General features: G+C 40.8%; 6 protein-coding genes across 10 annotated transcripts; 2 read left to right on the top strand and 4 right to left on the bottom strand.

The window, feature by feature from the left end:
* Nucleotides 1–1,134: 1,134 nt before the first annotated feature.
* Nucleotides 1,135–1,644, bottom strand: LOC697700 (keratin-associated protein 9-2-like). The gene has a single exon (XM_028836474.2). It carries the CDS (start codon nucleotides 1,642–1,644, stop codon nucleotides 1,135–1,137), a length of 510 nt encoding a protein of 169 aa, XP_028692307.2.
* A 4,955-nt stretch (nucleotides 1,645–6,599) lies between these two features.
* Nucleotides 6,600–7,109, bottom strand: LOC114673152 (keratin-associated protein 9-2-like). Its single transcript, XM_028836476.2, has one exon. It carries the CDS (start codon nucleotides 7,107–7,109, stop codon nucleotides 6,600–6,602), a length of 510 nt encoding a protein of 169 aa, XP_028692309.2.
* A 5,504-nt stretch (nucleotides 7,110–12,613) lies between these two features.
* Nucleotides 12,614–13,363, bottom strand: LOC702672 (keratin-associated protein 9-2). 3 transcript variants are annotated; one of them, XM_077973530.1, is made up of 2 exons: nucleotides 13,188–13,363; nucleotides 12,614–12,947 (listed from the first exon to the last, which is right to left on the bottom strand). In XM_077973530.1, exons 1-2 carry the CDS (start codon nucleotides 13,361–13,363, stop codon nucleotides 12,614–12,616), a joined length of 510 nt encoding a protein of 169 aa, XP_077829656.1. The 3 variants fall into 3 exon arrangements, with proteins under 3 accessions (XP_077829656.1, XP_077829655.1, XP_014975118.3); XM_077973529.1 differs by having other exon boundaries at nucleotides 12,614–13,021; nucleotides 13,235–13,363; XM_015119632.3 differs by having other exon boundaries at nucleotides 12,614–13,363.
* A 28,847-nt stretch (nucleotides 13,364–42,210) lies between these two features.
* Nucleotides 42,211–46,775, bottom strand: KRTAP9-1 (keratin associated protein 9-1). Its single transcript, XM_028836464.2, has one exon. The coding sequence runs from the start codon at nucleotides 43,536–43,538 to the stop codon at nucleotides 42,651–42,653; it is 888 nt and encodes a 295-aa protein (XP_028692297.2). The 5' UTR covers nucleotides 43,539–46,775; the 3' UTR covers nucleotides 42,211–42,650.
* Nucleotides 46,776–49,296: 2,521 nt separating this feature from the next.
* KRTAP4-1 (keratin associated protein 4-1) lies at nucleotides 49,297–49,778 on the top strand. The gene is given in 1 exon segment (NM_001193889.1): nucleotides 49,297–49,778. A coding segment is annotated over 1 exon segment (327 nt). The 5' UTR covers nucleotides 49,297–49,311; the 3' UTR covers nucleotides 49,639–49,778.
* Nucleotides 49,779–69,363: 19,585 nt separating this feature from the next.
* On the top strand, nucleotides 69,364–69,954 carry LOC106992334 (uncharacterized). Of its 3 annotated transcripts, XM_077969686.1 has the most exons (3): nucleotides 69,364–69,614; nucleotides 69,660–69,786; nucleotides 69,865–69,954. In XM_077969686.1, exons 1-3 carry the CDS (start codon nucleotides 69,364–69,366, stop codon nucleotides 69,952–69,954), a joined length of 468 nt encoding a protein of 155 aa, XP_077825812.1. The 3 variants fall into 3 exon arrangements, with proteins under 3 accessions (XP_077825812.1, XP_014984581.1, XP_028692304.2); XM_015129095.1 differs by having other exon boundaries at nucleotides 69,364–69,522; nucleotides 69,700–69,954; XM_028836471.2 differs by having other exon boundaries at nucleotides 69,364–69,954.
* The last annotated feature ends 1,445 nt before the right edge of the window (nucleotides 69,955–71,399 follow it).

Raw genomic sequence — 71,399 nt, 5'->3', positions numbered from 1 at the left:
TGTGGCATAATGTTAAGGTCTGTATTTTACAAGGAATAGCTTAGTTTCATTTAATTTGTCAATAGGTATCCAGGACAGGGGGCCGTATAAATATTTTATTTATATGATACCAAGAATACGTTTCTTCAGATGAGACTCCCTCTCATGAGTCCACAATGAATTCTCAAGCAGTTTTTGATGCAGGTGAATGGAATCAATGGCTGATCAGAGGCTGAGATGAAAAGATCTCTGCATTCAGGGCAGCCATTAAATGCAGTCCCTGCTGCCATATCATGCAACTCTTGCTCACTGAGGTGCAGGAAACTAAGTTGGAAATTAAGTTTATGTGAACAAAAATGTTATCTGCAAATATAAGTGATTAATCCTCTCGTTGTTAAAGAAACTCAAGTGCATGTCTTGCTAGTGCTGACTTCCAATGTCATTTCTACTATATTGAGAGTTAAATGTAAGTGTCCTTGGATAGAAAGAGAGGACCTCAGCTTGGATCAGAATCTGTCCTTATTAGCTACATATCATCACACATTAAATTGTTCTCAGCCAAAAAAATGAAGGTAACAATACATGACCATCTGTTTTGGGAATCAAGCTGGATAATACCTATGGTATATGATAAGTGTGTAAATCCCATATCAGAAATGCTTTCAAATAAAACAAAACACCTTATGAGATGAGGATAGTTCAGAGTTTATTCAAAATCATATAGCTAAGAACTTCTGCTACCAGGGACATAACCCAAAGTTATCATGAACACAAGAAAGAAAGATACAAGAAACATAAGGAGGATATTGAAAACAAAAATACGATTGCAAAGATTATTGATCAATTGCAGAAACCTAAATTGCTTAGAAGCAGAGAAGGAAGCACTTGAATATCGAGTCAAGCTGGGACAATGACTCCAAATTGAGAACACATGAAGTTGGCACATGATCCACAAGGTGGAAGGAAAAGGAGAATCAGGATGAAGTATTTTGCCATCCGTGAAACAGATTCCCAAGACTCATACACGCATAGAATTCATAAAAATTTGGGTGAGAGCATGGTGGCTGTCAGCAGCAAAGTAAATTAGTCCCCCAAAAGATAAGTCAGTCGAGCAGAAAGTTCTTGTGTGAGGACGGTGGTTCTCTTGGGACTTGATCAGCAGCAAGAAGGCTGGCAGCAGTTGGTCACACAGGTGGGCTGGAAGCAAGTGGTCCTGCAGCAGGTGGTCTCACAGCAGGCTGGGCGGCAGCAGGGCTGGCAGCAGCTGGATCCATAGCTCTGGTTTAGGCAACCAGGCAGGCAGACACATGTGGGATGATAGCAGGTCCTTCTGCAGTAGACAGGGGCACAGGAGCTGGTCTGGCCACAGCTGGACCCACAGCTGGTTTGGCCACAGCAGCTTGACCCACAGCAGGTGGGCTGGCAGCAGGGTGTGCTGCAGCAGGAAGGCTGGCAGCAGCTGGTCACACAGGTGGGCTGGCAGCAAGTGTTTTGACAGCAAGTTGGGCGGCAGCAAGGCTGGCAGCAGCTGGACACACAGCAGGAGGGCTGGCAGCAGGGTGTGCTGCTGCAGGTGGTCACACAGGTGGGCTTCCAGCAGGTGGTCCTGCAGCAGGTGGTCCTGCAGCACGTAGGCTGGCAGCAAGGGGAGCAACAGTTGGTCATGGTGTCAAGGGTGGAGGGTGGGCTTCTGTTCAGAGGTGAATTTCCCAGAATGTGATGACCCCTTGCAATCTGGACCTTTTATACACCTGGCCTCCAAAGTTTCCACCAATCAGCAGGACTTTTCCTTGTTGCTATTTACATTGTTTTCCACAATCCTTTTGGGATTGTCAAAGGGGAAGTTCTTTCTTAAAAGTTATGAATCTGTTGAAAGTAAGGGTTTAATCTGTTTCTTAATTGTGAATTACTCATAGAAACTTCGTTTTAGATGAAAGGAAGCCCATCTCATCATCAGCATCTTTCCTGCTCTGACCATCATCTGGTCATATGATAGTTCCTGGTGATCTGGGAGGCTCGGGAAGTTCTCTCTGCCCAGCCTCATGGTTGGCTGTATGTGGCATGGGAAGCGTCTGTGGGGAGAAGCATGATGCTGATCTACTTACCGTGACAAAAGGAATCCATGCCTGGTGCCAAGACTACTCACCCACCAAATTCTAGCTCAAGACTAACAGGCATCTCCCTGTGTGCCCCTCACCACCTGTGTCTTTCAGTTCTTTGAACATCACTTGGGAAGAGGGTGTCTGGCAGAGTGTGTTCATGTGGCAGAGCAGATCAAGAGCAGGTCGATGCAGGGAAATCCACTGGGATTTTGACAGTTTCGAACAATCTAAGCCCGGGCGTGACTATTCATTCTGACTTGTCTGTGAGTGTGGCGATTACCGGGATGATAATGGAGGACTTACTATCACATAACTGCTTGAGATTCAGGCCAACGAGTATGAGCTGTGCTTCTAGCCTTAAAACTAGTGACTAGCAAAGTAAGCATCATTTCTTCTCTCTACATATTTCTTTTCAATGAAGGAATTAGATGAGCTGAGATGATACCTGATTCATTGGGGAGTTCTAACATGTTTAAAACATTTTCTAGGTATACCATTCATTTGAGAAGAATGCAAAGTATTAATTTCCAACTTGATATAGTATTATATTGTAAATATATTTATGGCCCCATTACCAGGTTAGGAAATAGAAATTAATCTCATTCTCTCCTAATTATATCCTCTTACTCATTCCCAAAGACAGCTAATCTCTCTATCAAGTTGTAATCCAGTAGGTAACTTTTGGCTTTTAAAAGTCTTCATGTGAGTAAAAAGTGTAGTATTTACTTCTCTATTTCTTTGTCATAAACAAAAGTAATCCTTATCACCTAGTAATTTTGGCCTCTTCCTGTCAGCAGAGCAGCAAAGAGAAAGGAGTTACTATTTGATGATGGGTAGTTATCCTCAAGCCATACAGTGTAGGAGAATATATCTATTCAGATATATCTACCTCAGAAGATTTACTTAGTATATTGATTTACTAGCACTGCTATGATGAATTACTGCAAACCAAATGGCTTAAATTTATTTTTTTAACAGTCCCAAAGACTATTAGTCTGAAATTAAGGTGTTGGCAATGTTGTTTTCGTCTGAAGGCTGCGAGGGAAGGATCTGTTTCCGGTCTTTCTCCTTAACTTGCAGATGCCTATCATTCCCATGTGTGTTTCATATAATTTTTCTACTATATCATACTGTCTGAATTTCCCCCATGTATAGATATCAGTGATATTTAATCAGAGACCTAAGTGTTTCCCATATGAACTTGTCTTGTCACATAACATTTTAAATGATTCTATTTGTGTATGAATTTTGCTGGACATGAATTAACTCATAACACTGCAGAATCTCATAGTGTGTCCATGCCCAGTGATAACCACAGATGAGTAAGAACAGCAATCACAGTGGACAGTGGTATAGTAACGAGAGGCTCAGACCCTTCAGGAAGGAAGTTCTGAGCTACTCTATCAGCAATTAATTAGACCAAGAAGAATGCTGTCCAGGGGTGAAGGGAGAATAGAACTGGTGATAATTAATGGAGATTGTGAATCTTTGGTGCACTGTATTACAGCAGCAGTAGGTGTAGCTTATGTCATTGGCCTTCATTTTACATCTCACTTCCTCCTTTTTCTTTTTCTTTCTTTTTCTCTTTCTTTCTTCCTTCTTTCTTTTCTTTTCTTGTCTTTCCTTTCTTTCTTTCTGTCTTTCTTTCCTTCTTTCTTTCTTGTTTCTTTCTTTCTTTTTTTTTCTTTCTTTTTTCTTTTTCTTTCTTCCTTTCTTTTCCTTCCTTCCCTCTGTTGTTCTGTTTTTCTTTCTTTCGTCTTTCCTCCTCTTCTCATCTTCTGCCCCTTCCCTTCCTCCTCTTCCTCTCTTCCTCTTCTTCCTTCTCCTAAAGCTTGTGGCTGTCCATCATATTTAAGTAGCAATATTTGACTTGAGTGGAGCTAATTGTAGGTCATAGACAAGTTTTCATGACTGCACCCATATATCTTGGATATTAATGTGCTTGGATTAATTTCCATCTGTCAAAATCTGCATCTCTTTGCCTAAGGGCTCTTGTATTGCAGCTGTAGAAAGTCATGCCACCTGTGAATGCAACACAGAGAAAAACACTCAACCAGTGATTCTGGAGAGCTGATTTATAAAGACTCTAGCTTCCTCATTCCTAAAGTAGGATAATTCTAGCTGTGTGTTTTTCATCATTTCTGATAATTTTCCCTTTAACGTAAGCTTTAGTTGGTGACTGTGATACTGACTTAATAGTGAACCCTTTTCTGTATCACTTCCCCAATCCCTACCAGTGTGATCTGCACTTCCCAGTAAACTACTTTCACTGGAATCTTTTTTTCAGAGTCTCCTCTTTGAGAAACTAATCTATGACAATACGTTCACTCTCTCAGCCTCAAATTTCTCATCTCTACAAAGGGAACATTAATACCTATTTTGAAAGTTTGTTAAAGAGTTAATAATAAGGTACACAAAGCACTTAGCCAATACCCATCAGTAGCAGGCATCCCAGAATTAGTGTTTTTTTGTTTAGAAAATTCCTAATTTTCATGTTGAAGATAAGAATATTTTTGTAATAATTAACTAGATCAACTGAATACATTTTTTTCTAGCTGTACTGAGGTATAATTGACAAATGAAAATTGTGTATATTTCAGGTATACAAGGTGATGCTCTGATATATATATTCACTGTGAATAGCATATTTATTAGGTCACGTAGTTACCATTTCCTTTTTATTTTTGTGGTGTGAACATTTAAGATCTACCTTCTCAGTTAATTTCAGATATATGATAAAGTGTTTTTCGCTATAGTCACATTACTGTACATTAGAAATGCTGAACTTATTCATGTTTCATAACTGATGCTAGTCAAGAGAATGTCCTAGTTTTCATCTCCTTTACTTCATCCCTGAACGATGATCACAGTAAGTGGCCGTTATCTCTTAGCCAAGTCTTCAGAGCATCTACATTCACAGTCTCAAAAGTTGGCATCTGTCATGAAAATCCACATTGTTAGCTCATCAGAGGTATTTCCACCACTCCCATGCTGGTAGGAGATCCCAAGAAGGTGATCCAGGTCCCCGACTTTTCAATTTCTCTCAGAGCCAGTAGCAATCAATCCTTACATGAGTGAATGCTTATCTTACATCAGTTCAGGACCCGAAGCACCAACCTCTGTCTATCATGACTTCTATGAAGGCACAAGTTCTACTTTGCTCCTTTCTTACCTTCTTCTGATTTCCCTGGAAACAAAAGTTTTTTGTTTCTTTAGATGCTTCATATTGGCCTCACAAAATGTGAAGGTTGTTTTATTCCCTCCTCGGCTCAGAGATTACGGATTGTGCCAAGTCGTACACGCCCAGTGTGCAGTTTCTCAGTTCTCAGCTTTGTTCTTAGTTAATTTTCCTCATAAGATTTCAAGTAATGGAAAAATTGTCTTAATGTGGCATAATGTATGGTCTGTATTTTACAAGGAATAACTTAGTTTCATTTACTTCATCAATAGGTATTCAGAAGACAGAGGCTGCATAAACATTTTATTTACATGATACTGAGTAAAAGTTTCTTCAGATAGACTCCCTGTCATGAGTCCACAATACATTCTCAAGCATTTTTTGTTGCAGTAAAAGTGAATGAATGGCTGGTTGGAGACTGAGAAAACACAGTCCCTGCACTCAGGGCAGCCATTAAATGCAGTTCCTGCTGCCATATCATGCACCTGTTCCTCATTCAGGTGTGGGAAATTATGCTGGTAATTTTTTGTGTGTGTTAACAAAAACGTTATCTGCAAATATGAGAGATTATTTCTCTCACTGTTACATAAACTCAAGTGCAAGTCTTGCTAATGCTGACTTCCAATGTCATTTCACTATATTGAGAGTTAAATGTAAGTGCTCTCGGCCAGAAAGAGGGGACTTCACCTTGGACCAGAATCTGCCCTTTAGTAGTTACATAACATCACACATTAAATTGTTCTCAACTCAAAAAAAAGGTAATAACAGATGATTGTCTGTTTTGAGAATCAAATTGGATAATACCTATCGTATGTGATATATGTGTAAATCCCATATCAGAAATATTTTTAAATAAAACAAAACAGCATATGAGATGAGGATGGTTCAGACTTTATTCAGAAACATAGCAAAGAATTTCTGCTACCAGGGACATAACTCAAAGTTATCATGAAAAAAGAAAAAAGGATACAAGAACCATGAGGACGATATTGAAAACAAAAATATAATTGCAAAGTTTATCGATCAGTTGCAGAAACCTAAATTCCTTAGAAGCAGAGAATGAAACTCTTGACTTTCAAGTGAAAGCTGAGACCATGACTCCAAATTGAGAACACACGAAGCTGGCACATGATCCACAAGGTGGAAGGTAAAAGAGAATCAGGATGAAGTATTCTGCCCTCCCTCAAACAGATTCCCAAGATTTTAAACATGCAGATAATTCATAAAAATTTGGGTGAGAGCACAGTGGCTGTCAGCAGCAAAGTAAATTAGTCCCCCAAAAGATCAGTCAATTGAGCAGAAGGTTCTTGTGTGAGGACGGTGGTTCTCTTGGGAGTTGATCAACAGCAAGAAGGCTGGCAGCAGTTGGTCACACAGGTGGGCTGGAAGCAAGTGGTCCTGCAGCAGGTGGTCTCACAGCAGGCTGGGCGGCAGCAGGGCTGGCAGCAGCTGGATCCATAGCTCTGGTTTAGGCAACCAGGCAGGCAGACACATGTGGGGTGGTAGCAGGTTCTTCTGCAGTAGACAGGTGCACAGGAGCTGGTCTGGCCACAGCTGGACCCACAGCTGGTTTGGCCACAGCAGCTTGACCCACAGCAGGTGGGCTGGCAGCAGGGTGTGCTGCAGCAGGAAGGCTGGCAGCAGCTGGTCACACAGGTGGGCTGGCAGCAAGTGTTTTGACAGCAAGTTGGGCGGCAGCAAGGCTGGCAGCAGCTGGACACACAGCAGGTGGGCTGGCAGCAGGGTGTGCTGCTGCAGGTGGTCACACAGGTGGGCTTCCAGCAGGTGGTCCTGCAGCAGGTGGTCCTGCAGCACGTAGGCTGACAGCAAGGGGAGCAACAGTTGGTCATGGTGTCAGGGGTGGAAGGTGGGCTTCTGTTCAGAGGTGAATTTCCCAGAATCTGATGACCCCTTGCAATCGGGACCTTTTATACACCTGGCCTCCAAAGTTTCCACCAATCAGCAGGACTTTTCCTTGTTGCTATTTACATTGTTTTCCACAATCCTTTTGGGATTGTCAAAGGGGAAGTTCTTTCTTAAAAGTTATGAATCTGTTGAAAGTAAGGGTTTAATCTGTTTCTTAATTGTGAATTACTCATAGAAACTTCGTTTCAGATAGAAGGAAGCTCCTCTCATCATCAGCATCATTCCTGCTCTGACCATCATCTGGTCATGTGATAGGTCCTGGTGATATGGGAGACTCACGTACTTCTCTCTGCCCAGCCTCACGTTTGGCTGAATGTGGTCTGAGAAGTGCCTGTGGGGAGAAGTATGATGTTGATAAATTTATGGTGACAAAATGAATCCATTCCTGGGCCCAAGACTATTCACCCACCAAATTCTGATTGAAGACTAATAGGTATCTCTCTGTGCAACCCTGACCACCTGTGTCTTTCAGTTCTTTGAATGTCACTTGGGAAGAGAGTATCTGGCAGAGTGTGTTCCATGTGGCAGAGCAGATTGAGAGCAAGTGGATGCAGAGAATTCCACTGGGATTTAGAGAGCATAAAGCAATGTATGCCCTGGGGCGACCAGTCATTCTGACTTACCTGTGAGTGTGGTGATTACCAGGATGAGAATGTAGGACTTTCTATCACATAACTGGTTGAGATTCAGACCAACCAGCATGTGCTGTGGCTCTAGCCTTAAACCTAGTTACTAGCACAGTAAGCGTCATTTCTTCTCTCCATTTTTTAAAATGAAGAATTAGATGAGTTGAGATGATACCTGATTCATCATGGAGTTCTAATATGTTTAAACGATTTTCTAGGTATACCATTCATTTGAGAAAAATGCAAATTATTAATTTCCAACTTGATATAATATTATATTGTAAATACATCTATGTCCCCATTACCAGGTTAGGAAGTAGAAATTAATCCCATTCTCTCCCAATTATATCCTCTTACTCTTTCTCAAGGACAACTAATCACTCTATCAAGTTGTAATCCAGTAGGTAACTTTTGGCTTTTTAAAGTTTTCATGTGAATAAAAAGTATAGTATTTGCTTCTCTATTTGTTTGTCATAATCAAAAGGAATCAGTATCACCTAGTCATTTTGGACTCTTCCTGTCAGCAGAGCAGCAGACAGAGAAAGGAGTTACTATTTGGTGAGGGGTAATTATCCTTAAGCCATATAGTATAGCAGAATGTATTTATAGCTCAGGATACTTAGTAAGTATATTAACTTACTAGCACTGCCATGATAAATTACTGTAAACCAAGTGGCTTAAATTTATTTTTTCACAGTTCCAAAATTAAGGTGTTTGCAATGTTTTCATCTAAAGGCTGTGAGGGAAGTGTCTGTTCCACGTTTCTCTCCTTGACTTGTTGATGTCTATCATTTCCATGTGTGTTTGACATAATTTTTCTACTATATGCATACTGTCTCTGAATTTCCCCTTTCTATGCAGACATCAGTCATATTTAATCAGAGGACCAATTGTTTCCAATATGACTTTGTCTTAACATGTAACATTTCAAATGCTTTTACTTGTGTATGAATTTTGGTGGACACAAATTAACCCATAACACTGGCGAATCTCATAGTGTCCATGCCCAATGATAACCACAAATGAGCAATCCCAGCGGACAATGGTATAGTAACTAGAGGCTCAGACCCTTCAGGAAGGAAGTTCTGAGCTACTTCTTCATGTGGTTACCTAGACCAAGAAGTGCTGGCCAGGGATGAAAGGAGAATAGAACTGGTGGTAATTAATGGAGATTGTGAATCTCAGGTGCACTGTATTACAGCAGCAGTAAGTGTTGCTATTTCACTGGTATTCATTTTACATCTTACTTCCTCTCCTTTCTTTTCCTTTACTTCTTCTCTCTCCTTCCTTTCTCTCTCCCTCCCTCCCTTTTCTTTCTTTCTTTCTTTCTCTCTCTCCCTTCCTTCCTTCCTTCCTTCCTTCCTTTCTTTCTTTCTTTCTTTCTTTCTTTCTTTCTTTCTTTCTTTCTTTCTTTCTTTCTTTCTTTCTTTCTTTCTTTCTTTCTTTCTTCTCCTCCACTCATCTTCTGTCCCTTCTCTTACTCCTCTTTCTCACCTCCTCTTCTTCCTTCTTCTAGAGCTTGTGGCTGTCCATCACATTTAAGTAGCAAAGATTTGACTTGAGTGGAGCTAATTGTGGATCGTAGACAAGTTTTCATGACTGCATCCATATATATTAGATCGTAGTGTGCTTGGACTAATTTCCATCTGTTAGACTCTGCATCACTGTGCCTAAGGGCTCTTGCATTGCTGCTGTAAGAAGTCATGTCACCTGGGAAGGCAACACAGAGAAAAACACTCAACCAATGATTCTGGAGAGCTGATGTATAAAGACTAGCTTCCTCATTCCTGAAGTAGGATAATTCTAGCTGTGTGTTTTTCATCATTTCTGATAATTTTCCCTTTAGTTTAAGCTTTAGTTGGTGACTGTGATACTGACTTAATAGTGAACCCCTTTCTGTATCACTTCCCCAATCCCTACCAATGTGATCTGCACTTCCCAGTAAACTACTTTCACTGGAATCTTTTTTTCAGAGTCTCTTCTGGGAGAAACTAATCTATGACAATACACTAACTCTCTCAGCCTCGATTTTCTCATCTCTACAAAGGGAACGTTAATACCTATTTTGAAAGTTTGTTAAAGAATTAGTAATAGCCGGGTGCGGTGGCTCACGCCTGTAATCCAAGCACTTTGGGAGGCCTAGGTGGGCAGATCACAAGGTCAGGAGATCGAGATCATCCTGGCTAACATGGTGAAACCCCGTCTCTACTAAAAATACATAAAATTAGCTGGGCGTGGTGGCAGGTGCCTGTAGTCCCAGATCCTCAGGAGGCTGAGGCAGGAGAATGGCGTGAACCCTGGAGGCAGAGCTTGCAGTGAGCCGAGATCACACCACTGCACTCCAGCCTGGGCAACAGAGCAAGACTACATCCCGTTCCCCCCTCCAAAAAAAAAGAATTAATAATAATGTACACAAAGCCTTTAGCCAATACCCATCCTATGGTAGGCAGCCCAGAATTAGTGTTTTTGTTCAGAAAATTTCTAATTTTCATGTTGAAGAATATTTTTGTAATAATTAACTAAATCAACTAAATACTTTTTCTAGCTGTATTGAGGTATAATTAACAAATAAAAATTGTGTCTATTTCAGGTATGAAAGGTGAAGCTCTAATATATATATTCATTGGGAATAACATATGTATTAGCCCATGTAGTTACCATTTCCTTTTTATTTTTGTGGTGTGAACATTCAAGATCTAACTTCTTGGCAAATTTCAGGTATGTGATAAAGTGTTTATAACTATAGTGACATTACTGTACAGTAGACATGCTGAACTGATTCATCATTCATAACTGATGCTGGTCAAAGAGAATGTCCTAGTTTTCATCTCCTTTACTTCATCCCTGAACAATGATCACAGTAAGCGGCCGTTGTCTCTTAGCCAAGTCTTCAGAGCATCTAGATTCACAGTCTCAGAAGTTGGCATCTATCATGGAAATCTACTCTGTTAGCTCATTAGAGGTATTTCCACCACTCCCATGCTGGTAGGAGGTCCCAAGAAGGTGACCCAGGTCCCTAAACTTTTTATTTCTCTTAGAGCCAGTATCAATCAATCCTTCCATGAGTGAATGCTTAACTTGCATCAGTTCAGGACCAAAAGCACCAACCTCTGTCTATCATGACTTCTATGAATGCACAAGTTCTACTTTGCATTCTTACATTCTTCTGATTGCCCTGGAAACACAGTTTGTAGTTTCTTGTTTTTTTCTTTTCTTTTTTTCTTTTGAGACAGAATCTCGCTCTGTCAACCAGGCTGGAGTACAGTGGCACCATCTCGGCTCACTGCAAGCTCCGCCTCCCAGGTTCACACCATTCTCCTGCCTCAGCCTGCTGAGTAGTTGGGACTACAGGCTCCCACCACCACATCCCACTAATTTTTTGTTTTTTTAGTACAGACGGGGTTTCACCATGTTAGCCAGGATGATCTCGATCTCCTGACCTTGTGATCTGCCTGCCTTGGCCTCCCAAAGTGCTGGGAGTTTTCAGTTTCTTTAGATGCCTCATATTGGTCTTACAAAATGCAGAAGGTTATTTCATTCCCTTCCTTGGTTCAGAGATTATGGATTGTGTCAAGTCTTACATACCCATTGCATACTTTCTCAATTCCCAGCTTAATTCCTTACTTAATTTTCCTCATAACATTTCGATTAGGGGACAAATTGTTTTAATGTGGCATAAGGTATGGTCTGTATTTTACAAGGAATAACTTAGTTTCATTTACTTTGTCATTAGGTATTCAGGAGATGGAGGCCATATAAGAATTTTATTTACATGATACTGAGAATGAGTCATTTCAGACGAGACTCTCTCTCATGATGATATAATGAATTCTCAAGCATCTTTCCAATGCAGATGAATTGAATGATTGGCTAGTCAGAGGCTGAGATAAAAAGATCCCTGCATTCAAGGCAGCCATTAAATGCAGTCCCTGCTGCCATATTATGCAGCTGTTGCTCACTGAGGTGTGGGAAATTAATTTGGGAATTCTTTTGTGAACAAGAATATTATCTGCAAATATGAGAGATTATTCCTCTCACTGTTAAATAAACTCAAGTGCATGTCTTGCTATTGCTGACTTCCAATGTCATTCCACTATATTGAGAATTAAATGTAAGTGTCCTTGGCCAGAAAGAGAGGACCTCAGCTTGGATCAGAATCTGTCCCTTATTAGCTACATAACATCGCATATTAAATTTTTTTCAGGTGAAAAATGAAGGCAATAATAGATGACCATCTGTTTTGAGAATCAAATTGGATAATACCTGTGGTATGTGATACGTATGTAAATCCCATATCAGGAATGCTTTCAAATAAAACAAAACACCATATGAGATGAAGATGGTTCAGAGTTTATTCAGAAACATAGAGTTAAGAATCTCTGCTACCAGGAACACAACCCAAAGTTATCATGAAAAGAAGAAAGAAGGATAGAAGAACCATGAAGAGGATATTGAAAACAAATATATGATTGCAAAGATTATTGCTCAGTTGCAGAAGCCTAAATTCCTTAGAAGCAGAGAATGAAGCTCATGACTTTAGAGTCACAGCTGAGACCATGACTCCAAATTGAGAGCACACGAAGCTGGCACATGATCCACAAGGGGTAAGAAAAAAGAGAAACAGGATGAAGTATTCTGACATCCGTCTAGCAGATTCCCAAGATTTTAAACATACAGAGAATTCATAAAAATTTGGGTGAGAGCACGGTGGCTGTCAGCAGCAAAGTAAATTAGTCCCCCAAAAGATCAGTCAGTGGAGCAGAAAGTTGTTGTGTGAGGACGGTGGTTGTCTTGGGACTTGATCAGCAGCAAGAAGGCTGGCAGCAGCTGGACACACAGGTGGGCTGGAAGCAAGTGGTCCTGCAGCAGGTGGTCTCACAGCAGGCTGGGCGGCAGCAGGGCTGGCAGCAGCTGGATCCACAGCTCTGGTTTAGGCAACCAGGCAGGCAGACACTTGTGGGGTGGTAGCAGGTTCTTCTGCAGTAGACAGGTGCACAGGAGCTGGTCTGGCCACAGCTGGACCCACAGCTGGTTTGGCCACAGCAGCTGGACCCACAGCAGGTGGGCTGGCAGCAGGGTGTGCTGCAGCAGGAAGGCTGGCAGCAGCTGGTCACACAGGTGGGCTGGCAGCAGGTGGTTCTACAGCAGGTGTTTTGACAGCAAGTTGGGCGGCAGCAAGGCTGGCAACAGCTGGACACACAGCAGGAGGGCTGGCAGCAGCTGGTCACACAGGTGGGCTGGCAGCAGCTGGTCACACAGGTGGGCTGGCAGCAGGTGGTTCTACAGCAGGTGTTTTGACAGCAAGTTGGGCGGCAGCAAGGCTGGCAGCAGCTGGTCACACAGGTGGGCTGGCAGCAGGTGGTTCTACAGCAGGTGTTTTGACAGCAAGTTGGGCGGCAGCAAGGCTGGCAGCAGCTGGACACACAGCAGGTGGGCTGGCAGCAGGGTGTGCTGCTGCAGGTGGTCACACAGGTGGGCTTCCAGCAGGTGGTCCTGCAGCAGGTGGTCCTGCAGCACGTAGGCTGACAGCAAGGGGAGCAACAGTGGGTCATGGTGTCAGGGGTGGAAGGTGGGCTTCTATTCAGAGGTGAGTTTCCCAGAATGTGATGACCCCTTGCAATCTGGACCTTTTATACACCTGGCCTCCAAAGTTTCCACCAATCAGCAGGACTTTTCCTTGTTGCTGTTTACATTGTTTTTCATACTCCCTTTGCGATCGTCAAAGGGGAAGTTGTTTCTGAAATCTTATGAATCTGTTGAAAGTAAGTGTTTAATCTGTTTGTTAATTGAGAATTACTCATAAAAACTTCGTTTCAGATAAAAGGAAGTCAGTCTCATTATCAGCATCATTCCTGCTCTGACCATCATCCGGTCATGTGATAGTTCCTGGTGATGTGGGAGGCAGATAGTTCTCTCTGCCCCGCCTCATGGTTGGCTGTATGTAGACTGGGAAATGTCTGTGGGCAGTCGCGTGATGCTGATATATTCACAGTGATGCATTGAATCCATGCCCGGCCCCAACCCTGTTCACCCACAAAAGTCTAATTCAAGAGTAACAAGCATCTTTCTCGCTACAACCTACTCCCTCTGTGTCTTCCAGTTCTCTTAAACTCACTAGGGAAAGGGTGTTTGGCACAATGTGTTGCAAAATGCAGAGCTACACCAAAGCAGGTGGGTAGAAAAAAGAGTCCACTGGGATTCAGAAAGCACCAAATGGTTTCCGTGATGGTGTGGCCATTTATCCCGATTTGCCTGTGACTGAGAGGTTTACCAGCATGAGAATGTGGGACTCTGTGCGACATAAGTGCTCTAGATTCGGGCAAATCAAGCTGAGTTCTGGTCCTAGCTTTTTGATTCTAATACTTTTTGTATTTTGTGTTTTTTTTTTTTTTTTTTTTTTTGGTGTGACAGAAAATTGTACATGTGCAGTCATGACTCATAAAAAATAGTAATAGTTTTCTCCACTTTATAAGAGTATTTTCAACCTTGCTTTCTTTTTTTTTTTTTTGCCCTTGTCCAGGCATAGACCCTCCAGGACAATGTCTAATAGAATGTTGTAGTGTGTGTCTTTTTATATTCTTCGGATAGAAAGGAGAACTCTCAGCATTTCACAATTAATTACGATGCTTTCTGTCTTTTTTGTAGATTCATTTCATCATAGCAACAGGGCTTGTTCTAGTCCTTATTTTCTGAGAGATAGAAAACTGAAAATGTATTGAAATTTACAAAATCCTTTTTCTTTATAAGCTGAAATAATGTAATGATTATTCTACCTTTTCCAGTAAATGTTATTTTATTTTATGTTTTTTGAGACAGAGTCTTGTTTTGTCACCCAGGCTGGAGTGCAGTGGTGCAATCTCTGCTCACTGCAATCTCCACCTGCTGGGTTCAAGAGATTCTCTTGCCTCAGCCTCCCAAGTAGCTGAGACTATGAGTGCACACCACCATGCCTGGTTAATTTTTGTATTTTTAATAGAGACAGGATTTCACCACGTTGGCCAGCTGATTGCCAACTCCTGATCTCAAGTGATCCACCTGCCTCGGCCTCCCAAAGTGTGTTATTTAAAAAGTTGATTAATGTCTAAATGTTAGCCCAGTCTTGTATTTTTTAAAACAATTCATGTGGTTATGATCATATGCATATGCTACTGGATTTTGCTTATTTATATTTTGTTTGGGATACTTACGATCATTGCATTCCAAAAATATATTCTCCCATTCTTACTCTATTTCCTCTACCTTCTCTAAAGAAATTCTGAATACAACAAAATTCCTACCCTTCTGTGCCAAATTTGACCTTGATGTGACCCCCTGTATTGGTTTTTCTGAAGGCAATTTCATGTCCCATGAGATACTCTAGCAGTTCTGTTGCAGAGTGTGGGCTGGGGGTCAACAGTTCTCTTCAGCAGGAGGACTAGACTATCCCATGGGTCCCTTTCTGACACACACATCCCATGGGGGGAACTCCCAGGAGATACTTGTAGCCCAATTGTTGTCTTTCTTATCTTCTTTGACAGAAACAATGAAGTCTAGCCCAATTATCTGAAATCTATGCTTAGTCATTTCTGCAACAATACTGTATTAATCTAGAGAACGTGAGTAAGGAGTTGTCTTTAATCTGCAACTCAAATTATAGGAGGAGGAAATTACATCAGGATATGTAGGTATCAGTTAAATTCATTGAGGAGAACCTGGGGGAAAATGTGATTGGTGGATCTATCTATCTATCTCTACACTAGTCAGAACATATTTCCAAAATCTATAAAACACTATATAACACTGTGAACATATATCCAAAATCTATAAAACACTATGTAACACTGTGAACATATATTCAAAATCTATAAACATACAAAACATGAGAGCCCATGCAGCTCTCTAACAACAGGGCTATTGCACTGAGTTTTACATGTAGAGTTTTGAAGATAGTGGAAAGGAAACACTGAGTTTCCTGAGAATATAAGGAGATGTGTGTGATAGAATATCATAATCGGTTCTTAAATATTATGGCAGAAATGAATGAAGTGAAAGTTTACATTAACATGTAAGAAGTATCACTATTTAGGCCCTACAGAGAGATGGCTTTGGACAGAAAAATAAGAGAAATTAGATTGCCCTTGGAACTTCAAAGTTACACAAAAAGAAAAAGAGCAAAGTTATGCAAAGCCATCTTAAAAAGAATGAATGGCTTTGAGGCTAGCCAAATTTATACTAGTCTGATAAGGATTTGAAAAATGAATATTTCTTAAATGGGAATGGGGTATTCAAATTCTTCTCTCTGGGTATATATGTGGGAGTGAAATTGCCATGTCATAGGAAACACGTATAATCAGCATTAGTAGAAAGAAAAAAGCAGTGTTTCAACATTTTACAACTGGTAGTGACTCCTGCTTGACCCTAATATTGTGAACCTTCTGAATTGTACTGGTATGTATTTGTGTTTTAGATTTGCATTTATTTGATGACTAATGTCTATTAGGCATTGGTTGTTGCTCTTTCTTTTTTCATAAGATGCCTGTTCAAGTCTTCTACCCATACTTCTTCATGGTTGTCAGTTTCTTAGTGTTTTGTAGATTTTGGATATATGTCCTGACTAGTGGATAGATAGATAGATAGATAGATAGATAGATAGATAAAATGGAGATCATTGTCTATAAACTTATATATATATAAACATATATATGTATCAGGAGTTTATCATTTATTGAATGGATATGTTATAAATTTTTATCACATGCTGTGTTGTATCTTTCCTTTTTGCTCTCTTTTTTTGGTTAAATTTTGTTTTTAATTTTTACCAAAACGTGAATCTTGTTATGTGTCATTTAACAATGGGGATATGTTCTGAGAAATGAACCATTAGGTAATTTTGTCATTGTGCAAACATTGTAGCATGTACTTAAACCTAGATCATATAGCTTACTACACATCTAGGCTATTTGATATGGCCTATTGTTTAAAAATTATACTTTAAGTTCTGGGGTACATGCGCAGAACGTGCAAATTTGTTACATAGGTATACATGTGCCATGGTGGTTTGCTGCACCCATCAACCTGTCATCTACATTAGGTATTTCTCCTAATACTATCCCTCCCCTAGCCCCTCACCCTCTCACAGGCCCCGGTGTGTGATGTTCCCCTCCCGGTGTCCATGTGTGCTCATTGTTTAACTCCCTCTTACGAGTGAGAATATGTGGTGTTTGGTTTTCTGTTCCTGTGTGAGTTTGCTGAGAATGATGATTTCCAGCGTCATCCATGTCCCCGCAAAGGACATGAACTCATCCTTTTTATGGCTATGTAGTATTCCATGGTGTGTATGTGTCACATTTTCTTTATCCAGTCTATCATTGATGGGTATTTGTGTTGGTTCCAAGTCTTTACTATTGTGAACACTGCTGCAATAAACATATGTGTGCATGTGCCTTTATAGTAGAATGATTTATAATCGTTTGGGTATACGCTCAGTAATAGGATTGCTGGGGCAAATGGTATTTCTGGTTCTAGATCTTTCAGGAATTGCCACACTATCTTCCACAATGGTTGAACTAATTTACACTCCCACCAACAGTGTAAAAGTGTTCCTATTTCTCCACATCCTCTCCAGCATCTGTTGTTTCTTGACTTTTTAATGATTGCCATTCTAACTGGCGTGAGATGGTATCTCATTGTGGTTTTGATTTACATTTCTCTAATGACTAGTGATGATGAGCTTTCTTTCATATATTTGTTAGCTAAATGTCTTCTTTTGAGAAGTGTCTCTTCACGTCCTTCACCCACTTTTTGATAGGGATTTTGCCCATGCCTATGTCCTGAATGGTATTGCCTACGTTTTCTTCTAGGGTTTTTATGGTTTTAGGTCTTATGTTTAAGTCTTTAACCCATCTTGAGTTAATTTTTGTATAAAGTGTAAGGAAGGGGTCCACTTTCAGTTTTCTGCATATGGCTAGCCAGTTTCCCCAACATCATTTATTAAATAGGGAAGCCTTTCCCCATTGCTTGTTTTTGTGAGGTTTGTCAAAGATCAGATGGTTGTAGATGTGTGGTGTTATTTCTGAGGTTTCTATTCTGTTCCATTGGTCTATATATCTGTTTTGGTACCAGTACCATGCGTTTTGGCTACTGTAGCCTTGTAGTATAGTTTGAAGACAGGTAGCATGATGCCTCCAGCTTTGTTCTTTTTGCTGAGGATTGTCTTGGCTATACGGGCTCTTTTTTGGTTCCATATGAACTTTAAAGTAGTTTTTTTTCTAATTCTGTGAGTAAAGTCAATGGTAGCTTGATGGGGATAGCATTGAATGTAGAAATTACTTTGGGCAGTATGGTCATTTTCATGATATTGATTCTTCCTATCCATGAGTATGGAATGTTTTTCCATTTGTTTGTGTCCTCTTTTATTTCCTTGAGCAGTGGTTTGTAGTTCTCCTTGAAGAGGTCCTTCATATCCCTTGTAAGTTGTATTCCTAAGCATTTCATTCTCTTTGCAGCAATTGTGAATGGGAGTTCACTTATGATTTGACTCTCTGCTTGTCTATTATTGGTGTATAGGAATGTTTGTGGTTTTTGCACATTGATTGTGTATCCTGAGACTTTGCTGAAGTTACTTATCAGCTTAGGGAGTTTTTAGGCTGAGATGATGGGGTTTTCTAAATATAGAATCATGTCATCTGCAAACAAAGACAATTTGACTTCCTCTCTTCCTATCTGAATACACTTTATTTCTTTCTCTTGCCTGATTACCCTGGCCAGAACTTCCAATACTATGTTGAATAGGAGTGGTGAGAGAGGGCATCCCTGTCTTGTGCCGGTTTTCAAAGGGAATGTCTCCAGCTTTTGCCCATTTAGTATTATATTGTCTGTGGGTCTGTCATAAATAGCTCTTATTATTTTGAGATACGTTCCATCAATACCTAGTTTATTGAGAGTTTTTTAGTATGAAGGGCTGTTGAAGTTTATTGCAGGCCTTTTCTGCATCTATTGAGATAATCATGTGGTTTTTGTCATTGGTTCTTTTAATGTGATGGGTTACATTTATTGACTTGCGTACATTGAACCAGCCTTGCGTCGGAGGGATGAAGCCGAGTTGATTGTGGTGGATAAGCTTTGTAATGTGGTGCTGGATTTGGTTTGCCAGTATTTTAGAGAGGATTTTCGCATCAATGTTCATCAGGGATATTGGCTTGAAGTTTTCTTTTTCTGTTGTGTTTTTGCACTGTTTTAGTATCAGGATGATGCTGGCCTCATAAAATGAGTTAGGGAGGAGACTCTCTTTGTCTATTGTTTGGAATAATTTTAGAAGGAATGGTACCAGCTCCTCTTTGTACCTCTGATAGAATTCATCTATGAATCTGTCTGGTCTTGGGCTTTTTATTTTATTTTATTTTATTTTATTTTGGTTGGTAGGCTATTAATTACTGCCTCAATTTCAGAACTTGTTATTGGTGTATTCAGGGATTCGAATTCTTCCTGGTTTAGTCTTGGGAGGGTGTATGTATCCAGGAATTAATCCATTTCTTCTAGATTTTCTAGTTTATTTGCGTAGAGGTGTTTATAGTATTCTCTGATGGTAGTTTGTATTTCCATGGAATCAGTGGTGATCTCCCCTTTATCATTTTTTATTGTGTCTCTTTGATTCTTCTTTCTTTTCTTCTTTATTAGTCTGGCTAGCAGTCTATTTTGTAAATCTTTTCAAGAAACCAGCTCCTGGATTCACTGATTTTTTGAAGGATTTTTTGTGTCTCTATCTCCTTCAGTTCTGCTCTGATCTCAGTTATTTCTTGCCTCCTGCTAGCTACTGAATTTGTTTGCTGTTGCTTCTCTAGTTCTTTTAATTGTGATGTTAGGGTGTCGATTTTAGATCTTTCCCACTTTCTCATGTGGGCATTTAGTGCTATAAATTTCTCTCTAAACACTGCTTTAGCTGTGTTCCAGAGATTCTGGTACATTGTGTCTCTGTTCTCATTGGTTTCAAAGAACTTATTTATTTCTACCTTAATTTCATTATTTACCCAGTAGTCATTCAGGAGCAGGTTGTTCAGTTTCCATGTAGTTGTGTGGCTTTGAGTGAATTTCTTTTTCTCTTTTGATATGGAGTCTCACTCTGTCACCCACGCTGTAGTGCAGTGGCGTGATCTTGGCTCACTGCAACCTCTGCCTCCCGGGTTCAAGCAATTCTCCTGCCTCAGCTTCCTGAGTAGTTGGAGTTACAGGCGCGTGCCACCATGCCTGTCTAATTTTTTTGTATTTTTCGTAGAGACAGGGTTTCACCATGTTAGCCAGAATGGTCTCGATCTCCTGACCTTGTGATATGCCCACCTTGGCCTTCCAAAGTGCTGGGATTAGAGGCGTGAGCCACTGTGCCCGACCTTGAGTGAGTTTCTTAATCCTGAGTTCTAATTTGATTGCACTGTGATCTGAGAGACTGTTTTACTTCCAATTATGTGGTCAAACTTAGAGTGTTATGTTGTACTGAGAAGAATGTATATCTGTTGATTTGGAGTGGAGAGTTCTGTAGATGTCTGTTAGGTCCACTTGGTCCAGAGCTGATTTCAAGTCCTGAATATCCTTGTTAATTTTCTGTCTCATTGTTCTGTCTAATATTGACAGTTGAGTGTTAACGTCTCCTACTTTTTTTTTTTTTTTTAGATGGAGTCTTCTGTCGCCCAGGCTATAGTGCAGTGGTGCAATGTTGGTTCACTGCAACCTCCACCTCCTGGGCTCAAGCAATTCTCCTGCCTCAGCCTCCTGAGTAGCTGGGATTACAGGCACGAGCCACCATGCCTGCTATTTTTTTTTTTTTTTTTTTTTGTATTTTTAGTAGAGACTGGGTTTCACTGTGTTAGCCAGGATGGTCTCGATCTCCTGACCTTGTGATCTGCCCGCCTCGGCCTCCCAAAGTGCTGGGATTACAGGCGTGAGCCACTGCACCCGGACTTTTTTTTTTTTTTTTTTTCTGTCACCCAGGCTGGAGTGCACTGGCACGATCCTGGCTTACTGCAACTTCCGCCTCCTGAGTTCATGCCATTCTCCTGCCTCAGCCTCTCCAGTAGCTGGGATTACAGGTGCGCACCACCATGCCAAGCTCGTTTTTGTATTTTTTGTAGAGACAGGGCTTCAGCATGTTGACCAGGCTGGTCTTGAACTCTTGATCTCATGATCCACCCACCTTGGCCTCTCAAAGTGCTGGGATTACAGGTGTGAGCCACCTTGCCCAGCCAGTCTCCCACTATTATTGTGTGAGAGTCTAAGTCTTTTTGTAGGTCTCTAAGAACTTACTTTATGAACCTGGGTGCTCCTGTATTAGGTGCATATGTACTTAGGATAGGTAGCTCTTCTTGTTGCATTAATCCCTTTACCATTATGTAATGACTTTCTTTGTCTTGTTTGATCTTTGTTGGTTTAAAGTCTGTTATATCAGAGACTAGGATTGCAATACCTGCTTTTTTTGTTGTTGTTTTCCATTTGCTTGGTAAATCTTCCTCCATCACTTTATTTTGAGCCTATGTGTGTCTTTGCACATGAGATGGGTCTGCTGAATATAGTACACTGTATCCTTTATCCAATTTGCCAGTCTGTGTCTTTTAATTGGGGCATTTAGCCCATTTACATTTAAGCTTAACAATGTATATGTGAATTTGATCCTGTCTTTATGATGCTAATAGGTTATTTTGCCCATTAGTTGATGCAGTTTCTCCATAGTGTTGATGGCCTTTAAAATATGGCATGTTTTTGCAGTCACTGGTACCAGTTTTTCCTTTCCACATTTAGTGCTTCCTTCAGGAACTCTTGTAAGGCAGGACTGGTGGTGACAAAATCCTTCATCATTTGCTTGTCTGTAAAGGATTTTATTTCTCCTTTATTTATGAAGCTTAGATTGGCTGGATATGAGATTCTGGGTTGAAACTTCTTTTATTTAAGAATGTTGAATATTGACCCCTACTCTCTTCTGGCTTGTGGTATCTGCAGAGAGATCCACTGTTAATCTGATGGGCTTCCCTTTGTGGGTAACCCAACCTTTCTCTTTGGCTGCCCTTAACATTTTTTTCCTTCATTTCAACCTTAGTGAATCTGACAATTATGTGTCTTGGGGTTGCTCTTCTCGAGGAGTATCTTTATGGTGTTCTCTGTATTTCCTGAATTTGAATGTTGGCCTGTTTTACTAGGTTTGGGAAGTTCTCTGGAAAATATCCTGAAGTGTGTTTTCTAACTTGGTTCCATTCTCCCCATCACTTTCGGGTACACCAATCAAACATAGGTTTGGTCTTTTCACATAGTCCTATATTTCTTGGAGGCTTTGTTCATTCCTTTTTATTCTTTTTTCTCTAATCTTGCCTTCACGCTTTATTTCATTAAGTTGATCTTGAATCTCTGATATCCTTTCTTCTGCTTGATCCATTTGGCCATTGATACTTGTGTATGCTTCACAAAATTCTCGTGCTATGTTTTTCAGCTCCATCAGGTCATTTATGTTCTCTTCTAAACTGATTATTCTAGTTGGCAGTTCCTGTAACCTTTTATAAAGGTTCTTAGCTTCCTTGAATTGGGTTTGAACATGTACCTTTAGCTCGGAGGAGTTTGTTATTACCCACCTTCTGAAACCTACTTCTGTCAATTCATCAAACTCATTCTCTGTACAGATTTGTTCCCTTGCTGGCGAGGAGTTGTGATCCTTTGGAGGAGAAGAGGCATTCTGGTTTTTGGAATTTTCAGCCTTTTTTGTGCTGATTTTTCCTCATCTTCATGGATTTATCCACCTTTGGTCTTTGATATTGGTAACCTTCCAATGGGTTTTTGTGTGGGCATCTTTTTTGTTGATGTTGATGCTGTTGCTTTTTGTTTGCTAGTTTTCCTTCTAACAGTCAAGCTCCTCCTCTGCACGTCTGCTGGAGTTTGCTGGAACTCCACTCCAGACCCTGTGTGCCTGGGTATTGCTGCCTGCTCTTTCCTCTGGAAGCTTCGTACCAGAGGAGCACCTGCCAGATGCCAGCCAGAGCTCTCCTGGATGAGGTGTCTGTTGACTCCTACTGGGAGGTGTCTCTCCGTCAGGAGGCATGTCTCTCCCTGAGGAGGCAGTCTGTCCCTTAGCAGAGCCTGAGCACTGTGCTGGAAGAGCAGTGGATCTCTTCAGAGCTGGCAGGCAGGAACGTTTAAGTCTGCTGAAGCTGCGCCCACAGCTGCCCCTTCCGCCAGGTGCTCTGTCCCAGGGAGATGGGAGTTTTATCTATAAGCCCCTGATTGAGGCTGCTGCCTTTCTTTCAGAGAATCCTTGCCCAGAGAGGAGGAATCTAGAGAGGCAGTCTGGCCACAGTGTCTTCGCCGTGCTGAGGTGGGTTCTGCACCCAGTTCGAACTTCCCAGCAGCTTTGTTTACACTGAGAGGGGAAAACCACCCACTCAAGTTTCAGTAATGGCAGACATCCCTCCCTGCACCAGGCTCTAGTGTCCCAGGTTGGCTTCAGACTGCTGTGCTGGCAGCCAAGCCAGTGGATCTTAGCTTGGTGGGTGCCTTGGTGGTGGGATCCACTGAGCAAGACCATTTGGCTCCCTGGCCTCAGCCCCCTTTCCGGGGAGTGAATGGTTCTGTCTCACTGGCGTTCCAGCCACCACTAGGGTATGAAAAAAGACAAAGAAAAACAAAAACCAAAAACCAAAAAACCGAAACAAAACAAAACAAAAACCTCCTGCAGCTAGCTCAGTGTTTGCCCAAACAGCTGCCCAGTTTTGTGCTTGAAGCCCAGGGCCCTGGTGGTGTAGGCACCTGAGGGAATCTCCTGGTCTATGAGTTGTGAAGACCATAGGAAAAGTATCTGGGCCCAATAGCACCATCCCCAGAAATACCATTTGATCCAGCAATCCCATTACTGAGTATATACCCAAAGGAATAGAAATCATTCTATTACAAAGATACATGCATGTGTATGTTCACTGCAGCACTATTCACAATAGCAAAGACATGGAACCAACCCAAATGCCCATCAAGAGTAGACTGGATGAAGAAAATGTGATACATATACACCATGGAATACTTTGCAGCCATAAAAAGGAACTAGATCATGTCCTTTGTAGGAACATGGATGGAGCTAGAAGCCGTTATTCTCAGCAAACTAACACAGGAACAGAAAACCAAAACGACATGTTCTCATTTACAAGTGGGAGCTGAATGACAGGAACACATGCACACATGGTGGAGCAGGAGAACAACACGTACTGGGGCCTGTCACAGGCAATGGGAGGGAGAGCATCAGGAAGAACAGTTAATGGGTCCTGGGCTTAAAACCTGGGTGATAGGTTGATCTGTGCAGCAAACCACCATGGCACTCATTTACCTATGTAACAAACCTGCACATCCTGCACATGTATCCCAGAACTTAAAATAAAAGTTGATAAAATAAAAAATAAATAATTTTAAAAATTTAAAAAATGTCTGGAGATGGATGATAGTTGCCTAACAACATGAATGTATTTACTGCCACTAAACTGTGTATGTAAAAATGATTGTAACTGTGGCTGGGCACGGTGGCTCATACCTGTAATCCTAGTACTTTGGGATGCCAAGGCAGGTGGATTATGAGGTCAGGCGTTTGAGACCAGCCTGGCCAACATAGTGAAATCCCATCTCCACTAAATATACAAAAAATTAGCTGGGCATGGTGGTATACGCCTGTCCCAGCTACTCGGGAGGCTGAGGTAGGAGAATTGCTTGAACCTGGAAGGCGGAGGTTGCAGTGAGCCGAGAACGTGCCACTACACTCCAGCCTTGGCGACAGAGCAAGACTCCATCTAAAAAAAAAAAAAAAGATTATAATTGTAAATTTTATGTGTATTTTACTGCAGTAAAAAACAGTAAGCCACGAATAAAAAGTTTTGACGTGGGAACAAATTATCTCTCAAAGTTTGGGTGCAAATGAAGTGTGGCCTAAGTTTTATGGGGAGTGACTTAATCTCCTATTACCATTTATTTAGGTGACCAGAAGAAGGAGGACATACAGAACGCCAATTCCATGACTTCAACAAACAAGTATTTCTAGATGAGCCTCTCACACCAAAGTCCCAGGACAGAGGCAGGAACACAATGGGTGCTCAAAAATATTTAAAGACGTTCACCAGCGGCTGACAAGAGACTGAGAAAATAAAATGTTCACGTGATTCAGGAGGGCTCTTAAAACAAATTGTTGCTCTTAAGATGTGGCTATTGGTTAGGGGAATGAATTTGGGATGAACTTTGTTACTAGAAAATGATCTGCCAGTGCATGGAATTGGTGTTTCCATTGTCGGAGAACAACTTCAAGTGCACCTCTTCCCCGTGCTAAGTCCTTAGTATAATTTCTTTTTTTTTTTTGAGACGGAGTCTTGCTCTGTCGCCCAGACTGGAGTGCAGTGGGGCGATCTCTGCTCACTGCAAGCTCCGCCTCCGGGTTCACGCCATTCTCCTGCCTCAGCCTCCCGAGTAGCTGGGACTACAGGTGCCCGCCACCACACCCGGCTAATTTTTTGTATTTTTAGTAGAAATGGGGTTTCACTGTGTTAGCCAGGATAGTCTCGATCTCCTGACCTTGTGATCTGCCTGCCTCGGCCTCCCAAAGTGCTGGGATTACAGGCGTGAGCCACCGCGCCCGGCCTAATTTCTTCTTTATAGTAATCTATAAATGTGACAGCAGCAGAGCTGAAATCAGAAACCCTGAGCCTAGAGCCGATTCTGTCCATCCTTAGCTACATGACACGATGCAGGCCACTTTGCTCATCTTGGTTCTGTCCATGTTTGAGGCTACTATGTTACTTAGATGAGATAATATATGTGAGATGCGAAGCAATCATAGACACAAAACAAAACACAATACAGGAGGCACTATAGTAAAGACTTTATTAGGAAATAAATAACCCTCCTTGCAGCTAGGAAGATAATACAGAGTCGTCATGGGAAGTCACAAAAATGAGTATTATGTTGAAACAAAATGATATTTATCATTGTAAAGATCTAATAAGGGCCGGGTGTGGTGGCTCATGGCTGTAATCCCAGCACTTTGGGAGGCTGAGGTGAGTGGATCACCTGAGGTCAGGAGTTCGAGACCAGCCTGACCAACATGGAGAAACCCCGTCTCTACTAGAAATACAAAATTAGCCGGGTGTGGTGGTGCATGCCTGTAATCCCAGCCACTCGGGAGGCTGAGGCAGGAGAATGGCTTGAACCCAGGAGGCGGACGTTGCAGTGAGCTGAGATCATGCCATTGCACTCCAGCCTGGGCAACAAGAGCAAAACTATGTCAAAAAAAAAAAAAAAAAAAGTAAAAGAAAGAAATGGATATATCTGGCTGGTCTGATCATGGAACTTTATTCCATGTAGATAGCGATCTGTGGTAAGTTGATCAATAACTGCAAGGCTGGCAGTCCCTAGACACACAAGAGGCTGGGCAGCAGCAGTTCTGGTAGCAGCTGGAGCCACAGCTCTGGTCTAGGCAACCAGACAGGCAGACACACATGGTGTGGCAGCAGGTTCTCCTGCAGTAGATAGGTGCACAGGAGATGGGCTGGCAGCAGCTGGACCCACTGCCAGTTTGGCCATAACAGCTGGACCTACGGCAATTGGGCTGGCAGCAGGGTGTGCTGCACCAGGAATAATGGCAGCAGCTGGTCACACAAGTGGGCTGGCAGCAAGTAGTCTTGCAGCAGGTGGCTTCGCAGTAGGCTGGGTGGCAGGCAGTAGGGCTGGCAGCAGCTGGATCCACAGCTCTGGTCTAGGCAACCAGGCAGGCAGACACACGTGGGATGGTAGCAGGTTCTCTGGCAGTAGACGGGTGCACTGCAGCTAGGTTGGCAGCAGGATGTGTTGCAGCACCTGGGGGGGCAACAAGACTGGCAGCAGCTGGACACACAGGTGGTCCTGCAGCACGTCGTAGGCTGGCAGCAAGGGGAGCAGCTGTCGGTCATGGTGTGAGGGGTGGAGGGTGGATTCCTGTTCAGAAGTGAGTTTCCTAGAGTTTGATAACCCTATTCAATCTGAACCTTTTATACATGGTACGCCAAAGTTTGGATCAATGAGCAGAAGTTGTCTTTGATGTTGCTTATGTGAATTTCTCTAGTTCATTGGGAAATGTCCCAGGGAGGAAGTTGTTTCTTCAGTGCTGTGAATTTTCTTTGAGTAATTGATTTATTTGCTCTCTTAATTGACAAGTAACCAGTCAGGACTATTCTGAACTGAGAAATGAATCATTCTCCCTATCAATTAAGCTCGATCCTCATTTTTAAAGCTGGGTACAGTATTTGGTCATTTAACAGGCCCTATGTAGCTTGGTGAGATGTCAGGACCATTGTTGGTCACCATCTATTTTTCCTTATTGCTATTTACTTTTGGAAGCACCTCTGAAGATAGGATGATGTTGAGTCATGGTGATGAGTTAAAACCAAGTTTAGGGAGGGCTTCTGATGCCACCTGTAATGTAGAAGCTAGTATATGATTTATCTTCCTGTTATAAACAATAATAAAAGCTTTGTAAATATATAAAACAACTGTCTGAAGATATTGGATGACAATCAGCTTTGGGTTATGATCCCTGAAGGAAGACACATGGGGTAAAACAAGAAACATACGGGTTTGTGTGTTTTCAAAATTGTTGCCGCTGCAGCACACCCTGCTGCCAGCCCACCTGCTGCAGCAGCTCCAGCTGTTATGGTCAAATGCCAGAAGAAATAGAGTTCACATAGAGAACAGAGAAGAGATAGGCATCAAAGGGGTTTATCACAGTTCCTTCTCTCAGTCTGAAATGTGATTTCTGATGGTTAAATTTTGTAAAGTTTGATCCAGTTAAAATTATCAATCATTTCTTTTCAAATAATGATATTTTTGTCTTGGTCAGGAGGTGTTTATCTACTTAAAAATAAAAAAAATTCACATACATTATCTAGTGAGGGTTTAAGATTTTTTTTGACCTTCAAGCTATTGATACACCTGGAATTGATTTTTTTTGTACATGATGAGTGATCAGAATCCAAGCTCATCTTTTCCATGTAAATACTTTTTTCCAGCTTTGATTGTGGAACATTTTCAGCTTTATTGCTGGATATGTTCTCATTGTCATCCAGAATATTATTTATTTGTGTCTTCTTTACATTTCTTGATCAATCCTGTCAGTGGCTTATCATTTATTAGTTTTTTTGAAAAAGAAACAAATTTTGGCTTTGTTCATCTTCACTCTAATATCATTGTTAACTAGTTCATTGATTTACATTTTATGCTATTTTGACTGTTTTTCTTTTTCTTATTCACTAAGATGAACTCTCAGTTCATTTATTTTTGTTTTATTCTTGTTTAATATTTAAATATTAAAGGCTATTTAAAGTGTATACATTTTATCAAAGATCATTTTTATAACACCCCACAAGTCTTGATATGTAATATTTTCATTATAAACGAGTTACACATTTTTCTTTCCTTTACATTATAGATTCTTCCGCTTTGGTCTTCCAAGTCAGTATATCTTCTGCAGTTTATCTCACTTATTGTGTACTTTAATGACTGTATGCTCCATTATTAGTTTAGTATCTGATATTGTGCTTGGTTGTGTCTCCCCCCCCATTATACATGTTTGTTTTTTATTAATTTTTCATTTTGAAATAATTTCATACTCATAGAAAGTTCTAAACATAGTACAAAGGATTCCCATATGCCTTCACTTGGATTCCTCAAACGTTAACATTTTACCATGCTTCTCTAACATTATTTCTCTCTATATATGTGTGTGTTACTACTGTTGGTTTTTAAAAGTAAGTTGCAGATAGAATTTCCCATTATCACTAAATACCACTTTATCCCTATGTACTTCAGTGTGTATTTCTTTAGTCACAGCCCAATGATCAAAACCAAAATATTAACACCAATGCAGGATATTGTCTCTGGTTGGTTTTTATTCATGGGGTGTGTGTGTGTGTGCGCGCGCGCACGTGTGTGTGTGTGTTTGTATTTGTCAATATTGGTAATAGCTTCCCTTATGTCTTTAAATGCATTTATTATGTTTAGTTAAAACCCAGTTGAAGATTTGCTGACTGGGAAGATGGAGTGGACATACTTTTCCACATTCTTTCTGCTAAGTACAACTAAAAATTCTGGATATTATATACAAAGCAAACACAAGAGGACTCTGAAAGGTGAAGTGAAGAAAGCAGCCAGGCTAGAAGCCTCAGGACTTAAGGAACAATAAGGTGGGGTTCTCTGGGTTTTCTTTTTGCTGCAAGTACCCCAGACTTGGAGCTTGAGAAGCCTGCAACTCTGAAACTCTAATGGATGCGCACGCACACACACACACACACACACACACACACACACACACACACACAGTTCCAATAAATGCTTCTCTCTACCTAAAGGGTCAGAAAAGAGGTGGCTTAGCAAGAAGAAAAACATTTAGAAGGTATCTGCTGTGCTCCAGAAACAACTATGGCTTCACTGCCAGTCACACCAGTAAAAGCCGGGTGGGGAGATAGACTTCCATCCCTGAGAAGCTGTGATGAGTTTCCCTAACACCCGCCACTGAGATAGTGTCCGAGAAGGCCAAGTAGGGCTGTGAAACCTTAATCTCTGCCAGCCAGTAAAGACCCCCGTCCCCAACAGACATAGATGTAGACATAGAGTGTCAGTGGAGACCATGTGGAGGGCCGGAGCTCTCATCTCTGCCCCGCAGTAATGGTGTGCTCCCCTACCTTGCTTGTCAGCACAGGCTGAATAGGGGAACTGATCTATTCAGCGAACTAATCTATTCAGGGAACTAATCTTGTCACATTACCTTCATGTGACAGTAATGAGGTAGCCCCTAGTCCCTTGCTAGAACAATGTCAGAGAAAGCCAGCCAAAATGAAAGATTACATAAGATCCAGAGTTTCATAACGTAATACAAAGAGGGCCAGGTACTAATAAAAAATCACTTAACATCCAAAGCCAGGAAGATATGTAACTGGATGAAAAAAGGCAATCAATAAATGCCAATGTTGAGATACCAGATATATTAGAATTATCTGACAAAGAGTTTAAAGCAGTCATGATAAAAATACATCAATGAGGCTAGGTGCGGTGGCTCATGCCTGCAATCGCAGCACTTTGGGAGGCTGAAGTGGGAGGATCTTGAGGTCAAGAGATTGAGATCATCCTGGCCAACATGGTGAAACCCTCTGTCTACTAAAAACACAAAAATTATCTGGGTGTGATGGTGCGCACCTGTAGTCCCAGCTATTCAGGAGGCTGAGGCAGGAGAATCACTTGAACCAGGGAGGTTGCAGTGAGCCAAGATCGGGCCACTGCACTCCAGCCTGGTGACAAAGCGAGACTCCATCTAAAAAAAAACAAAAGTCAGTGAGCAAAACATAAAGTGTATGCTTAAAATATACTTTACACAAATGAAAGAGTACAAATTGTCACAAATAAATAAAAGATAAAACGATATATGTGAATTTTGGAACTGAAAAACCCAATAACCAAAATAAAAGGTTCAGTTGATGGCTCAACAGCAGAATGGAGGTAAAAAGAAAAGTATCAGTGAACTAGAAGATAAAACATTAGAAAATTTCCAATCCAAACAACAGAGAAAATACACTGGAAAAGCCTAAAAATATAACAGAGCTTAAGGGACCTGTGGGACTAAAAAAAACTATCTGATATTCATCTCACCAGGGTCCTAGAAGGAAAGATGAAAAAGAGCAGGGCTGAAAAAGTATTCAAAAACAATATAGTTGAAAATCCCCCCAATTTAGCAAGAGACATAAACCTACAAATTCAAGAAGGTGAGCAAATCCCAAACAGGATAAACTCAAAGAAATTTGTGCCAACACACATAGTAGTTAAACTTCTGAAAAGTAAAGACAAGGAAAAAGTTGTAAATGCAACCAGAGAAAGAAACACCTTACCTTTAGGGGAAAACAATTAAAATTATGTGGATTTCTCATTATTTTTCAAGTCCTGATAGAAAAGAACTAAAATGAGTAGAAAATCAACAAAGATACAGAAGAACTCAAAAACACCATCAACCAGCAGGATCTAATTAACGTTTATAGAACAGTCCATCCAGCAATAGTAAAACACACATTCATTTCAAGTGTCCATGGAATATATTTCAAGATGGACCATATCTTGGGCCATAAAACAATCTCAACAAATTTATAAGAGTTGAAATCATAGAGTATGTTCTCCAACTACGATGGACTCAAACTAGAAATTAATGACAGAAAGATAACTGGGGAATCTTCAAACACTTGGAAACTAAACAGCATACTTTTGAATAGTCCCTAGGTCAGAAAGGAAGACTTAAGGGAAATTTTTTAAAAATATGCATTGCAATGAATGAAAATGAAAATACAACATGTAGAAACTTGGGAGACATAATTAAAGCTGTGATGAGAGGGAAAGTCATAGCATTAAATGCATATATTCGAAAAGAGGAAAAGTCTCAATTATCTAAGCTCCCACCTCAAGAACCTAGAAAAATAAGAGCAAAACAAACTAAAAGCAAGCAAAAGGAAGGAAATAATAAATATAAAAGCAGAAATCAATGAAACTGAAAACAGAGTAATAATAAAGAAAACAAAGTGAAATAGTGAAACAAGGAGCTGGTTCTTTGAAAGTATAAATGACAGTGAAAGATTGAATACTTTCCCCTAAATTGGAAATATTAAATCTCACTGCTTATTCTACACAGTGCTTAAAGTTTTAACCAGCACAATAAGGCAAGAAACAAAAATAAAGGAAGAAATATAACTGTCTCTCTTTGTAGATAGCATGATTGTCTACATAGAAAATCTCAAGGAATCTATGAATACAAACAAACAAATAAGCAAGCAAACTCTGAGAACTAATGAATGAGTTTAGAAAGATTGGAAGCTACAAGATAAACATACACAATCTGCTATATTCTATATATGGGCAATGAATGCATGGACACAGAAGTTGAAATAAAATGTCACAATCCCTCTAAAACATACTTAGGTGTAAATTTAAAAAACATGTACAGGACTTACCACAGCAGGTTTTTAAAAAAGTAGATATCAATAAGATTCTTCCAAAATGTATATAGAAAGACAAAAGAACTGGAATAGCTAAAACAATTTCAAAGAATAAAGTGGAAGGGATCAATCTATTTAATTTCAAGATTTATGATGTAACTACAGTAATCAAGGCTGTGTGGTACTGAAGGAGAAATAGACAGCTAAATGAATGGATTAAAACAAAGAACCTAGAAATAGACCTATACAAATACAATTGATAGGTTTGAAGTACACAGGTCCACTTACATGTGGATTTTCTTCTGCCTCTGCCACTAATGAGACGGCAAGACTAACCCCTCCTCTTCCTCCTCCTCTTCAGCTTACTCGACATGAAGACAGCCAGGATGAACACCTTTATGGTGATCCACTTCCACTTAAAGAACAGTAAACATATTTTCCATTTCTTATGATTTTCTTAATAGAATTTTCTTTTCTTCAGTTTACTTTACTGTAAAAATACAATATATAATACATATAACATACAAAATATGTGTTAATTGACTGCTTATTTTATTGATAAGTCTTACAGTCAACAGTAGGCTGTGAGTAGTTAAGTTTTGGGGGAGTCAAAAGTTATATGCAGATTTTTAGCTGTGTGGAGGTTTGCTGCTCCTAACCCTTGCATTGTTTAAGGATTGGCTGTATACCTAGCCGAATTTTGATAAACGTACACCAACAATTCAATGGAGGAAAGCTATCCCTTTAAACAAATTATTCTAGAGTAATTAGATATCTAGAGGAAAAAAAACTCTAAATTTTTTTTTTTTTTTTGAGACGGAGTCTTGCTCTGTCGCCCAGGCTAACTCAAAATGAATTACAACTTAAATATAAGATGTAAAACTATAAAACTTTTAGGAAAAATTGGAGAAAATCTTTAGCGTGTAAGACCAAAGAGTTCTTAGGTAGCACCAAAAACATGATCCATTAAAGAGAATTAATAAATTGGTTTATGTTCTGCAAAAGAACAGAGGAGGAAAAGACAAGCTGCGAACTATACATGATATATATTTGCAAATCACATATTTGACAAAGGAGTGGTACCTAGAATATACAAAGAACTTTAAAAACTGAACAATTAGAAAGCAAACACTAAAAGTACAGCATGGGCAAAAGACATGAAGAAATATTTCATGGAAGAAGATATACAGATGACAAATAAGCATGTGAAAAGATGTTCAACGTCATTAGCCATTAGGGAAATGTAAACTAAAACCACGATGAGTTAACACACCTATCAGAATGGCTAAAATAAATGTTGGTGAGTATGCAAAGAAACAGAATCAGTCATACATGTAAAATGGTACAGACACTCTGGAAACGGTTGATGCTGTTGCTTAAAAATTAAACATGCTGGCCGGGCACAGTGGCTCACGCCTGTAATCCCAGCACTTTGGGAGGCCGAGGTGGGTGGATTGCCTGAGGTCAGGAGTTCGAGACCAGCCTGGCTAACATGGTAAATCCCCATCTCTACTAAAAATACAAAAAGTTAGCAGGGCGTGGTGGCGCATGCCTGTAATCCCAGCAACTCGGGAGGCTGAGGCGGGAGAATCGTTGGAACCCGGGAGGCAGAGGTTGCAGTGAGCTGAGATAGTGCCACTGCACTCCAGCCTAGGTAACACAGCTAGACTTTGTAAAAGAAAAATTAAACATGCAACTACCATACAACTCACTAATTACACTTGTTCACACAAAGGTTTGTACATGAATGTTTACGGCTGCTTTGAACTGGAAGCAACCCAGATGTCCTTCAACACATGGTCAAACAAACTGGTACATACATACCAGAGGGTACTTCACAGTGACAAAAAGGAAAAACTGTTCAACAATCTGTTTAAATTTCCAGGGAATTATGCTGTGTTGAAAAAACCAATCTCAAAGTGTTAAGCACTGTATGATTCCTTTTGTGTAAACATCCTTGAAATGACAGAATTACACAAATGAAGAACAAATTGGTGGTTGCCAGGTGTAAAGAAGGGAGTGGGTGTGGGAGGGAGGTGAGTGTGGCTGTAAAAGAACAATCAAAAGAGATCCTTGTGGTGACAGAAATGTGTTGTACATTGGCTATGTCAATGTCAGTATCGTATGCTGGTGTTGATGTTTTTCTCTAATTTTGGATGATGTTATTTTTGGGGGAAACTGGGCAAAGAGTACATGGATCTCTTGTATCACATCTTACAACTGCATGCCAATCTCTATTCTTTAAAAATAAAAAATTTAATTTGAAATTTAATTTAAGAAAGGAAGAAACAGGTTTTTTGTGTGTGTGCATTTTTTAAAATTTTTTAATTTTTTAATTTTTTATTTTTTTTGAGACAGAGTCTCACTGTCACCCAGGCTGGAGTGCAGTGGTGCAATCTCAGCTCACTGCAACCTCCATCTCCCTGGTTCAAGCAATTCCCCTGCCTCAGTCTCCCAAATAGTTGGGATTACAGGCACACATCACCATTCACTTTTGTTTTTTTTTTTTTGTATTTTTAGTAGAGGTGGGGTTTCACCATGTTGGCCAGGCTGGTCTTGAACTCCTGACGTCAGGCAATCCACCCGCCTCAGCCTCCCAAAGTACTGGGATTACAAGCATGAGCCTCCGTGCCCAGCCAAAACAGTTTTAAGAAGTATTTTATCTTTAAAAGGTAGCAGAACATGGATTTTGGAGATTGGTCAAACATCTGACCACTTCCACTGTTACCACGAGATCATGCATCAGACAGAGCTGAGCAGCTTCTTAAAAAAAAAAATTATTTCCATAAGTTTTTGGGGAACAGGTGATATTTGGTTACATGAGTATATTCTTTAGTGGTGATTTGTGAGATTTTGGTGCACCCATCACCCGAGTAGTGTACGCTGAACCCAATTTGTAATCTTTTATCCCTCACCCCCTCCCATCTTTTCCCCTGAGTTCTCAAAGTCCATTGTGTCATTCTTATGCCTTTGCATCCTCATAGCTTAGCTCCCACTTACAAGATTTTAGGTTTGGTTTTCCATTCCTGAGTTACTTCACTTAGAATAATAGTCTCCAATTCCATTCAGATTGCTGTGAGTGCCATTAATTCATTCATTTTTATGGCTGAGTAGTATTCCATCATATATTCAACTGCTTCTTTATCCACTCATTGATTGATGGGCATTTGGGCTGGTTTCATATTTTTTGCAATTGTGAATTGTGCTGTTATAAACATGCATGTGCAAGTGTCTTTTTCGTATAATGACTTCTTTTCCTCTGGGTAGGTATCCAGTATTGGAATTGCTGGATCGAATGGTAGTTCTACTTTTAGTTCTTTAAGGAATCTCCACACCGTTTCCCACAGTGGTTGTACTAGTTTACATTCTCAGCATGAGCAGCTTTTTAAATTAAAAAAACAAAAAAACAAAAACTAACTTCCTGATGAATATGGATTCATAATATCTGTACTCCATTCTGAGGGGACTTCAGATGTTGGCATGATTTACTCCAGTCTGTGTTTTAAAAAGAAAAGGAAGGACACTCCCTAAATCCAATCCCGGCTATAACATTGATAGTTTAAGAAGCGTGAGAGAGCTGCTAGAAATGCCAGTGTTGGAAGTTCTATCAATGTCCTCTCAAGCCTTTATATTACTTATATATACTTATATCAAGTACTCTCAAGCTTTTATATTAAATAGACAGGTGCAGTAGAAAGCTTTCAGGTTGGGTAGATTCTGAAATCAATTTTCAGAAGATTCCAATATTCTTATCTAAGCTGAAAGAAGGTATTAAAACATCATACAAATACCATGGGCATCTCTCAGAACAACTTACATAATATCAGTGTTATCAGTCTTCAAAATTTCTATAATTTCATATGATATCAGTATTATCAGTCTTCAAAATTTCTGTAATTTCATAAAGTCCTTATTCTCTTAGAAACAAATCTACACTTGTTAACCTCAGTGGGAATCATTATACATGTTCCTCTGATTCTTTTTCCATTTTTCCACGTTTTACACATGAGTAAACTCTGAACATAACAAACTTCACAATTCTCCAGTGAGTCAATCTGACGTTGATAGAGCTTCCAATATTGGCACTTCTGGGGGCTCTCTCACACTTCTTAAACCATCAATGTTATAGCAGGGATTGGAATTAGGGAGTGTCATTCCTTTTCTTTTAAAAGCACATACTGGAGTAAAACCATGCCAACATCTGCCATCTAGGGGAAATTCTGAATGGAGGTTCTCCAGTGGAAAAATAGGGAAGCTTTGTTATATAGGGTGAACAGAGGCAAAGAAAATGAAAAACCATTGCTTGAAAACATTACTTGGTCTTGTCCATAATAATATTATATTTTAATAGAGGATGGAAGTCTGGAATTGTCTTTTATATTTAATGGCAGTCATAGGAAGAGGAAATTGCAGTAGGATGTGCATAAACCATCACAACACATTGAGGGATCCCAGGGGAAGGCTTGTGACGGGGGAATCACATAAGCAGGTGCATGATGTCATGTTATTGTCTAATGATAACAAAGAGCCCTTGCCAGTTTCTGAAGACAGACCTGCATGGCTGTAGCTTATATTTTTGTTTGGAAGAAAGAGAAAGTGGACAAAATCCAGAGTCATCTAAAATATAATTTGTATGCTATGGCCTGAAACTTCAGAAATGATCCATAAATATGACAGCAAAAGTAAACAAAATTAAAAATGTTTTGTAGGTCTTTATGAGGCAAAGGCATAAATGAGGTTGTATCAGAAGTTGGGGAACACTGGAGAGGCTGCTTCAAGGCCTGCAGAATTTACTGCAAGTTGATTGAAAATGGTATTAAAAAGAACCTGGAACTTAGAAATGGGGGTGGAGGTTTGGTGAGCCACGGCAGCTTAGAGAAAAGAGAGGCTCTGAGACAAATTCAGAAGTGCCGGTTACGACGCATTGCATAGGGGAGGGAGAGCCACACATGGCACTTGAATCTTCCAGAGTGACTTGCAAAATCTGTTTTAGAACAAATGTATTAGATGCCATTCCATATTATTAGAACTTCTAGAATATTAGAATGTTCCAAATCTTTGCTCAGAAAATAACCTTTTGGGGCAATACAAGGGATTCTTGTACTGATGGAGCTACTCTGTGTCTTGAAGGTATCAATGTCACTATTGGAGTTGTGATACTATATTGTAGTTTTGAAGATGTTATCATTGGGGGAAACTTGGTAAAGAGTACAGAGGTTTCTTTGTATTATTTCTTGCAAGTGCATGTGAATCTACAATTATCTCAATAAGTTTAATTATAAAAAAGAAAATAACCTTTGGTTATAATTTCACTTTTCATGCAGGTATATCTATAGAAAGAAAATATCCTAGTCAAAAAGACCCACGAAAATGTCACCTTCTCTTTAAGTTATTTCTCACGTAGATTCATCAACTGGTACTAATGTTGTGGGCTTGGTGAAAGTGAACTCACTCCAAGAGGTGCTTTCACTCTTAGAATGTAAATAATACTAGTTTTTGGAGTGTGCAAGGCTGAAGACCAGAAACTGGTACATTTTTCAAGGTAGTGTTTACTACCCTGGAAGACAGCCTTCCTGTTCCCTCCAAGAGAATGTCTAATAAGTATGTATGGCACCGCATGTTTCTTTTTAAATTTTACATATTTTGTTGCTTATGGACTTCAAAAATCAGCAAATGGTCAATTTTGAATCCAACAAAAACATTTGGGAACTTTGAAGTATCTCAAGAACTGAGGTGACCTCCGAAGTCCAATAATAATAACCAATTACCAGACACTGTGAATCCTTGGCACAATGTCCTAACGATTGTCCAGCCAATGCTTGAATCCCCGTAGTGTTTAGAATTCACGTTGCCAGAATAATTTTTGCATTAGCTCCTTCCACCCTAGGCCTCCGGCACTTTTTCCTCATTGGGATCATCTGCGAATGGAATGAACCGAAAGGAATTCCTGTGAGGTTCCTACTCTTAGCCTTCTTTTCTCCCAGTGCTTCGTCCTAAAAAAATCACATTAAATTTATTATAAGCTCTGGCATCTGCCTTCCTACTGAACAGATGACATTCTTACCAGGCGTATCTCTTCTCCCTAGCCATTGCAGACTTTAAGATGCTCACTGTTTCTCAAGATCTTCATCACTGCCTTTATTTCTTTACTTTTTTTCACTTTTATTTTAGGTTCAAGGTTTTTTTTTTTTTAATTTTTATGTATGTAGTTTCAATCTTGTTGCCCAGGCTGGAGCACAGTGGCATGATCTCAGCTCACTGCAACCTCCGCCTCCCGGGTTCAAGTGATTCTCCTGCCTCAGCCTCCCGAGCAGCTGGGATTACAGGCATGCGCCACTATGCCCGGCTGCTTTTGTATTTTTAGTAGAGATGGGGTTTCTCCATGTTGGTCAGACTGGTCTCGAACTCCTGACCTCAAGTGATTCACCCACCTCGGCCTCCCAAAGTGCTGGGATTACAGGCGTGAGCCACCACCCCCGGCTGCAGGTTTGTTATATAGGTAAAATGCATGTTTCAGGGTTTGGTGTACAGATATTTTAGTCACCTAGGTAATCAGCATAGTACCTGACAGGCAGTTTTTCGATCCTCACCCTCCTCCCACCCTCCATCCTTAAGTAGACCCAGGTCTCTCTGTTGTCCTCTTCTTTGTGTCCATATTTACTCAATTTTTAGCTCCCACTTATAAGTGGAGAGAACATGCAGTATTTAATTTTCTGTTCCTGTGTTAGTTTGCTTAGAATAATGGCCTCCAGCTCCATCTATGTTGCTGCAAAGGGCATGATCTCATTCTTTTTTTAATATCTGTGCAGTATTCCATGGCGTACATATACCACATTTTCTTTATCTAGTCTACCATTGATAAGCATTTAGGTTTATTCCATGTCTTTGCTATCGTGAAGACCATCACTAACCTTATTAACCACATCTTCTGCTTTGTTAGAATTGAGTTCACAGAACTTTTGCTGGATATTCACAATCTTACCATATTCTAATTTTTCCCCATTTCACCTCAACTTTATTTTTTTCATTTTAACTGAAAGTTTTTGGGCAAAAATCTATAGAGCCATGATATGATGGAGTGTGTTTTGGATATCGGTTTGCTTTTTTTTTTTTTTTATTGTGCTTTAACCTCTGGGATACATGTGCAGAACATGCAGGTTTGTTACATACGGTATACATGTGCCATGGTGGTTTGCTGCACCTATCAACCCATCATCTAGGTTTTAAGCCTGGCATGCATTAGATATTTGTCCTAATGTTCTCCCTTCCCTTGACCCCCACCCCAGACAGGCCCTGGTGTATGTTGTTGCCTTCCCTGTGTCCATGTGTTCTCATTGTTCAACTCCCACTTATGAGTGAGAACATGTGATGTTCGGTTTTCTGTTCCTGTGTTAATTTGCTGAGGATGATGCCTTCCAGCTTCATCCACATTCCTGCAAAGGACATGATCTCAATCTTTTTTTATGGCTGCATAGTATTCCATGGTGTGTATATGCCACGTTTTCTTTATCCAGTCCATCGTTGATGGGCATTTGGGTTTGTTCAAAGTCTTTGCTATTGTAAATGTGTTGCAATAAACATATGTGTGCATGTGTCTATAGTAGAATGATTTATATTCCTGAGGGCATATACCCAGAAATGGGATTGCTGAGTCAAATGCTATTTCTGGTTCTAGATCCTTGAGGAATTGCCACATTGCCTTCCACGATGGTTGAACTGTTTTATATTTCCACCAACAGTGTAAAAGCATTCTGATTTCTCCACAGCCTTGCCAGCATCTATTGTTTCTTGACTTTTTAATAATCGCCATTCTGAGTGGCATGAGATGGTATCTCACTGTTTTTTGATTTGCATTACCTAATGATCAGTGATGTCGAGCTTTTTTTCATATGTTTGTTGGCTGCATGAATGTCTTTTTTTGAGAAGTGTCTGTTCATATCTTTTGCCCACTTTTTGAGGGGCTATGTATTCATCTAAGAAATCTTCACCTAATCTACAGTCCAAAATCTTTTTCCTGTTTCCTTCTAAAAGTTTTGTAGTTTTAGGTTTTGCACTTTGGCCAATGATCCATTTTGAGTTTATTTTTGTATATATGTGATGTATAAATCAAAGTTCTATTTTTTTTTTCTTTTTGGTCATGGATGTTTAATTGTTCCAGCACTGTTTATTCAAAAGACCATAGATTCTCTGTATATTCACTTGCCACCTTGTCAAAAAATCAATTGATAATATACGTGTGAATCTCTTTCTTGTCTCTTAATTTTTTCCATTGAACTATATCTCTCATTTCACCTGTACTTCCCCCAAACAGCTTTGTTTTGGAAAGCAGAAAAATGTTGTATCATTTATGCAACACATGTGAGTTGCTTTAACTCCCTCAACACTGACTTCCTCAGCTTGAACGTGTGGCCACTAATACCTACCTTTTGGGATTGCCTGGGAAAGAGAGAGAGTGTGGACGGAGCAACTACCTCAATACCTAGTGTATAGCAGGCTCTCAGTAAACGTCGGCAACTCACCCATTGATTCCCCCTGTTGGAAAGTTAATAACCTGGCAGAGAATTCCAGATACATCCTCTAGGAAGATCACACATCTCTGTCACATCAAGTGGTTCACTCACCCAAAGCACTTTCATGTCTCTTAAGAAGGTGGCCACAGCCAAAGCCTCTTAGTGTTCTCCCAAAGCTGAGTTAGCTCTTGTACTGCTGCATCCCCTGGCTATTCTCTTTCTTATTCAGTTTCTCATCAGAAGATCCAGGATCCCTCATTTGGGAACCAGCCTATTGCCCATCTTGACTTTAAAAGTACATAATTTCTTCCCATTTTCTTCTTTCTACCATTTCTCCCCTTTTTTTTTTCTGAAAACTCTGATTTCGACTTCCTTTAGCATAATTGACTTTATCTTCTTTATCTCATAAAACACAGGAAGTTATTTTGTTTCCTTTTATGGCCCAGAGATCATGATTTGATCAAAGGGCATAAATCCATTGCATGGTTACCTTAATTCTTAGGGTTCTGTACAAATTTATCTTCCCTTAACGAAGTTCGTGTTAGGAAACAAAATTGCCCCAAAGTTTGGGAACCCAGGAAGCATGGTCCAATCTTGTGTGCTTTGCAAAGGTGATTCTTAATCCTAATTTCTGTTAAGGTGAATGAAATGATACCCAGACGCTCAACCATGACAGCAAAGAGGAGGTTCCTCCTGGTGAGGGTAGGGCCAGGAACACCCATGGTGCTCACACTAGTTGTTGGTGACAGATTCTTCAGTGGTGGATCGGAATCCAGAGATGTAAAGCTCTTTTCATGGACTAGAACACTTTTAAAATTTTTGTTTATTTTTATATTTTATTTTACTCTAAGTTCTGGGATACATGTGCAGAACGTGCAGGTTTGTTACATTGGTATACATGTGCCATGGTGGTTTGCTGCACCTATCAACCCATTATCCAGGTTTTAAGCCCCTCATGCATTAGGTATTTGTCCTAATTCTCTCCCTCCCCTTGCCCCCCTTCCCCCCAATAAGCCCCAGTGTGTGATGTTCCCCTTCTTGTGTCCGTGTGTTCTCATTATTCAACTCCCACGTATAAGTGAGAACATGCAGTGTTTGGTTTTCTGTGTCTGTGTTAGTTTGCTGAGGATGATTGCTTCCAGCTTCATCCATGTCCCTGCAAAGGATATGATCTCAATCTTTTTATGGCTGCGTAGTATTCCATGGTGTATATGTGCCACATTTTCTTTATCTAGTCTATCATTGATGGACATTTAGGTTCGTTCCAAGTCTTTGCTAATGTAAATAGTGCTGCAGTAAACATACATGTGCAGATGTCTTTACAGTAGAATGATTTATAATCCTTCTGGTATATACCCAGTAATGGGATTGCTGGGTCAAATGGTATTTCTGGTTCTAGATCCTTGAGGAATAGCCACACTGTCTTGCACAATGGTTGAACGAATTCACACTCCCACCAACAGTGTAAAAGCATTCCTAGAACTCTTAAAGGTGGTCTCTAATGGTCATAGAGGTGGGGAGAGTATTTGGGAAGTGCTTTGTAGATAGAAAAGTGTTTGCTTGAGATGTGACTTAAAATGTACGTGTTCCCTGCACTCAATCACCACTGTTGCATGTACCTGTAGAAAAATGTTTTTAAAAAAGTGTCCTTGACCTGGATTCAAAGGACCTGGTCATTGAACCTTCTTTTGTCTATTGCTAGTTGTATGGCACATCATTTTCTCATCACTAAAATGTTTGCTCTGTGCAACTTGTAGGTCATTGTGCGACTTGAACAAGATAATAAATATAAACCACAACTCAAAAGTAAGGCTTCACAAAGCAACTGCTGCAAACAAACAAACAAATGGAACAAAAATCATACCATAAGATGCAGGATAATATAAATTTTATTAGGAAAGACCAGGTAGGGAGACAATTAAAAGTGATCATGAAAGAGTTTAGTAATCTGGCAGAGGCTACTAAATAAAATGCACATATCTAAAAAGGTGATCAGTATTGATCATTATAGAGAGTTAGATGTGTAGTCTTAAGAATTTTTTTTAAGTTCCACAGGGGCAAAAGCTGATGACCACTTCCTGTGACTGAGACCATGTGTCCATGTCAATTAGGTGGAGCTGACTGACCACCATCTGGCACATTAATCCAGAGGAAATGAAGAAGAATAAAAGTGAAGTAGACTGCATACCTTCAGTAGAATCCCAAGCATGGTAGGAAGAAGATGATCACAAAGTTCAATGTCAGAATGTTTTTTCTCAGAAAAGCTTAGGGAATGTTTCTTGGGGGCATAGGAATTTTGACAGAATGTTTCAGGAAATATGTCTCTGGTGGGTGGTGGGTCTGCAGCAAGTGGATCAGCAGCAGGAAGGCTGGCAGCAGCTGGAGACACAGCAAGGACTGCAGCAACAGCTGGGGCGACAACAGGTGGTCCTGCAGCAGGTGGTCTGGCAGCAGGTGGGACGGCAGCAGGTGGTCTGGCAGCAGGTGGGACGGCAGCAAGGCAGACAACAGCTGGACTCGTTGCAAGTTTGGCTACAGCAGCTGGACCCACCGCAGGTTGGCTGACAACAGGGTGTGCTGAAGCAGCTGGTCACACAGGATGGTTGGCAGCAGGTGGGCTGGCAGCAGGTGGTTCTACAAGTGGTTTGACAGCATGCTGGGCGGCAGCAAGGCTGGTAGCAGCTCGACCCACAGGTGGGCTGACAGCAGGTGGTCCTGCAGCAGGTGGTTTGACAGCAAGTTGGGCGGCAGCAAGATTGGCAGCAGCTGGACCCACAGGTAGGCTGGTAGCAGCTGGACCCACAGCAGGTGGGCTGGCAAGAGGTGTTCCTGCAGCAGGTAGTTTGATAGCAAGTCGGGTGGCAGCAAGGCTGACAGCAACTGGATCCACAAATAGGCTGACAGCAGCTGGACCCACAGCTGGTTTGGCCACAGTAGCTGGGCCCACAGCAGGAGGGCTGGCAGCAGCTGGTCACACAGGTGGGCTGGCAGCAGGTGTTTTGACAGCAAGTTGGGCGGCAGCAAGGCTGGCAGCAGCTGGTCACACAGGTGGGCTGGCAGCAGGTGTTTTGACAGCAAGTTGGGCGGCAGCAAGGCTGGCAGCAGCTGGACACACAGCAGGAGGGCTGGCAGCAGGGTGTGCTGCTGCAGGTGGTCACACAGGTGGGCTTCCAGCAGGTGGTCCTGCAGCAGGTGGTCCTGCAGCACGTAGGCTGGCAGCAAGAGGAACAGCAGTGGGTCATGGTGTCAGGGATGGAGGGTGGGCTCCTGTTCAGAGGTGAGTTTCCAAGAATCTGATGACCCCTTCTAATATCTGGACCTTTTATACACTGGTTCCCAAATTTGGAACCAATGAGCAGAATTTTCCTGGTTATTATTTATGACATTATTTTTCATCACCTATAGGGAATTGCCCAGGGAGGAAGTGTTCCTTAAGTGCTATGAATCTTCTGAAAATAAATGATTCTTCTACTTAATAGATAACCCATAAGAACTTGTTTCCAGAAGTGAGAGAGGTGATCAACATCAATAGCATCATTTAACTAAAGTATATATTTTTATTTATTATCATTTTATTGTTGTTATTACTTTAGAGACAAGGTTTTGCTCTGTCACTCAGGCTGGTGTGCAGTGGCACGATCACAGCTCACTGTGGCCTTGAACTCCTGAAATCAAGCGATCCTCCCAGAGTGATGGGATTACAGGCATGAGCTGCTGTGCCTCCCCTGAATTACCATTCTTTAAGACAGAGTACGTTGACTGATCCCCTGACAACTGAAACTAACTTGAAGCGGCCAGAACTATTGTCACCACCTACGTTTTCCCCTCCAGCACTAGAACATGGTGATTAACTCAAGGTGACAAATGTAAACCATATTTTAAAATATTTTGAGTTAAAATTTATTTTTCATCAAATTTTTCATCTGTGTCACACAAACACAGATTCAATGATGCTAATTCTAATAGTAACAGCAACTCCACTTTGGTACCTCAATTCCTGAAACAGGGGACTGGGCTCAATTGTAACTGACATAATCTTTTCCATGCTGACCTCCACATCTGTTGATGGCCCTGAGTACAAACATGCCTGGGTAACATGCTTGGGTAACATGCCTGGGTAATATGTCTGGGTACATGATGTTTATGTTTAGTGGTGCAAATAAAAGTTTAAAAGCAGTTAGTCAGAAAACTGAAATATTTTGCTTTGAATTGCAGTTTAAAAATACACACACCATTGTGTGTTTTAAATGCAGGAACAAACAGGACGAGAATGACTCCATCATGTGTATTAATGGGGAAAAGACAGAATAAGTTGTATAATGTTTTGGACGCTTAGCAATTTCCATATCTGGCTAATCTTTTGAAATAAAGAGTTTCTTATTTTCACTGGCAACAAAATGGTCCTTTGATACAGCTTGATTTGCTTTGACTTAAATTGTGGCTAAAAATTTCTGCCATCTCTGCTGCTGAGGCATCCTGACTTTAGCTGCGAAGGTGGACACAGCCCCCGTTTGCTGGTCCAGCATATGGGTAATGGCATTGCCAGTTCATCCTGTAAAAGGACCTGGTGCAGTTCATTGAGTCAGAATGAAGTTATAGTAAAGGAGGGGATGGGGTGGAGTATTCTTCACTTGTGTCTCCATCCTGAGAATGGGTTTGGCACATAGTTGGAACCAAAACACGATTATTGAATGAACAACTTTACATTCACTAGCTTGATTTTTTTTTTTTTTTTTTTGAGATGAAGTCTTACTCTGTTGCCCAGGCTGGAGTGCAGGGGCGTGATCTTGGCTGACTGCAATCTCCGCCTCCCGGGTTCAAGTGATCCTCCTGCCTCAGCCTCCTGAGTAGCTGGGACTATAGGCATGTGACACCACTCCCAGCAGCTAATTTTTTGTATTTTTAGTAGAGATGGACTTTCACCATGTTGGCCAGGCTGGTCTTGAACTCCTGACCTCAGGGGATTCACCCACCTCAGCCTCCCAAAGTGCTGGGATTACAGGCATGAGCCACTACACCCAGCCCTAGCTTGAAAATTTGGACTAACAACCATTTGCCATAGGAGTGGAGAATTAGGGCATTGGTTTGGAAAAGAAACAAAATGAATAATTCTATTCTGAACAAGTTAAATTTGAAGCCACGTGCCTTAAATGTTTTTTAGCTTCTTCATAATTTACAAGTGTGCTATGCTGATTTCATTAGCAGCTATTTGCTATAACGTATCAGGGTCTAATTTTTTGGGTATTAACATATCCATGTTTACATCTATTTTAAGTACTGTCCAAAGTGAAGGGACTGTGGCTGTGCAGCTCATTCAGGAGCAGGAAACTAAATGGTTGGAACACAAAAGAATGACTCGTCCTATGCTCAGAATATCAAATGACACACTCTGAAAAGTATAAGAGGGAATGGATGAGATGATGTTAAGACAAAAAAGGAAGAAAAAATGGTGCTTTTAGGGACAAACAACTGATTAAATGGAAATTACCTTTGCACCCATTTAAAAAACCAAGGCTAACTGCTACAATGTCATACTTCAATCAGAGAGTCTGATAATTTCTCTTTAGGTAAGATAAACAATAGCCAGAAAATAACCCAGGTTATTTGGCAAGTCTTCAGCAGAGTAGAGAAGGAAACTTGGAAAGAAGAAGGCTTATGAACTTTGGTACCTTAGGCTACTGAAAACCCACATCCAGAACGTCCACCTTCTGACATCATGGTCAGCTCCTGCTGCAGCTCCTTCTGCTCTCACCAGAGGCGTGGTTAAGACCTCTACCAAGAGATCTGCTGCCATACCAGCTGCTGCCAGAGCACCTGCTGCAAGACCATTTGCTGCTGCTGCAGCTTCTGTGGGTCCAGTTGCTACCATCCAGTCTGCTGTCACACCACCAATCTCCTGTGGATCCTGTTGTTGAATTTCACTCCTGACCACCAGCCTGAGTCAACCGCTGTGTTGAAAACATAGTCCTTTTAAGGAGAAGGGTTATCTCTAAGCTGTCTCCCCTGCCTTCAGACAGAGAGGGCTAACTATCTCTAAACAAACAAATGACCATAGAACTGTGGCTCAGTTAGACCAGAATCCCAAGCCTATGATACCTGCACTTGTTTTGACCTTGACAGTGACTTCCTTATGATACATTAATTAGGTCTGAAAAACATTAATATTCTTGTTGGCATAAACAGTTGGGCCACATTCAAACTAAGTACAAAAATCCTGTTATAAATAGGAAAATGATAAAACCACAATCATAGCAGAGACTTTAAACACTCTATTTCAAAAACGGTCATTTGAAGAAGAAAAGTAAACAAAGATATGGAGAATTTGAGTAAAATCATTAATAACTTAGATGGAATGGATATTTTTATACCATCTTATGCCTAACAAATAGAATTTTCATAATTTTTATATATACCCCAGTCATAAAATATGTCCATAAAAATATATTCTAAATATGTTCTTGTATCCTTTCTTCCATCCCCTCTTCCCTCCTTCCTGAATAATTCGGTCTAAATGGAAAGTAGGTGTCTGCATGGGATAGGGATGGCCTAAAGAAATAACATTCTTAATTTCTTTTGTTAAAATTAACATCATTTTGCACATACAGAGAAATTGCAAGAATAGGTCAAAGAGGTTTCTTTGGTGATAAAAAGAAAGTGATGCTTCACTGCCTCTAAGCATGAGTGTGTGTTGCCTACATCAAGGGCTTTCCCTTCTATAACCCCAATAGAATTTAAAATCAGGCTTTATTCTTGCAAACAATGTTGCAAAGAATACCAGTGAACTTATATCTTGGAGCGTATGTATAGGTGCATGTGTTGAATACATTTCTAGAAGTGAAACGGTTCAATCAAAACACATGCACATTTCAAAATATGGTAAATTAATTCAAGATACTGTTAAATTTCAGATTCTGTTAATTACCATCTAAAGAAGTTGCCTCAATTTAGATCCCTGCCAACTGTGTATTAAAATGTCAATTTCCTTATAATTTTACTAATTTATTGAAGTTTTTAAACTTAAATATTTTACATTTGTCATCACAAATAGCAAGTATTCACTGCCATATCCCCAGAGCATGCAGTAGAAGCTGGCACACAGTAAGTATTCAGTAGATGGTTTGATGAATGAATAAGTTGTTCAGTTAAGCAATGGCAACAAAAGCCAAAATTGACAAATGGGATCTAATTAAACTAAAGAGCTTCTGCACAGCAAAAGAAACTACCATCAGAGTGAACAGGCAACCTACAGAATGGGAGAAAATTTTTGCAATCTACTCATCTGACAAAGGGCTAATATCCAGAACCTACAAAGACCTTAAACAAATTTACAAGAAAAAAACAAACAACCCCATCAAAAAGTGGGCAAAGGATATGAACAGACAGTTCTCAAAAGAAGACATTCATACAGCCAACAGACACATGAAAAAATGCTCATCATCACTAGCCATCAGAGAAATGCAAATAAAAACCACAATGAGATACCATCTCACACCAATTAGAATGGCAATCATTAAAAAGTCAGGAAACAACAGGTGCTGAAGAGGATGTGGAGAAATAGGAACACTTTTACACTGTTGGTGGGACTGTAAACTAGTTCAACCATTGTGGAAAACAGCGTGGCAATTCCTCAAGGATCTAGAACTAGAAATACCATTTGACCCAGCCATCTCATTACTGGGTATATACCGAAAAGATTATAAATCATGCTGCTATAAAGACACATGCACACGCATGTTTATTGTGGCACTATTCACAATAGCAAAGACTTGGAATCAACCCAAATGTCCATCAGTGACAGACTGGATTAAGAAAATGTGGCACATATACACCATGGAATACTATGCAGTCATAAAAAAGGATGAGTTTCGTGTCCTTTGTAGGGACATGGATGCAGCTGGAAACCATCATTCTCAGCAAACTATCGCAAGAACAGAAAACCAAACACCACATGTTCTCACTCATAGGTGGGAACTGAACAATGAGATCACTTGGACACAGGAAGGGGAACATCACACATTGGGGCCTATTGTGGGGGTGCAGAGGGATAGCATTAGGAGGTATACCTAACGTAAATGATGAGTTAAAGGGTGCAGCACACCAACATGGCACATGTATACATATGTAACAAACCTGCACATTGTGCACATGTACCCTAGAACTTGAAGTATAATAATTTGAAAAAAATCCTTAAATTATGAGTGAGACTCAACATCTTTCAGAAGCTCAAAAGGCATTTAAATTTCTTTTTTCAGGGAAATGACTGTTAATATCCTTTACTCAATTTTCTGTTTGGTTGTTGGGTTTTTTTTTTTCTCATTGAGGTGTAAGAGGTATTCATACATTAAGAAAATTAGCTCATTTATTTTTAGATTGGCTAAAGTATTATAATTTATTTTCAGCTTGCTCTTTAGCCTTCTTTTTCAATCAGGCATTTAAATTTTTTTCTGTTGCAAATTTTTTCAATCCTTGTCTTCATTGCTATTAAGTTTTTCTGTATTAGAAAATCCACTCCACTTCTAATATTTTAAGACAATTTCTGCTGTTTTCTTCTAGTCATTTCACAGTTTATTTTTCTCAGAAGAATCTTCAGAAAACAAGAAACATCATCCCATTTGAGGACTGCTGTGATACACACAGTTTCCAGGATGACACACAGAATGCTGAGTTCTAAGTGATCTGTCACCTGACAATCGGCTGGATGAGTAAGATTACAAGTATTTGAAATTAGGTGACACATAGAAGAAGACAAGAGGAGGAGGAAAGACTGGATTGGCCAAATCCTAACACAGAGAAAGAATAAAAGTGCATTCCACCTTTTATACAGATTTTTTTCCCACAATTAACCAATTTCATAATTGCCTATCTATTAAGATAAATAAAAACAAGGAAATAGCTTTTATGTGGTGACAGCAGCTCCTCGGCTGAGTATAAAAGTGGACATGGGATAAGGGGACTCCCACATTCGAAAAACTCACAGTCTTGGAAACCTACCCAGAACCTCCACCCTCTGACACCATGGTTAACTCTTGTTGTGGCTCTGCCTGCTCCGAACAGGGCTGTGATCAAGGCCTCTGCCAAGAGACCTGCTGCCGCCCCAGCTGCTGCCAGACTACCTGCTGCCGCCCCAGCTGTGTTGTATCCAGCTGCTGCCGCCCATCCTGCTGTCAGACTACCTGCTGCCAGACCACTTGCTGTCGCCCCAGCTGCTGCCGCCCAGTCTGCTGTCAGACCACCTGCCGCCCCAGCTGTGGTGTGTCCAGCTGCTGCTGCCCACTCTGCTGTCAGACTACCTGCTGCCGTACAACTTGCTGCCGCCCCAGCTGCTGTGGATCCTCTTATTGAACCTCATATTGGACTATCAACCATGAGCCAGCCACCATCACACCAATATGAAAGTGTCATTTATACCAACTTGTCCATGTGTTAAATGGCCACCAGCTTTATTATCCTGTTATTCCACTAAGCAACTGGTGAAAGGGCATGCATCTACATTTCATACCACTCATTTTTTCTGTGGATCTCTTTCCAGTATTCAGACCTCAGATGCATGATGCAGCTGGACTAAACCTCTAAGTCTCTGATTGTTATGCTTGACTTGACCTTCAAAATTACATATTAACTGTTCTTCAATAAATACTATCTTAACATCAGAAATTCTATTTTCTTTTTTCAATTATTTTTGAGCATTGGTTGTCAGTTTATTTTTTAGCATTATTTCTCTCAAGATAAAGACAAGTTTGGGTTCCCCCATGACCAGGAAAGAAAGCTGATTTTGTAAATATAATCTAATGCCTATATTATAGAAAGGACTTCATAAATTTTTCAAAAGAAGATAACTCACTGTATTTAACTAACAAAAGTTTCGTATTCAATCAATAAAATGATTGATTATCTGTCATGTTCATTGCACTGTTGGGCTCTGGAGATCACATCAAGATTTGGGAGGCACAGGAGCTTCCTACAAGGAGCTCACCATCTAATCTTGGAAATAAGAAGAAAGAGCAAAGGAGATAGATTATGTTGGGTAGTACTGATCAGAGGAGAACTTTCCGTCTTGGAGAAGAGTAAGACGTAAGGAATAGATATATACACACATTTAATAATAGAATGAGTTAAGTCAGTACAGGGAAGATGTACAGGTCACAGACCCATGAAATGAAGAGGAGGAAAATATAGGAAAATGTTTACATTCTTATAAGGACAAGAGTGAGACGAGCTAAGAAACAGTTGCTGTTGACCAAATGTGGTGGAGGTTAAACTTCGCTGGCCTCATCCCATCCCCTCTATGTTAATGACATGAAAGTCATAGGCAAATGAGGAAGCTCTTAGTCAAAGGTGGAGCCACACATGGACAAGGAAATATCCTCTTTGGGGAAGAGTCAGGGAGGAGTTGAGTAAGGGTTTGAATGGTAGGCAATGGTAGAGTTGTAAAGGAGAAGGACTCAGGCTGTAATTTTAAGCTGTGAGCTAAGAACGCACTCTTGGGATATGCTTAGACTCTACAGGCTTCTTGTATCTCAGGTAAGCTTGGTCATATTCAGGCAAGCAAAACGTATGTCTCCTGTAGCCACATGGCTTTGCTTGTTCTGCCTGATGTCACTTCTACATGAAAAAAATATATACTTGAGCAAAATACAGGAGTCAATAGAATAAAAATTATCCTAAGGAAAGGACCAAAAAAATTATAGATGTTCTAAAATGGGGAAATAATATCCCTTTCAGTAATGATAATAATCATGAAGGATCATAAAATACGGGCAGGAGTGCAGTAAACAGTAATGCCAAGCCTGTCAAGGTGAAGCATAGATGCAGTGGAAAGTCATTGCAAATGATGGGGGAGCCACTCAGCTCATGGGTAGACAGCAGGAAGGTAAAGCGAGAAATATTGGTAGATTTCTCATTTTGATTAGTATAATTGCCATAGTAATGCATTTATACTTAAATACCAATTACTGTCCACACTTGTCTGGGATAGGTGAAGCAAATTGTCAAGAAATGTTATGTGTTGTCTCTACAGCTTGTGTTGCCGTGTTTAGAGCAGCCTCTCATCTCCCCATGACGAGTGAATGTCTTACCCAAGGCAGCCTAGCTCCAAGGCAGACCTCTGGTTGTTTTCTCTGTTCTTTAGCAACTGCTTTCCCTTTGGAAGTACAAACTTATCACAGTTTCTCATGTTTTCGAGATAATTGCCATTCCATAACCAAATAATATCAAATGGCCAAAGAGTTAAGGACTTTAGTTAGAAGCAAAACTTAGACAAGGACGAAGAAGAAAATGGCAAAAATTAAAGTACATTATCATATCAGTAGAGCAATACGGCATTAGCATCATAAAGAAAGTCACAATCTTTTTTTTTTTCTGAGACGGAATCTCAGAATCTCGCTCTGTCGTCCAGGCTGGAGCGCGTGGCCTGATCTCAGCTCACCGCAAGCTCCGCCTCCCGGGTTCACGCCATTCTTCTGCCTCAGCCTCCCGAGTAGCTGGGACTACAGGCGCCCACCACCAAGTCTGCCTAATTTTTTTGCATTTTTAGTAGAGATAGGGTTTCACCGTGTTAGCCAGGATGGTCTCGATCTCCTGACCACGTGATCCGCCCGCCTTGGCCTCCCAAAGTGCTGGGATTACAGGCGTGAGCCACCGAAAGTCACATTCTTAAATTCAATATTTGATTAGTAGTCATTTACACTGAGGCAGTCATTGCTGTCTCATTAAGATTCTCATTGCACATTTCTTGCTTGTTAATACTCAGGCAAGTGTACACACATCTGTTTCAAATGGCAAGGGCTGAGAAATCTGTCAATGCAAACTCTGTATGATTGTGATTTTGTTCCTTTATCATAAACAGTTTTGTAGTATATAAAAACTGCATTTGTTTTGTTTAACTTTAATTTCGTTACTTCTTATGCCAGTTGCATCAATCAAAATATGGAATATTTCCATCACCACAAGAATCTCTAATGTTGTCCTTTTATAACCACACACACTTCCCTCCCACTTCCACCTTCTTGTTAACTCCTTGAAATCACTGATTTGTTCTCCATTTCCGTAATTTTCTCATTTCAAGAATTACATATAAATGGAAACATATAGCATGAAACTTTTTGGACTTGCCTATTTCACCCAGCATAATTTTCCGTTGATTCATCCTGGCTATTGAGTGTATCAATAGTGCATTATTTTTTGTCACTGAGAAATATTCCATAGTACAGAGATACCACAGCTTGTGTAACCATTCACCCACCAAAAGACATCTGGTTGTTTCCAGTCTTTGGCTATCGTGAATGAAGTTGCTATAAACATTCATGAACAGGTTATGGTGTACACATGTCTTCATTTCTCTGATATAAATGTCAAGGAGTGCAATTGCTAGGTCTTATGAGAGTTGCATATTTAGTTTTCCAAGAAACTGCCATTTTTCCAGAATGGCTATACCATTTTACATTCCCACCAGGAATGTATGAGTGATGCAATTTCTCCACGTCCTTATTAGCATTTGGTGGTGTCTCTTTTTTATTTTAGCAGCTATGATAGGTGTGTAGTGATATCTCCCCTGGTTTTAATTTGCATTTCCCTAAGAGCTCATGATGTTGAACATCTTTTCATGTGCTGCTTTGCCATTCGTATAAATTCTTCAGTGAAATAACCCTTCGTGTCTTTTGTCCATGCTCAAATTGGACTCTGCTTTTTTATTGCTGAATTTGAGAGTTCTTCATATATTCCAGAAACTAGTACTTTGTCAGGAATGTGGTTGACAAATACTTTCTGCTACTCTATAGTCGCCTTTTAATCTTCTTAACAGCATGTTTCACAGAAAAAAGGTTTTTAATTTTCACGAAGTCCAATTCATCAATTTTGTCATTTATGAATTGGTATTTTCACTGTTAAGAGTAAGAAATATTTGTCTAGCCCTAGATGCCCCAAATCTTCTCCTATGTGTTTTCTCCTAAAAGTTTTACAGTTTTATGTTTTACACTTAAGTCCATGGTGCATTGTGACTTACGTTTGTAATGAGGTGTGAGATTTAGGCAGAAGTTTGTGTGTGTGTGTGTTTTTGTTTGGGGGATATGTATGTCCAATTTCTCCAGTGCCATTTGCTGAGAAAGGCTATCTTCCTCTATTGAATGACTCCTTCACCTTTGTCAAAAATCAGTTGGGGCTGGGCTTGGTGGCTCCTGCCTGTAATCCTAGCACTTTGGGAGGCTGAGGCAGGAGGATCTCTTGAGGGCAGGAGTTCAAAACCAGCCTGGCCAACATGGTGAAACCCTGTCTCTACTAAAAATACAAAAAATATTCAGGCATTGTGGTGGGCACCTGTAATCCCAGCTACTCAGGAGGCTGAGGCACGAGAATCACTTGAACCTGGGAGGTGGAGGTTGCAGTGAGCTGAGATCATGCCATTGCACTCCAGCCTGGGCAACAGAGCAGAATCTGTCTCAAAAAAACAAAAATCAGTTGGGCATATTTGTGTAGGTATGCATCATCACCGTCTTTTAATTGGTAATTCTATTCCTATCATATTTATTGTAATATATTTAGCCTCAGTTTTTAAAAGCGCTTTATTGATATGTAATTCACATACTGTTTAATTCATCATTTAACATATGTAATATATTGTTTTTACACAAACAACTTTGTGCAACCATCACCATAATTTAATCCTTCCTTTCTTGCTTTCCCCTCTCTCCCTCCCTCCCATCTTTCTTTCCTTCCTTCCTTTCTTTTTCTCTCTCTCTCGCTCTCTTTTTCTTTCTTTTTCCCTTCCTTCCTTCCTTCCTTCCTTCCTTCCTTCCTTCCTTCCTTCCTTCCTTCCTTTCTTTCTTTCTTTCTTTCTTTCTTTCTTTCTTTCTTTCTTTCTTTCTTTCTTTCTCTCTTTCTCTCTTTCTCTCTTTCTCTCTTTCTCTCTTTCTCTCTTTCTTTCTTGATAGGGTCTCTGTAACCCAGGCTGGAGTGCAGTGGCACAGTCATAGCTCACTGCAGCCTTGAACTCTGGGACTCCAGTGATTCTCCCACCTCAGCCTTCTGAAGAGCTGGGACTACAGGTACATGCCACTACACTCAGCTAAATTTTTTTTATTTTTTACTTTTTGTAGAGATGAGGTCTCACTATGTTGCCCAGGCTGGTCTTGAACTCCAGGCCTCAAGTAATCCTCCCACCTTTGCCTCCCAAAGTGCTGGGATTACAGGCATGAGCCACTGTGCCTAGCCCTTGATTTCTTTCTATTATATTAAGTGGATTTTTTCTTGTTTAACATATTAATTTCTTTGAGTGTGTGTGTGTATGTATGTGTGTACAGTCTAAGGCTTAAGATATGCACCTTAATTTATCAGAATGTACTTCACGTTTATGCTGACTTAGTTTCAGTGAAATATAGAAACTTTATTTTTATGTAGCTCCAGCTCCTTTCCATTTTTGTGCTATTACTACTATATATGTCTATTATGTAAAAGTCCAACAATATGTTCTTATAATTATCACCTTATGCAATTCTATGTCTTTCAAACAAGCTGAGTAAAGAGTAAAGACTAAGTATATATTTGCAGAGTTACATTAACCTTTTTATTTGACCATTCTCTTCATTTCTTCCTGTGGATTTGTTCCCATCTGGTATCATTACCCCAGTCCAATAGCTTTGCTCCCATGGATTTCCTTTGCATTTACCTCTCCAGTTATTATAGAACCAACAATACAATTATTTCCACACTGTTTTATGCAATTGCTTTTTACATCAGTTAAGAGAGGAGAGGAAATGTGAAAATACATACAATTTTGCTTCACAGCCGTCTGACCTCCAGAGCTGATCATAATCCCAGAACTCTTCAGCTGCTTCTCCACCAGCTGTGTGTATTTAACTTTTGACTTCTTTGCTTGTATCAGGCTTCTATCTCAGAGCTACCAACCTCACAATCTCCATGGTTTCTGACAATCCCCTTAGGCATGGAGTTCTCCATGGTTTGTATCAAATAAAGTCAATCTCCTCAGGCGGAACTATGAAACCCTAGTCTTTAAGGTCTGCCTTTACCTCCAGACAGAATCCCTGTGACACTGCACTGGGACTATGATAAGGACCCACTTTTTCCAAGATGACCTCCCAACCCTGCTAGTGAACACTTAGGTTGCCCTGCCCTCACTTCATCCTCTCAGCTTGCCCCTCCTGAAAGGTGGTATCTCTTCCCCATCAGCAAGATGAGGTAGAGGTGATGAGATTTTGCTTCACAGAAGACAAATAAACTCGACCTAGTGTAATCAGGGGGGCTTAGTACTTTTACTGGATAGAAAAGAACCAGGTGCATCCACTAGTGCACCTCTCTGCAAGGACACTAAATCAGTGAGCTTCCCAATAATTGCAGATAACAAGCAGAAGAAGGCACTTCTGCCCATGTGCTGGGTCTCCATGTGGCTCAGGGAAGTAGCCACTCTCATCTAACAACAAGGCGACTGGTCTTCGACCCACACAAGCTCCAGCAGAAATACTGATTTCCTCTCAAGTCATAAATTCTTAGTCTTTCCCATTTTGTTCTATTAATAAAAAGCCTGGCTTATGATTATATATTTTACAGAGCCCTACTCCTGATTTATCTTCTCGAGAAGACAAAGTCACAGATGTATTTTATTTTAGGCGATATTCTCATGGATGGAATTGCACCAGCAAGGAGTTGAAAAGTCATGGCCCTGGACCCTCTCTCCTGGGCATCTTCCCAGAACATGTTTGGCAGGGTTTTTTTTTTTGTTTTTTTTTGTTTTTGTTTTTTTTTAAATAAATACAGATTTCTAGGCTGCACTACTGGGTATTGTGTATCACTTTGTTATTTCAGAGGGACAATAATTTAATTTGCAATTTTGGTCCTTAATAAAGTGATATTGCCTATAAGAACAAGTTAATGACATGGCGAAATATGCCAAATCCATTGCTTGGAATTTCTTTCCCCAACTCACGAACCCCTGTCTTCACTTGCAGCCATGTCCTTCCTCATTGCTCAAAAGTGACTCTCTGTGGGGACATTCCTCTGCCTCTTTGCAAGCCCTCATGCCAGCATTCCACAGTGGGGATTACTTCATTCCCATTGACTTTCTTCAGCTGCCACCCCATCTGCTGTGTGTCCTGAACCCATATTTCCAGACTAGGCTTTGGTTGAGTCATGGTTGAAAGAGGAATGTATGGACGCCTAGTAACAAATTGTCAGTCCCATGACAGCCAACTGGAGTAGAGAGCTGCATTCTGGAAAATTAGATGACACACACAAGGAAGGATGACAAGAGCTGATTTGGAAGAAAAAATAGTAGATTAAAATATATCATAGAAAAATATATTATATCTGACCTTGAAAGAAAAATGTTTACAATTATCTAATTTAATATTTGATTCTTGGGGGGAGGTTCCAAGATGGCCGAATAGGAACAGCTCCAATCTACAGCTCCCAGCGTGAGCGACGCGGAAGATGGGTGACTTCCGCATTTCCAACTGAGGTACCAGGTTCATCTCACTGGGTGGGGCTTGTTGAACAGTGGGTGCAGCCCATGGAGAAGGGCGGGACATTGCCTCACCCGGGAAGCGCAAGGGGTTGGGGAATTCCTTTTCTTAGCCAAGGGAAGCCTTGACAGAAGGCACCTGGAAAATCGGGACACTCCCACCCTAATACTGTGCTTTTCCAACAGCCTTAGCAAAAGGCACACCAGGAGATTATATCCCACCACGCCTGGCTGGGAGGGTCCCACACCCACGGAGTCTCCTGTGAATCCTCCTGCTGTTGAATGTCATTCCTGACCATCAGCCCTGAGTCAACAACCGTGTTTCCAATGTGCTAGTCATTCTCATTCCCTTTGTCCACTGCACCTGGCGTTGTTCTCATCTGTTACTACATTTACTCCTCCCATCACTCATACCACCAAGCAACTATATAAAAAGCAACAACTTAAACTAATGACGCACAAGACCTCCAGGTTCTGTGCCTATTACTTTGGTGGTCAGTCGAATGACCAGATGCCTCACACTACTTTATTAGAATGGGCTCCTAATCTTATAATTGCTTTGCATGGTCTAGGCTTTGCAGTGAATTATGTGTGATAAAGTGACTAAGTCTCAATAAATTAATACTGTCTTGGTATTGGAAACTGTTTTGGCCCTCAAGGTTTTTTTTAGTGTTGATTATTTGGAGAAAAGTTTGCATTTCTGTTGTGAACAAAGAAACAGATTTTGCATATATGAGCCAAAACCTATGTTAGAGAAAATGCCAAATAATTCATTTTTTTCCCCAAACGAGTGCCCACTTTACCTGTTGGCAAGTTTATTGAGACCAAACAATAATTTCTTTCTTTTTTTTTTTTTTGAGACAGAGTTTTGCTCTTGTTGCCCAGGCTGGAGTGCAATGGTGCAATCTTGGCTCACTGCAACCTCCGCCTCCTGGGTTCAAGTGATTCTCCTGCCTCAGCCTCCCTAGTAGCTGGGATTACAGGTACCCACCACCACGCCCAGCTAATTTTTTGTATTTTTAGTAGAGACAGGATTTCACTATGTTGGCCAGGCTGGTCTCGAACTCCTGACCTCAGGTGATCCACCCGCCTCAGCCTCCCAAAGAGCTGGGATTACAGGCGTAAGCCACTGTGCCTGACTTGAATTTCTTTTTCTTCTCTCCCTCTCCCTCTCCCTCTCCCTCTCCCTCTCCCTCTCCCTCTCCCTCTCCCTCTCCCTCTCCCTCTCCCTCCCCCTCCCCCTCCCAACAGATTCAAGTCCCAGAGACGGGATGAGAGCTCAGTTTGCGTGTCCTGGGAATTCCTTGCTCACTGACCATTTTTGGTTACAGCTGAGCACACTGATGACTTGACTTCCAAATGTTAAGATCCTGTACTTTCGAGGTTTCATTATATTTGCAGTGGATCTGTGACTAAACCATTTTCCAATAAGGGCTGCTACAAAAATCGTGGGCATGGTATGACCCACAGATTGGAAAGCATGACATGTAGAACTACTCCAGGTCAAGCTTCCCATGACACCTGATCTACGGAAGAAGGTGGAATATTTGTAAACATAGATGAGGCTCACGAGGAAGGACAATGAGATGGTTCAGGAGGAAAGGGCAGATGGAGTGAGAGTCAATACATTTAGCTTAAAATGTTTAGCCAGCATCTGAACCAAGACGATGTATACAAAGAAAGACATGCAAGATGGACTTCAAGAAGAACCAATTCGATAAATTCTAATCCACTAGGAAAAAATTATTTTTCATTTAAGTTGGAAAACATAATTGCCTAATTTAGCAATTGCTAAGTTATTAGAATAAACAATAACCAGAGAAGATCTCCCTCAGCAGGGTATAAAAGGGGATATAGGGCGAGATTTCCAGATTTTAAAAATATAACATTTTGGAAACCCACTTAGCACCTCCTCCCTCTGACACCATGGCCAGCTCTTGTTGTGGCTCTGTCTGCTCTGACCAGAGATATGACCAGGGCCTCTGTCAGGAGAGCTGTTACCACCCCAGTTGTTGCCAGATCACTTGCTGTGGGACCACCTGGTGCTGTCCCAGTTGCCACAGGCCCCAGTGCTGCCAGTGCCTGTGTTGCCAGCCCCCCCGACTACTGCCCCAGCTGCTGCAGTTTTAGTTCCTGCAGACCTTCTTGCTGTATCTCTAGCTGCTGTTGTCCCTCCCACTGTGATTCAAGCTGCTTCCATCCTATTTGTTGCCAGGCGACCTGCTGCTACCTCAGCTGCTGTGTGTCTAGCTGTTGTCGCCCTAGCTGCTGTGTATCAAGCAGCTGCTGCCCTTTCTGCTGCCAGACCACCTGCTATAGAACAACCTGCTGCCACTCCATCTGCTGTGGCCATTATGATCATTCAATGTCCTGCTCTAGGTCCATGAACCTTCTTGTCTTGATCCTTCCTTCCAGGCAGAGAGCATCTATTCACAGAACATGTGGACTTCTTGATGTCATGAACTTACAAACAGACCCATGCATTGATTCAGAAAACCCCAGGCTCCGTATTATTTATTCTCTTTTATAGGAACTTTTATTGCTAGTGAATCATAATTTACAGCCAGATTTTGCATCAAATTGTTTTAGAATTTCTAATTCTGATTCAAAATACAGAAGTCTTCTAATATTCCCCTTCTAGCTTTTTTCTTCCTAATGTTTTTCTGTGGAATCCATTTTCATGTGGAATTGTCTGATGATCTCCAATAAAACTTCTTATCATTCAGAGGCACCAAAATTGCTCATCTCATTATTTGTTAATAATGAAATGGTCTGTGCATATTTCTATCTCTTTTCCTGTGCAACACAGGAGTACATGTTATCAGGAGACCGTACAATAGAAAAATTAAAATGGTATTCACCGGTGAGATTTTAATCCAAAATGGAATTCAGTTCCACAGCAGAAATAGGAAAATGTTTACAGGGAGGCATCACTGAACATAACACATGTAACATGAGACCTGTGAATTGCAATTGTCTCCAAAAGAGAAAGTCCTCAATAAACTACACTCCGTGAATTGATTTAAACCAATCTACATAGTGGAAGCTCAGTGTATACAATAGTCCATGGACTTGAGAATTAGAGCTTTGGCTGAATTCTGATTGTACTGCACACCAACAATGGTCTTGGACATGTCGCTTCAACTCTCTCAAACTAGGATTGCTTTTCTCTAGAGAACGGATCACAATGCCTGCTTATTAAGATGTTCATAAAAACTCAACAAATAAAGGTGCATGGTGGGGTAATGAAAGAATGCTCCCTTTTACTTCCAAGTAGCATCATATGTATGCCTGTGTGTGTGTTACTTTTTATTTCAAAATAACTATAGATTCAGGGCCAGGCGCGGTGGCTCATGCCTGTAATCCCAGCACTTTGGGAGGCCGAGGTGGGCGGATCATGAGGTCAGGAGGTAGAGACCATTCTGACTAACACAGTGAAACCCTGTCTCTACTAAAAATACAAAAAATTAGCCAGGCGTGGTGGCACGCACCTGTAGTCCCAGCTACTTGGGAGGCTGAGGCAGGAGAATTGCCTGAACCTGGGCGGACAGAAGTTGCAGTAAGCCAAGATCACGCCACTGCACTCCAGCCTGGGCGACAGAGCAAGACTCCGTCTCAAAACAAAAACAAAAACAAAAACACACAAACAAAAAACAATAAAAATTAAAAACAAAAAACTATAGATTCACAAAAGTTTGAAAAAGAAGAGCAGCAAAGTTTCATGTACTCTGTACTCAGGTTTCCCTGATGATTAGATCTTACATAACCACAGCATATATCAAACTCCAGAAACTGACCTTGGTACAATCCACAAAACTTGTTCAGATTTTACCAGTTTTACATGCACTTGTGTGTGTATGTCTGTGTGCAGTTCTATACAATTTTATCATGTGTATAGATTTGTGTAACCATCATCACCATCAGATACTGAATTGTCCCATGTCCAGAAGGTCACACCTCTTCCTCAAAGTCATCATATGCAACCCCTGGAAACCCCTATTCTGTTCTCCATTGTTATAATTTTGTTTTAAGAATAAAATAAAATACAGAATCTTATAATATGTAATCTTTGGTTGTTGGGATTTTACCATCAGCATAATTCTCCTGAGATCCTCCAAGTTATATCAACAGTTTATTCCTTTTTATTGCTGAGTAGTATTCCATATTGAAAGGCATTTTAGGTGTTTCAGGTTCAGATTTATTTATTTAGAAAAAATGTATTGAGACTTTCCACTTGTAGGTGAAATTTGCCACTTTTTAGTTGCAAAACATTCTACTTCTAGTATTCTTGAAATTAGTAAATTCTACTGTATTTAAAAACTTCTTCATCCTTAAGGCTTTAAAAATGTTCGTAATAGGCCAGGCGCAGCGGCTCACGCCTGTAATCCCAGCACTTTGGGAGGCAGGGGCGGGCAGATCACCAGGTCAGGAGATGGAGATCATCCTGGCTAACATGGTGAAACTCCGTCTCTACTAAAAACACAAAAAACTCGCTGGGCATGGTGGCGCGTGCCTGTAGTCCCAGCTACTTGGGAGGCTGAGGCAGGAGAGTCGCTCGAACCCAGGAGGTGGAGGTTGCAGTGAGCTGAGATGGCACCACTGTACTCCAATGTGGTGACAGAGTGAGACTCCATCTCAAAAACAAAAAAAAAAATTAAAAAAATTATACTCCATCTACCACTCTGTGTAATAAAATAAGTACGATTTAGGTAGAATTTATTTAATTTTTGTGTACAGTCTTCACGTGAATTACCACTTCTGTTTCTCCAGACTATAAAATTTAGCAGCAAGTACATAGAGTGACTTTTTTCCTGCTTTTTTTTTTTTTGAGTTTCTTTAAAAAAAAATCCAGTGTGCTGTCTATAGGAATTTCTCATCATGGTTCATGCTCTATTGCTCCATTATCATTCATATGGGACTGTCGGTTTTGGTATTAGAGCCATCTAAAAATTTTCTCTATCTTGATAGGTGGGAGGGTAACATGAATGTATCCATTTATCAAAACTCAACACATAGTACATTTTGGATTTGTGCCTTTCTGCTTATGTAAATTTTACAAAATTATAGGAAATAAATAAAAAAATAAAAATATTGATTTATGAATAAATCTACCACATTGTTTCATTAGCTAATTTCCTTTAAGCCCAATTCATTTTTTTCAAAAACTTGTTTTTTGAGAGCTGGGGTCTCACTATGTTGCCTAAGCTGGATGTGACCTTCTAGGCTCAAATGGTCCTCCTGCCTCAGCCTCCCTAGTAGCTGGGACTGCAGGTGTGCACCACTGTGCCTGGCTAATCTAAGCACAATTATTTTAGTTGAATTACACTACTGTGACCTCCTTTGATCTCATTTTAATGCATTACATTACAATTGTGTGTGTGTGGTCCTCATAATAAACTGTGAACTCACCCGAAGGAGAATCTGCATCATGTTTGTAATCCTAATGGCGTGCAATACGTGTCTCTCTAATTATCCATTTAACAAATCTGTGGTACAAACAATACAAGTCCTCTATCTCAGTGCTTCTGCAAAGCTTGAATGACCAGAATAAAGCAGGAGGTCTCTAAGTGTGGTCCCTGGACCTTCAGCACCAACATCATCTGGGCTATAGATAGAAATGAAGCTCTTCCCAGCAATCGGAAGCTGAGGGCAGGCCCAGCACACAGTGTTTCAATAAGCCCTCAGCTGATTCCGATGCATGGCCAAGTTAGACTACCACTGCGGGGTAAGTAGAATAAAAATAAAGCAATGTCTTCCAGAATCCAAGAGACCAGCTGGAGAGACATGATACCAACATACAAGACACCAAAGTAGCAATTTAAGAAACTGTGACCTTGCAAGTAACACCAACTATACAAATGCGTTGCCTGTTAGGATATAAGGATATAGAACATGACCCCAAATTCAAAACACTCAAAGAAACCCATTCCAGTGGTGTACAGGTCACCAACTATCACACAGGTAGGGCTGTTTCCTTTCCTTATGGCTAAAAATGACCCACAAAATAAGACATTTTCCTCTTGTTCCGGGTCAAATGCCACACTGACCAGATGGGCTTTCCTCCCTGTTGGTCATTGCAAGAAACTGGAAGTGTGACTCACAAAATTCTATCCTGGTAGAGGATGTAGAAGGGGAGACTGAGAAACGTAATTCTAAACCCAGATTATCACATGACAGCTCTCTATGGAGGAAGATGAAGAAAATGTGATCTAGAAGATGTCATCATCATGAATCAGGGGGAAAGGAAGATGGGATAGAGCTTATTACATCGGGATAAGAATGTTTTGTTTCCAACAGGTTTAAATCATTAAATGGACATACATTGTCTAATCTAATAATTATTTAGTTTTTAAGTAAACAAAAACAAAGAAAATGTGACGACAGGAAAATGGGGCAGTATAGAAGGGGATGTGGCCCAAGGACACTTCTGAACTCCAGAGCCTCATTCTTCTGGAAACCTACCAAGAACCTCCCCCCTGACAACATGGTCAACCTCTGTTGTGGCTCCATCTGCTCTGACCAGAACTGTGGCCAAGGCATCTGTCAGTAGAGCTGCTGCCAGACCACCTGCTGCAGGACCACCTGCTGCCGCCCCAGCTGCTGTGTGTCCAGCTGCTGCAGGTCCCAGAGCTGCCAGTTCGTGTGCTGCCAGCCCACGCCCTGCCGTCCCTCCTGCTGTATTTCTAGCTGCTGCTGCCCCAGCTGCTGTGAGTCCAGCTGCTGCTGCCCTTCCCACTGCCAAACCACCTGCTGTGGAACAACCTGCTTCCACCCCATCTGCTGTGGCAGTTCTTGCTGCTGAGTGACCTGCTCTGGATTTGTGCACCTTCTTTCCCCCATCCTTCAGTTCAGGCAGAAAGCGTCTATTCAGAGAACATGAGGACTTCCTAATATCAGGAACTTACAAACCGACCCAAGCACTGATTTGGAAAACCTGGATCTTCTAAGGTTCCCCTTCTAGATTTTTTTTCCTAATATTTTTCTGTGGAATGCATTTTCTTTGAAATTGCTTGATATTCCCCAATAAAACTTCTTAGCTATCAAAGGCATGAAAATTGCTCATCTCTCATTATTTCTTATTAATAAAATGGTCTATGTACATTTCTTTTTCTGCACCACAGAGCAGTACATGTCAGGGGCCTTTATAATTAAAACATTAAATTGGTATGCACCAGTGAAATTTTAATCAAAGCCAGAATTAAGTCTCATGGTAGTAGTAGGAAAAGAATTTTAAAAAGGCATATTTCAACCTAACACATGTAACATGAGGGCTATGGATTGCAAGTGCCACCAAAAAAGTCCTTAATAAGCTACATTCATTAATTAATTTAAGCCAATTTAAATAGAGGAAGTTCAGTGCAGAGGATATTCCATGGACTTTGGAATTACAGCTGAGGTTGAACTCTGTGCTGCATAACAACTACGATCTTGGACATGTTACTTCAACTCTTCAATCTAGGATTCTTTCCTCTAAAGAAAGGATCACAACAACACAAAAGTCTATTAAGGTTGACATAAAAATTCAGTGAGATCAAGGTCAAGAGATTGAGACCATCCTGGTTAACAAGGTGAAACCCTGTCTCTACTAAAAATACAAAAATTAGCTGGGTGTGGTGGTGGGCACCTGTAGTCCCAGCCACTCAGGAGGCTGAGGCAGGAGAATCGCTTGAACCTGGGAGGCAGAGATTGCCGTGAGCCGAGATCGCGCCACTGCACGCCAGCATGGTGACAGAGAGAGACTCCATCTCAAAAAAAAAAAAAAAAAAAAAATTCAGTGAGATAAAGTTGCCAGGCAGACAAATAAAAGCATGCTTTCTTTTACCTCCAATTAATTTGTTTTTTTTTAAACTTTTTATTTTGAAATAGCTACACATTAACATGAAGTTGAATAAAAGAAAGTATGACAAAATACCATGTACCTTTCACCAAGTTTCCCCAATAGTCACATCTTTGATTACTGTAGTATATGTCAAGTCCCAGAAATTGACATTGGTACAATCCACAGAACATGTTCTGATTCTACTAGTATTACCTGTTCTCGCATGTGTGCGTGTATGTGTATGTGTGTAGTTCTATGCAATTATGTGTATAGATTTATGTAACCACCATCACGATCTAGATACAGAACAGTTTTGTCTCCATAAGGCCGTACTCACACCCGTCCACTCATCGTCCCAACACCTGGCAACCATCATTCTGTTCTCCATCTCTATCATTTTATTTCAAAGATGATGTATATATGGACTCTTATAGTATTTAATCTTTGGTTATTGACTTTCTTTTGAGCCTGCATAATTCCCTTGATATCATCCAAGTTATTGAGTGTATCATTTGTTTTTTCCTTTTTATTGCTTATTAGCAATAAAACGTTTGCTTTCGTTTGTTCCTTTTTATTGCTTAGTAGTATTCCAAGATATGGGTGCAGCATAGTTTGGTTTGTTCAATCATTTTCCTGTTGAAGGGCAACTTGGCTGCTTCAAGGTCAAATTTTAAAATTTATTTATTTAGAAAAATGTATTGCGGCTTCCTACTTGTGGGTAAAATTTGCTGCTTTTTAGTTGCAAGACACGCTATTGAATAGTAGTATTCTTGGTATTCTTGAATTTAGTAAATTTATCTTTATTCTCTTTATCTCTTGACTTTAAGGCTTTTAAGAGTTTCTTTTTTTTTAGATGGAGTCTCGCTCTGTCGCCCAGGCTGGAGTGCAGTGGCACGATGGCTGCTCATTGCAAGCTCCGACTCCTGGGTTCACGCCATTCTCCTGTCTCAGCCTCCTGAGTAGCTGGGACTACAGGTGCCCGCCACCACGCCTGGCTAATTTTTTTGTAGTTTTAGTAGAGAAAGGGTTTCACCATGTTAGCCAGGATGGTCTTGATCTCCTGACTTCGTGATTCGCCCACCTCGGCCTCCCAAAGTACTGGGATTACAGGCTTGAGCCACCGTGCCTAGCCAAGGCTGTTAAGAGTTTCTTAGCCAACCTTCTATTTCTTTGTGGACGAAAGAGTTCTAACATTTTAGTCTTTCTTGTAAGGGTATCACTCTTTTCTTATGATAATCTAAATACACTTTTCTGGGTAAACATTAGCTTATGTCTCAGTTAAATTTTGAAATGAACATAGGCACAAAACAGGCAAAATGCGTTGCCAGAAGTATAAAAATGCAGGTTGTATTTATTCCTGTGGCCTATGTAATTATGGCTAATATTTAGAGGACTTCGGTGCATTTAGCACTAACCTGGTAATATGGTTGTTGGGAAAAATAATTTTTGAAGAGTTTATATCACTCTTTTAAGTCATAATTTATGTAAGACAGAAATGTCTTTCAGGTATTTGTGGCTGGGTATTTTATTTTGAATTGTTTCTCTCCTAGGATGAGCATGTAGGGAAAATTACTATGTCTTATAGGAATCCATACTCTTAAAAATGGGATTTTACATGACTGAACCTGAGGACAATTATACATTTTAAAAGATGAGCATGAACATGGATAGCAGGGATAAAGGGTAACAATGAGTCATCAAGTAAAAGGGAATTTAAAAAAGTCATAAATGTATAGGTTTGTAAACTGGAAGTCACGTTAGAGATATCTAACCCAGAGATTTTCAAACAGTGAAGTTTGCCATCAAATAGAGTCCAGAAATGGACTTGAAAGTCTATACAAATTAATTATATCCTAAAGCTAGTGTCTTAAAAGCAGTATGGAAAGGATTATTTCAAATATACTATAAAACAGGTAGTCAAATTCCGGAACAAAGAAAGAAGGAAAGGGAAAAAAGGAAGAAAGAATAAAAGAAATGAATGAAAGATGTACAGAATGAAGAAAAAGGAGAGAATTTCATTTGTTAAATCAAAACAAATTTCATTCAGATAAAATAGTCAACATAAAAATGAAACTGTTCAGTGACCACACCTAGCCATGGATCCCAGCCAGTAGCCACACATCAACAAAAGCCCAGGCAGCAGCCCCACTGAACCTCAGGGCCTGGGCAGGAGTTTTACCCACCCAGAGACCCTCAAGAGTAAGCCCTGCCTGTTCACAAATGCTACCAGCTTCACTGTCCAGAATCCCAGGCTGGGCTGACTGCTGAGAGCCTTTCCCTGCTGAAGGGAACTTGTAAAGTGTAGAAGAGGAGACTGTCCTCAAAGGCACAAACACCAATGTGAGATTGCAAGGATTTTACACACACACACAAACACACACACATACACTGAAATATTATTAGCCATGAAATAAGAAAATCCTGTCATTTGGGACAACATGGATACACCTCGAGGACATTAAGCTAAGTGAAATAGGTCAGACAATGAAAGACAAATCATCTCATTTACATGTGGAATCTAAAAACTCAGAAACAGAGGGTAGAATGGTGATTGTCAAAGGTTGTGGATAGAGGAAATGAGGAAATGTTGGTCAAAGGGAGAAAATATTCATTTATAAGATGAATAGGTTCTGAGGATCTAATGTACAGCATGGTGACTATAGTTAATTACACTGTATTGTATATTTGAAATTTGCTGAAAGAGTAGATCTTAAATGTTCTCACTATACACACTCAAAAAAATGGTAACTATGTAAAGTGGTGGAGGTGTTAACTAATTTGATTGTGGTAATAATTTCATAATATATACATATCAGAGCATCAGGGTGTATGCCTTATATACATACAATTTTATATTTCAATTGCAGCTCAGTAGAGGTAGAAAACATGAAATTGTTAAAGTACTAGAAGAAATCATGAGAGATTCCTAAGCATAAACTAAATTTATCTTAAGGAAAACACACACACACACACACACACACACATCATAAAGAATAATAAATAGTTAGTATAAAGTGATCTCTACTGAGTCATCAGCAGGCACCAATCATCACGGCTTCTCAAGGGCATGATTCTTTTCCAGAATACAAGGTCTCCTGGAAATCTTAGAGTTGTTCTCGTACACCACAATGGGGCTCACAGGGTCTTAATCCCACAGCATCATGGAAACCACTTTCGTCCCTTAATAAAATACGATGGCTGGGTACATCAGAGCCAGAGAACAGTGCAGGCTCAGAACACCAGCCAGCACACCAAGCAGGGGTCCACTTGGGAGCCCAGGTTGTTTTCACCCCAGTTGAATCACCTGGAAATTAGGGACAGGGAAGGAGTAGGAACTGGCTAGGAACATAACAGCATTGTAAGAACACCACAATTTGATTTATTAGACTTGTAAGCAACTGAGAGCAGAAAGGGAATCTCTATCATTCATCCAATCCCTTCCATCTGGCTCTTGGATCTCCCTTAGAAACACCAGCTTACACTGAAACCCCTCCCCTGATTATCTGCAGAGGCGGCCCAGTTCATAAAACATCTCCATCATGGTGAGTCAGACATTTTTCCACCCCCTTCCCTAGGTTCCTTGACTCCTCAAGGGTGGGATGAGTTGACGAATTGACAACATTGCACATTTTTGAAATGATAGTCAGCCATCCCTACATGAAAAAATATAGGCTGATATCCTTTGTTCTTGATATCTGTTTTCTGCTTTCGTTCTCTCTCTTCATTGATTTATTTTTTGAAAGCAAAGATGCAAAGTGTGAAACTGGATCAGCAACTTCTATAAGGAAGCAGCAGAATATAGGGCATCTTCAAGGCCCAGCAATTCAACAGAGAAAGCAAGAGGGCTGGGAGTGAATTAGAGCAAGACAAGGATACTGAGTCATCCAACTTGGGTTGGCAAGAAAATTTTGGAACCTGGGGAGATGAGTTCATGTGCTCTGTTAGAGCTAGGAACGCAGAAAGGCAAAGTCACAAGGAAAATCTGACCCAGGGAGCAAAAAAAATGAGGGACTTGGACCTTTTAGTATAGCTGTTCTCTGAAGCCAACATTCCACAAGAGACCCCGAATCTGAATTTTGGAGGGTTGTTTCTGTGGAAAAGGAAACATCAAACTTTTACAGCTTAGTTGTCCACCTTAAAACAGCTCTGTATTTCTCATCAGAAGGTCTAGAAAATTCAGAGTGCAGAAGATGGAAAAGGGATAGGTCCTACAGTGTTCTTGTTCTCACACCAGTGGTCATCTGTTTCACACTGAAACCTTCACAGGCCATCTGACCCATAATGAACGAGCCATCAGACTAAAATGTAGTTTTATCCTCCTGAGTCACCAAGAAGAGTCGTGGGCCTGTAAGAATAGTAATCACCCAAGAGTAGTCATGATGTGTGAAGCAAATGAGGCTGAAGCACATAGTATGTGCTTACAGGCAGATGTCACATGGCAGCTCTAGGAGGAAGTTATAGTAAGAGAGTTACCACAGGAGTTGGTTCAGGAAGAGCTGAGCTGAGGAGCCCTAACACATTAGGGAAAGGAGATAGTGTTTCCATCTGTGTGGATGAAGTTAACCAGAACAACAAACTTGCCTAATTTGATAATTGCCTGCTTATCAGGACCACCAACAACAAGGAAAGAGTGCTGCAGCTGAACAACAAGGAAAGAGTGCTGCAGCTGATGACATCAGGCCTTAGCAGGGTATAAAAGAGGATCTGGGGCAAGGAGACTTCCAAACCTTCCAAACCCATCTCCCTGGAAACCCACCCAGAACCTCCACCCTCTGACACCATGGTCAACTCCTGTTGTGGCTCTGTGTGCTCTGACCAGGGCTGTGGCCTAGAGAACTGCTGCCGTCCCAGCTGCTGTCAGACCACCTGCTGCAGGACCACCTGCTGCCGCCCCAGCTGCTGTGTGTCCAGCTGCTGCAGACCCCAGTGCTGCCAGTCTGTGTGCTGCCAGCCCACCTGCTGCCGCCCCAGCTGCTGCATCTCCAGCTGCTGCCGCCCCAGCTGCTGTGTGTCCAGCTGCTGCAGACCCCAGTGCTGCCAGACCACCTGCTGCAGGACCACCTGCTGCCGCCCCAGCTGCTGTGTGTCCAGCTGCTGCAGACCCCAGTGCTGCCAGTCTGTGTGCTGCCAGCCCACCTGCTGCCGCCCCAGCTGCTGTCAGACCACTTGCTGCAGGACCACCTGCTGCCGCCCCAGCTGCTGTGTGTCCAGCTGCTGCAGGCCCCAGTGCTGCCAGTCTGTGTGCTGCCAACCCACCTGCTGCCGCCCCAGCTGCTGTCAGACCACCTGCTGCAGGACCACCTGCTGCCGCCCCAGCTGCTGTGTGTCCAGCTGCTGCCGCCCCACCTGCTCTAGTGGCTCTTGCTGCTGATGCCCTCACCTACACTCACCTGCCTTTATTCACCAGCATTCTTGATAGAGTCCACCTGTGAACTAAATCATGCAAGGCCACCTGGACAACCTCAGTTCCAACCAATTCTTGGATTGTGTTTGGCCTCCAAATATGCTCACCCAACACTATGTTGCTACCCTCTACCAAATGAATACAAGTTTGAATTTTCTCTGAAATATGTCAACTCCCATGTTCCCTGAATTGAAATATTTGCTCTCTACCATAATTTATCACATGGAGCTATTCCTCTATCTTAAATAAATTTTAATTTTTGAGGCATACAAATAATATATGGGCATTGTGTCTCATTATTTTTCCTTCTTGAATTCTCGTCCTTACCCGTCAAATTTTCTGCTGTTCTTCCCTGCAGAGGGAGAAGACCACAGCAGATGATATCAGGGGCTCCACCTCTGTTCTATCAGCACTCTCCATTCAAATACAGGAAAATGGTTCCTTAGAGCAGGCACCTGAAACTCTGCCTGAGGACTTTCTCTGGATAAAGGAGCAAACTTTGGGCTGGAGACTTAAAGCCTCTAGGAACAGCACTCAGAGAATGAGTGGGAGTTGGTGATATATGCCCTGACTTGTTTCCCTCCAGTGGAGGGTATGTCAAACCAGTTTTCCAGAGGTCCTCATTGGGATTTATTCCAGATGCCTACAGGAACATTCTGATCATGAACTCACTCTATAATGACTTTCCCTCCTTCCCAGGGTCATTTCTCAAGTTTCCTCCAGTGTTTCTTAGGTTAATTGCCCAAATATACTATATGTTGTCAGATCCTCTTTTGTGGGTTTGCTCCAGAGGGCACACAGTCTAAAACAGCAGTATTCCCAATCTCACTATCAGTGTCCTTCAAAATGTTTTTGTGCAATATGAATGGTTACCATAGATTTTGGTCAACTCTTGAGTTTATTGTCACCTGAATGGACACCTCTGAACATTTTGCTGGTTTTTTTTTTTTTGCTTTTCAGTTTTTGTGCATTAAAATGTTTTTCTATTATTTGTTCATTTACTTTTTTGGCCTTCTGTTAAGCATTTTAATTTTTAAAGTGTTTATTTCAATATGCACATTTGCTTTGAAACTAGTTGTCTTCGATTGTTTTTTTCTTCCACATCATTTTATCTGAGGGATAGGACACAACCACTATGTTGGTGATTCTTATCCTAAAAAAGGCTATATTGAAAAAGGTTTCACCCTGAGCCATGCTGCTAAGTTGAAGGCACCAAAGAAAGACCTAAAACCAGGATGTTTGCACGAGTGATTTTTATAAGAAAATGCTCTCAGGAGAAATCAGTAAGGAACAGTGGGAAACAGAATAGGATTGTAGAAGAGGCTAAGCCCAAAAGGATTTTATTCTCATTTGACCCCACAGGAGGCTCTAGAATGTGAATGGTATTACAGACCCATCTTTCTGAGAGGCAA

This window comes from Macaca mulatta, chromosome 16, assembly GCF_049350105.2.
Source record: "Macaca mulatta isolate MMU2019108-1 chromosome 16, T2T-MMU8v2.0, whole genome shotgun sequence".
Taxonomy (NCBI): domain Eukaryota; kingdom Metazoa; phylum Chordata; class Mammalia; order Primates; family Cercopithecidae; genus Macaca; species Macaca mulatta.
This window is presented reverse-complemented; position numbering and strand designations above follow the sequence as displayed.

Bases quoted from the DNA above. Each gene is read 5' to 3' on its own strand.
- LOC697700 (XM_028836474.2), bottom strand. From the start codon at position 1,644: ATGACCAACTGTTGCTCCCCTTGCTGCCAGCCTACGTGCTGCAGGACC.
- LOC114673152 (XM_028836476.2), bottom strand. From the start codon at position 7,109: ATGACCAACTGTTGCTCCCCTTGCTGTCAGCCTACGTGCTGCAGGACC.
- LOC702672 (XM_015119632.3), bottom strand. From the start codon at position 13,363: ATGACCCACTGTTGCTCCCCTTGCTGTCAGCCTACGTGCTGCAGGACC.
- KRTAP9-1 (XM_028836464.2), bottom strand. From the start codon at position 43,538: ATGACCCACTGCTGTTCCTCTTGCTGCCAGCCTACGTGCTGCAGGACC.
- LOC106992334 (XM_028836471.2), top strand. From the start codon at position 69,364: ATGGTCAACTCCTGTTGTGGCTCTGTGTGCTCTGACCAGGGCTGTGGC.